General features: G+C 36.8%; 3 protein-coding genes and 4 pseudogenes across 3 annotated transcripts; 6 read left to right on the top strand and 1 right to left on the bottom strand.

The window, feature by feature from the left end:
• The first annotated feature begins 12,224 nt into the window (after positions 1-12,224).
• Positions 12,225-13,158, top strand: LOC131395426 (olfactory receptor 9G19-like; annotated as a pseudogene).
• Positions 13,159-28,976: 15,818 nt separating this feature from the next.
• Positions 28,977-29,913, top strand: LOC131395761 (olfactory receptor 9G4-like; annotated as a pseudogene).
• A 1,570-nt stretch (positions 29,914-31,483) lies between these two features.
• LOC131395120 (olfactory receptor 9G19-like) lies at positions 31,484-32,431 on the bottom strand. The gene has a single exon (XM_058526912.1). The coding sequence runs from the start codon at positions 32,417-32,419 to the stop codon at positions 31,484-31,486; it is 936 nt and encodes a 311-aa protein (XP_058382895.1). The 5' UTR covers positions 32,420-32,431.
• Positions 32,432-38,685: 6,254 nt separating this feature from the next.
• LOC131395116 (olfactory receptor 5AP2-like) lies at positions 38,686-39,660 on the top strand (annotated as a pseudogene).
• A 6,245-nt stretch (positions 39,661-45,905) lies between these two features.
• LOC131395118 (olfactory receptor 5AP2-like) lies at positions 45,906-46,844 on the top strand. Its single transcript, XM_058526910.1, has one exon. The coding sequence runs from the start codon at positions 45,906-45,908 to the stop codon at positions 46,842-46,844; it is 939 nt and encodes a 312-aa protein (XP_058382893.1).
• A 10,089-nt stretch (positions 46,845-56,933) lies between these two features.
• LOC131395119 (olfactory receptor 5M10-like) lies at positions 56,934-57,875 on the top strand. Its single transcript, XM_058526911.1, has one exon. The coding sequence runs from the start codon at positions 56,934-56,936 to the stop codon at positions 57,864-57,866; it is 933 nt and encodes a 310-aa protein (XP_058382894.1). The 3' UTR covers positions 57,867-57,875.
• A 10,283-nt stretch (positions 57,876-68,158) lies between these two features.
• Positions 68,159-72,089, top strand: part of LOC131395115 (olfactory receptor 5M11-like) — a 9,562-nt pseudogene continuing 5,631 nt past the window's right edge.

Raw genomic sequence — 72,089 nt, 5'->3', positions numbered from 1 at the left:
TATCTGAGGAAAACAGACACCAGGAAAATGTCCGTTGATGTGAATACACTAACATGGGAAACAAAACCAACATTTTCTAGTATATTATAATGAAGTGTTTTATTGGAATATATCTTGGAAAATAAAACAAAGATCATGAAATGCTACACAGAATTTCAACTATGTACCAGTTCATACATATAGCTAATAAGAAATTAAGTATTGAAAGGGGCGTAACATTTTAAACACTTCATTATGGTAATTCATGGCTCATTCATAAAGAGTGTTATTTTCACAAAATCCATTGGAGAACCTGATCAATTTTCTCAAAGGTTTCTCTTAAATTGCATATCTCAATTCTCTTTGAAGTTGTATTAAATGTAATCCATGTTGGTAAATGGCCACATGTCAAATCTTCAGATCTCAACAGATATAGCTGCAATTTGAACATTTATCTAACATAACTATTTCATTGTCATCAATATTCATTATGTCTGCATTGTATTGTGAGAGGATAACATTAAGAAATAAACAAAATTCTGACCCTCAAATCAGTTGGCTTCTTGGTTGATCAGGTTATCTATTGTGAAACCAAGAGGTATGTTTGAGTGTTCAGCATTTTCTGAGTTGTCATTCTTTGAACACTTTTTGTGTTTTTATGTGTTTCTCAACATAACCACACAGTAATTAGGATTTGTATCATAAATACATATTCTAGAACCTCTATTTTCATTCCATTTCTTCACTCCTCCAGGCTTGGGATCTCTTGTATTTGGGAGTATCATAACAGAGCCCCCTTTTTTTGGTAGGTGGCTGATGTTATTGCCAATTTTTCTCCCCTCTCTCCCATCTCTCATACTCTCTTCATAGTACCAATGGGTGGAAATTTGTAATTAATTACATAGCGATTTTACATTACCATAAAAGCTTCAATTTCTGAAATTGTAGTGTCTTGTCTCCCCCAAAAAAGTTATAAAAAAACACATCAATGTTCAAAATAGAGAAATTAAACAACAGCATTCATATTAGTTCTAAATTTATATATTGATTATTATGTATTTTAAACAAGGTTCTACACATTACATGTATTAACTTTTTATCAAGTTATTCAGAGAATGCTTAAACACAGGTGCGGTGCTGTTTCTTTTTATTAAAACAATTTCATTTCTTAAAGAAATGTTATCTCTGATACATTTTTCATTTTTCTCCATTGTATGATATTTAGGAAAGTTCCCCACTGCTCTAGACATGTTTTATCTCTTTCAACTGTTGGAAGTTTGAATGAGATAACAGCCATAACATGCTCAACCCTGTACCTGGCATTTAGCAAGCACTTAGAATTGTAACTATTCCTTTGTTAGGATCTGAGAGTGGGAGACAAGTGTGGAGGGAACCCTGAGTTCTTGGGGATAACTGTGCTTTATACAGAGTGTCCTGGGTTAGGGATCACTTGGTACAAAGTGGGGGGAGTGATTAATTCTGTTTGTGCAGGGGTGTGGGGAATGTAAAATGTTTAAGGTTAACTCTTGACTTGAATTGTGTGGCATGAATAGAAGCAAGCCAGATGGAGTGGTGTGCAAGAGCATTGCAAGCACAAGGAAAAGCATGCAGAAATCTACAGAGAGCTGGTCATGGTGGAGGCTTTTCTAGATGATAGCACAAGAGTCCTGAGGGTCTGCACCATCAACAAGACCATCAGAAGATGTGGCTGGAGAGGAAAGCTATAATTTATGAGCCTTTTGTGTCTTGCAAAGGAGCTTGACCTATTATCTTGTCAAGTTGCCATATTGGTCTTAGGTTGTTGAGTGGGGCAGGTGATTTACAATAGGGTCACAAACAACAACAACAGCATTTTTACCTCATTTAATTTCCACTTGTAGAAGTGCCAACAACAAAGCCTTAATCTGTCCAATCATTTTTGTTTTGAATCTCCCTTGTCATACAAGAGTCCTAATAAATTGAAGAACATAGTCAGTGAGTATGAATCTGTTTCCTCTTCCCATCCTTCCAAAAACTGGCCTCTGGCCCCTGGCACCTGACACAGTTGACTGAGTGGCTCTGTCCTCTTTCATTTCTGTGTGGTCCCTAGCAATCCTAGGTGCTCCATGATGTTCTCTGCCTCTTGCCTTACATTAATTCCTCCTCTATTCTGTGCTTCAAGAGTGGGCATACATGGAGGAGCACAGGGAGGCTTGGATGGAGGAAGAGGTCTCCAATCCCACCTGGAATGGTGGTACTCTAAGTCATAGTATAGGGATGTCCTGTAGGTTTTACATAGAATGAAATATACAGCACTTTGTCTGACTGAGTATTATTTCTTCCTTTTATTTCCAGTACTCAGATACGAATCCTTGAGTATTCCATCAAAAGGCAATCTTTTTTTATTGACGAACAAAAAATTCTATATGTTTAAGATGTACGTGATGTTTTGATATACATCTACATCATGAAATTATTATCACAACCAAGCTAATTAACACATCCATCACTTCACATAGTTACCATTTTTTATGAGTGATAAGAGCACTTAAGATTTACTCTCTTAGCAAGTTTCAAGTTTACAATATAGTATTATTAACTATAGTCACCATGCTATACATTACATCCCCAGAACTTATTCATCTTATAACTGAAAGTTTGTTCCCTTAGACCAACATCTTCCACTTCCCTTGCTGCCCAGCCCTTGGCAACCACCATTCTACTCTCTGCTTCTAGCAGTTTGACTTTCTTGGTTCCATATATAAGTGAGATCCTACGGTAATTTTCTCTCTGAGTCTGGATCATTTCACCTAGCAATATGTCCTCTAGGTTTATCCATGTTGTCACAAATAGCAGGATTTCCTTATTTTTTGTGGCTGAACAATAATGACAATTCATAGTGTTCTACAAATCATCTCTGCCCCCTTGCCCTTGGATCAAGTTTGCACACTTAGACCCCCTTTTTCCCACTGTTGAGTGTTGTCCAAGGAGGATCCTTAGTTCTTTACATTTATGGGCCCAGATTTCTGTCTTTCCCTGTATTCCCTAAAATAACTAGAATTAAAATAGGTACACAGCTTAAGCTCACCCATAGACATACCTGCTGCAATCCTGTAGAAAATAGGGAATCAATATGATTTATTTTAAAGCACTGATTAATAACAATATTAGATAATTTTTTGGAGGATTATTAGAGAAGCTGTGTGAAGGATAGATTATAAGCAGGAGAAACCAGTGAACAGAAGTCCAGTGACTTCTTGGACAGCAGAATTGTCCAAGTACAGAGGGGGTGACAGCAATGGTGCTGGTATTTTTGAGATAATGCATTGTGGTTGCTGCAGCAAGGGTTGTAAAAACTGAAAACTGGAAGGAAAAACTAAATCCAAGAGAAATTTCTGGAGAAAAACCAGACAAGATCTGCTATCTTCATGCAAATAGTCAATTTGCCAGATGCAGGGTTGATATAATATCTGCTTGCAAGTAACATTCCTCCTCGTTGGGAAAGTGAAAGTAAATGTAGTCCCATTTTTATTTTTTATTTATTTTATTTTATTTTATTTTTGTGAGGAAGATCAGACCTGTGCTAACATCTGCCAATCCTCCTCTTTTTTTGCTGAAGAAGACTGGCCCTGGGCTAACATCCGTGCCCCTCTTCCTTTTCTTTATATGAGACGCCGCCACAGCATGGTTGCCCAGCAGTGCGTCGGTGCGGGCCTGGGCTCTGAACCAGCAAACCTGGGCCGCCACAGCGAAGCGCACCACTTTAACCGCTTGTGCCACCGGGCTGGCCCCTGTAGTCCCATTTTTAAAATTGTTCATATTTCATTAAAAACTATTATTGAAATTATGAAAACAATCTCCAGCAAGATCTTTTTATTATTATAAAAAATGTATTTATTTGTAGTGTTTGCAGATAGAGTGCCTGAATTAAATTCCTGGTTCTGCCTCTTACCCTCTGGGCATCATGAGTAAGTAATTTAATCTTCCTAAACCATAGTTTCCTCACCTATAAATTAGAGATAATAATAGATATGGGATATCATGAGGAATAAATGAGATGAGGAGTGCTTGTTACTGTATGTGTCTCATAGTTAGGGCTTAATAAATATAAATTGTGCAATAGCCAATCAGGAATAAAAAGCAGACTATGCTCATCACTTTTATAAAAGAGAAGCAGACTTTTAAAAAATATTCTTCTCTCTGATAAAATTTAAGTATTTTGAGGAAAATGACTGGATTATAACTCATTCATTCATGTATCAATTTTTTTTGTACCTCTGTGTCTTTACATTTATGGTTTTCTTTGTAAGAAATGCTCTTTGAATTAGCTAGGGTCTAGCCAGGAGACAGAAAGAACAGCAATTATTTGAACAGGGAAACTTTAAATGTAAAGAATTAGTAACCTGTAATTGAAGAAGTGAAGAGACCAAAAGGAAAAACTTCAGTATAACAGAAGTAGCAACTTCAGAAAGCAGCTATGGCATTTAGAGCTGGGGCCACAGAGGGAAAAGGATGAAATTATTGAAACTCAGAAAGTTGAAGGAGGGATTCTGCAAAGCTAAAACTTAGACCTCAGAGAAGGGGTTTCTGTTCAGCAAAGTCCAGAGGACCCTCCCTTCCTATCTGCCACATGGAGCTGGGACCCAGATGTCTGAGGCGGGTATTTTTGAGATTACGTAACAAGCCCAGTTCAATCAATGTAGAAAAAACTGCAAACTGAAATGAAATGCTCCTACTGGAACAAAATTGCTGAACGCTGAGTGGAGAAGCATTTCTATGGTGACAATGAGAGGAACAGGAAGTAAAAACAGAAAGGAGCTAGTCTCTTATCCCTCTTCCACCTCTCCAGCTTCCCTGCACCCTCCGTAGGTAGAATCTATCAGGAGGCCAGTGGCAAGGAAGGAATGTGGTTTGCAGAGGCCCAGCTAAAGTACCGTAGAGCAGAGTATAAGAGTGGGTTTGAAGCTGAGCAGCAATAACTTATTAACTGGCACACGCTCCAACCAACTGGTAAATTTTTACCAAGTTTTCAGCAGAAATAAATATCTCCTTCATTGTACAAACTTTGTTAGACATGTATACAATTCCCTTATTTCCCCTAACAATATCTAACACTCACTTATTTTCCCATCACTTTACTTTGTACATAAATCTATAATTATATCTCATACATTTTATTGCACTTTTTTGATGAGAGATGCTTGTTTTTCCCACTAGAGTATTCTTTGTTTGAGGGCAGGGCCAATGCTTTATATATTGCTTGTTCCCAACTGGCATATAAGTACCTGATAGATATGGAGGATATTGTAGTAGTTAAGAGAATGTGTTTGGGAGATGAGAAGACCTGGATTTGAAATTTTTCTCTCTCTGAATGTCATTTTCTGTGTGACCTGGCACAATTCATTCATAACTATTTCTATTCTTCAGTTACCTCAACTGTAAAATAGTCCTGTGGCTATTATAGTAATCGTACCCACTTGATCTCTAATGATTACATGCTTTCTCTTAGTAGCAACTCTCTAGGAATCTTTTATTTCCTTGAAATCAAGAAAGCATATTTTGTGGCAGTATCTCTGACTATCATTTCTAGCCTATTGAAACAGTCACACAAAGATTTTCAATGATCTTCTCACTAATGCATTTCCTTTTTGAGACACGAATGTGCTTTGGGTTCTTTCAAGGAATGTGTTTAGAGCAGTGGTTCTCAGAGTGTAGTCTGTGGAACTTTGGATGTTCTTGAGATACTTTCAAGGGGTCCACAATCTCCATACTATATTCGTAATCGTCCGAGATATCACAGATGTTGGATTCATATTTCACATTGAAATTAACTTAAAAATACTACTTGTGATTTGGTATATTATCAAAGGAGAGTATTACAATTACTAAAAAGGGTAGTTGAATAGTCTTCCCATTTGCAACTCTATATCTGTTTAATGCTAAATTTTCTTCATATACTTCAACCAAAACAACATAACTCAACACATTGAATTCAGAAACACGTCTAATATCTCAAATGTCTTGTATAAGCTAGAGATTTTTAAAAATTGCAAAAATATATAGCAGTGTCACTCTGTTCACTATATAGTTTTGGTATGGAAATATAGTTATCTGTATTTATTCATCTATTATTCATACTAAAATATAATGTGTTTATTATTATTTTAAATGAGTCAATAAAAACATTTAGAATTTCTGTTTTTACTTCTGAGATGGTAAGTAATGACATATATAACTCATACGAACAAAAACTCTTTGGGTCTCCAATACTCAATAGTGTAAAGTGTGCTGAGGTCAAAAGATTTGAGAACCGCAGGTTTAGTAGATGGTTAAGTAGGTTGCACATAACTGGTCTACAACCAACATACCTGTCTCTCTAATCTTTTTGACTCCTTCCTTTACAAAGGATTAAGTGATGGTCTAGCATCTCATTTGTATTGATTATAGGTCTCTGCTTGTTATTTCTTGATTTATTTTCCTTTGTTCAATATCCTTAGTATTTGTTTCCCACAACTCCTCAGACCCTGACAATCAGCACAGTCCTACCTCAGGTGTATACATGTGTCCTCCCAGAGCAGTTGTTTTATTCCTCATATGGGTTGTGGATGGATCTAACTCTCTCCTGAACCTGGAAGCAAACAGGGGTGTTGAGTGTAGCGACAGAGAAGAGATTGAGATTTCCTGCAAGATAACCATCCTTACAAAGTCATTAAAAGATTTCTTTTCCCCTGAGAGAGAGGAAAATGGCTATTTTCAAAGACAAGGAAATTTCAGAGATATTTGGGTGTTCAAAGTTTTCATCACCAACTCCTGTATGTATATTCCTTCCCAAATATCCCTCAGCTCTGACTATTTACCAACAAATCAATTGCTATCACCCAGTCCAAGTGCTATCAGAAACTGCATGGGTTTCTGAAATATAGTCATCTGAAGCTTTCTGCCTTCACACTTCTATTTTTCATGTTGTAAACAGAGTTTTATTTGAATTTTATTTGACCACAGCATGAATCTGATGAAAACCAATCAAAGGCTCCCCAGTGCACTTAGAATATACTCTGAATCCTTAACATGGACGCCCAGTCTTATGCTGTCTGACCTCGCCCACCTCTCCTGCCTAATTCAGTGTGGCTGTATTTTTCTGTCCAGGATCCAGCCACTCTGAGATTCCTTTCCTTCCTGGAATCCATGGTGCTTTTTCTCTACTGGGATCTTTTCATTTCCTGTGACCTCACAAGACTACTCTCCTGGCCCTCTCTGCAGCTGCCACCCCTACCATCATCACTTACTATGACTAGTAACCTGCTATTATTGTCACTCAGTTCTCAGTTTAATATAACCTCCTCAGACAAAGCTTCCCTAAGATCCCACACTATGTCAGGTCTTGTAATAAATATCATGACACTTTAATATTATGACTCTGCAATACTAGTCATAATTTATAGTTATAAATTTATATAACCATTTGATCACCTCCCCCCTGAGGCCATAACTTCCACAAGAGCAGACACTGTATCTCCCCCTTTTTATTTTATTTTTATTTTTGCTTTTGCGTGTTTTTTGATTTTTTTCACTGATATTTGCTAAAAACTCTATATATTATCTCATTCAATCTTCACAACAACTTTATGAGAAAGACATGTTATTTCCATTTTATAGTCAGGAAAACTGAGGCTTGGTGAGTTTAAGTGCACTGCTCTTGGTCACACAACTAGTGAGTTGTAGACCTAGGGTTCATTCATAGACAATCTCTGTCATGAGCTTGCCTCTTGACAACAACTAAGTTCACCTAAGACCTTCCCTTCCCTCCCAGTTGTATGTCCCTCAACTTCTAACTCAGTGCTGGGTACCTAGGTGTTGCATGATAAATATGCTTTGAATGAATAAATATAATGAATGTATGAATATATTGAATGAATATATATATAGTGTATATTATATGTATATGTGTATATATATAATAAATATATATATTGAATGAATGAATATAATGACTATATATAATCATGATGATGTAGAGATAAAGCTTCCTTTAACTGTATGACTTGGGTTCTGTCTCTCACTTTCAATTTCTGAAACTCTGTCTCTCAATTCATTGTTTGTAAAATTGGCACATTTTATTAAGTGATAGTTAACATGTTTAAGCACTAAAATCCTATGGTCTTTTCATTATCATTATTATTATCATTATCATTATGGACTGCAAATAATCCTTCAGCATCTACTGTGTGAAGACTATCCTGTTGGTTATTCCTTTTTGCAGTTTTCTCTTTTTTCTAAAATACCTGAATGAAACTCACAAAGCCAAAGCGCTTTACAGATTAATGAGACCCAGTATATTCACGATGCGTGACTTCTCCCTATTGCCTTCCAGAAAGATAGCTGAGCATTATAATTGGTCACTTGGCACCAGAATAGCACATGAAGATCCCGTACGCTTTTAGTAGCATAACCCAAAGGGATGATCAAGCTTATATGTTCTCCCAGTATTGTTACCATTGGAAATAGGATTCCTGCGGAGTGAAAAGAAGACACTTTTTATTCTAAGGTAATGTGAGAAATTCTGGACTTGAGCTGAAATCCAAATGAAGTGACTCTTTTTTTCCATGAAGTATTGTTTTAAACTAACCAGAGGAAAAGTCAGTAAATCACAGTATGGACAAAAGACAAAACAATTCTTAATATAATCAAACCATAACATAATTCTACTTTGTGAGATAGGATAGTTTTCTTTCCTATAATTATATTTGATGAAGGAAGCTGAAATGTCTCCAAATATCTTTTCTTCTGGCCTTATTTTCTCTTTCAGTGAAACAGGCAATTAAATGTATGCTTGATGGATGTTTTCATTCTCATAAATCCTCTGTAGCTGTGTGTGGCCCACTGCTGTCTCTTCTAGCATCTTGTTTCTAAGTTTCTTGCAAGAAACTTGTTAGTCCTTAGAGTAGATAGAGTATAGAAAAATTAAAATGGGCCCATATTTTCATGAGTTTAAAATGTTTCTTATGCTATGTTAGGCAGTGCATGGGAGAGGAGCTCCTTAAAAGAAGGAATATAGAGATATAGATATATCTTTGGGATCACACTGTACATTTATAATTAACATATAACTCAAGAAATATCTGATTAGCATGTCAAACTGAATGACAGGAAGCTAGGTGCATTATGCTCGGAGAAGATTCAGAGATCACTGAGAGCTCAGCTCCTTTTAGGTAACCATTCCCAAAGGAATTTCCCTCTTAAAGATGCCCCCAGGTGAAGGGAGATGTGTGGCAGACGGGGAGGAGAGATGTTTTATAAGGAGAAGTGTCTGAGCGTCCCTACAATCTAAGAAAGCATGCAGCCAGCTTTAATTCTAAGAATTAATGGCAAGTAAATGTAATTCAAAAAAACTCTCCTTTGTGTCTACATATATAACAATACCATTCAATATATCATGCATTTTATTTCACTCACTGTCTTCACCAGAAACCTTGGGAGACATGATTTCAAAGTTAGTATCAGGAATGGTAATATATTACCAAACCGTTTGGTCGGTTTGCTTTTCTTTTGGGTGTTTCTAATTGTATATATGGACTGCTAGAAAATTTTGGTCACATATGCGGTGTGCACAGAGCAGTGGATTAGACTGGTTGGTGAGCTGCAGATTTATCCGTGCCTCCATTTTATGACGATTGCTTGTTTTCCCATCTCCCATTTTTTTAATTTATGCAATTTACCTGTGTCTTATGTCTCACACCAAGATACCATCAATCCTTTTTTATTTGTAAAAGCTTTGATATACATATTCATATATGTAGACATTCACACTTAAATTTATCTTATTTTATTATTATTTTTTTTGGTGAGGAAGATCTGCCCTGAGCTAACATCTGTTGCCTATCTTCCTCTTTTTGCTTGAGGAAGATTGTCCTTGAGCTAATATCTGCGCCAACCTTCCTCTGTTTCCTATGTGAGATACCACCACAGCACGGCCTGATGAGAGGTGTGTAAGTCCATACCCAGGATCCGAACTTGTGAACCCCAGGCCGCTGAAGCAGATCATATGAACAGAACCACTACACCACTGGATCAGCCCCTATTCTACTTTTTAATAACTGTAGAGAGAAGAAATTAGGCCAGAAATGTCTCTTGCAATGTTCATTCCCAGTTATAATTCTGTAAACAAGATTTTTTTTGCAGATTCCCAACTGCAAATTCCCAACTTGTGTAAAAGACACATATTAAAGAAGGGGAAGTTTCTGCATGAGAACATATGAAATTCTAGGGAGTCAATATCATAGGTAAACTTGGAAGTCCTTGGGAGGTAGGGAAAATATATCAGAAGGACAGATTTTTTTCAGAGATAATGAAATCATAAGGAATGCAATACATAGTTCTAGCTTCTAGTTTACAAAGTGCTTAATCACATCTGTGATCTCCTAAAGTCCCACTGAATTAAACAAAGTAGGTGAGAAAATAGAGTTTTGGAGGTTATAATTTTATTTAAAGTTGGCAGCAGACAACTAAGATCAAACACAGATCTCTTGGTTCTTAGTCATAAGCTGCTTCCAGGAATACGCTTTGTTAAAAATGACCTCAGCGTCTGACAGCCTTGAAATTCTAAGAGAGTTGAAAGGGCAATTATTCCAATCCTCTTTTGTTATTATGAAAAATTTCTACTTTGACAATAACTATGGCATTAATATTTATTTTACAGTTAAAAATTATAGATTTTCACCATCAGATAGATACAGTTCCGAGAGACCAATTCTTCATTTCTCTAGCTCAATTTTAAGCACATAGCTAGGCATATGACCAAGATTAAGTTTTTTTCCCCTAACAGAAGAGATTTGAAAGCCTTGGATCTAATAGCAGAAATACTATGTCCCCTGTCAATTCAGAACCCTGACAATCATCATTTAGCCCCCTTTTGGGGGCCCCCTGGGTTGTAACATAATGAAGCAGAGAGGGTGCTTCCCTCAGTACTGGCAATAATTCAGTCTCCTTCTACCTTCAAGGAAAAGAAGACTATTAGAGATTGAGGTCCATAACTTTTTGTACTAACAAATTACCAAAAACTTGGTGACTTAAAACAACAGAAATTTATTACCTCATAGGTCTGGAGGTTGAAAGTCCAAACTCAATGTCACTGAACCAAAATTAAGGTGTTGGCAAGAACGCTCCACCCAGAGGCTCCAGTGGAGAATCCATTCCTTGCCTCCTCTGGCTTCTTCTGGCTGCTGGCATTCCTTGTCTGTGTATCACTCCAGTCTCTGCTTCTGAGTTTCCATTGCCTCATCCTCTGGTGTCTGTAATCAAATCTCCCTCTGCCTCCATCATATAAGGATATTTGAGATTGCATTAGAGGTCATCCTGATAATTTACCCATCTCAAGATTCTTAATTTAACAATTCTTTTCCCACATAAAGTAACACTCAGAGATATCAGGAATTAGAACATGGATATATAGAGGGTTATTATTTGGCATAACATATTTCCCAAATTAATTAAGTTTGGACACTTTAGTTTTTTGGTTTCTTTCTTTCATTTTTTAAAATCTTGGTTCTATAGGAAATTCAACCCCATTATGAATACAATTATCTATTGATTAATGTGATTACTTCCTTTCAGGGTGCACTGAACATCATACAGGTAGCTATTGTTTCAAGTTCCTATTATCTAAGTAAATCTATTCTTTTATTCAAGTTATACATTTTCAACTTTGTGCAAATCTGTGTTCTTGGTTTTGAGGCTAAAAAGTTGATGAGAATATAACTATTGCCTTTGAAGAAATTGCAGTAAAATGCACTTCCAAAGATATTCCAATAAATAGTTAAAATAATATAGGTGTGCTTCCACACATAATTCTCTAGAAAAAGACAAAAATATTCAAAGAGAAGAGGTCAGCGCATTTTTTTCAAATTATCTTCTTCATATCTTCCACATGGTTCCCAATCACCCTAAATGCAAATGGAAGAGAAGATACACAAATCACTCCCTCCAAAAAGTAGAAAAAATAGTTTAAGAATATAAGGTGACACACATTATGTTATATGCATAATAACTCATCTCTCAAGGTAACATACAATAATTTCCCAGTTATCCACAAGGATGATACCCAGTTCAGCATAAATGTCTCACAATTTATGGTGTGAAAGCATTAATTGGGTTTTTTAATCATTTAAAATGACAAATGATAGGGAAGCTGATATACTGATATCTTAAAGCAAATCATGACATTATTTATTAATCTTTTCACAGAAAGGCACCATAGAAACCCAAAATAAATGGATGAGAAAAATTCCACCAAAGTGAAAGAGTTCATACTTCTGGGGTTCACAGCAGACTTACGGTTACAGAGAGCGCTCTTTTTCATCTTCCTTGTCATTTACGTCATCAGTCTCTTAGGGAACATCACCCTGGTTTCTTTGATCTGTACTGATTCTCGGCTCCACACACCCATGTATTTCTTCACTGGAAAACTGTCATTCCTGGATCTCTGGTATTCTTCTGTCTATGCCCCCAAATCCTGATGACCTGCATCTCTGATGACAAAAGCATCTCCTTTGCTGCTGCCTAGCTCAGTTCTTCTTCTCAGCTGGTCTGGCCTATAGTGAACGTTACCTGTTGGCTGCCATGGCTTATGACCGCTACGTGGCCATCTCTAATCCCTTGCTTTATTCCCAGGCTATGTCTGCAAGGTTATGTGCCAGTTTTGTTGAAACTTCATACAGTGGTGGCTTTCTGAATTCAACCATCATCACTACTGAGACATTTACCCTGAGCTTCTGTGGCAAGAACATTATTGATGATTTCTCCTGTGATCTGCCCCCTCTTGTAAAGTTGGCCTGTGATGTGAAGGAGAGCTACCAGGCTGTGCTTTATTTCATACTTGCCTCCAATGTCATCACCCCTGCCATGCTTATTCTTGCCTCCTACCTCTTCATTATTGCTGCCATCTTGAAGATCCATTCTACTCAAGGCCGCCTCAAGGCCTTCTCCACTTGTGGCTCTCACTTGACAGCTGTCACCTTGTACTATGGTTCAATTCTCTTCATTTACTCCTGACCAAGTACTAGCTATGCACTAGAAAGGGATAAAGTTGTGTCAGTGTTCTATACTGTGGTGATTCCAATGTTGAATCCTTTGATCTATAGCTTAAGCAATAAAGATGTTAAAAATGCCCTGAGGAAAATGTTAGATAGAGCAAAGTTTTATTAAATGAAAATATTTGGTGAACAATGGCTATATTTTACTTCACAGATTATCTCCCTGTCATGGTTATCAGACTGTCCTCTCCGAAATACATAAAATAAGAGAACAAAACGTCTTTGGATAATGTTAAAACACTACTCTGTATTGTTTTTTTTTAAGTTGGCACTAATGTATTTGAATGTGTTTTTAAAGTAAATGAGGCTGGGGCATTTGGAAAAACTGCTATGCCTGCTAGCTTGAAATAAAGTCTATAAAATTACTGGGATTCTAGAACGTTGAAAGCGAGGAGCTTATTTTTTCTTTTAATTTTCACTTGATAGTTTATAAGTTGCTTACATGTATAATACTGTAATCTATAAACAGGAATAATAGAATTGGTGATGGAATCATAGCCTCATGTAGATGCATTAAATGACTTCCTTCAAATTATGTAGTTCATAGGTGAGGAAATAGGAATGCAAATCCAGAACTTCTGACTCCAAAGCTTCTAACCCCATTTGTTGGGAGACAGAGTCAGTTAGGAGGTCATAAGTAAAATTTCTACTGTAAAATTCCCTTGGAAATAAACTTATTTTTTCTTTCTGACTCTCATTTATTAGCTCACCATGGTACAAAGATTTCCCTGGCAATAGATAGAGGAAGGAACAAATATCTTTACTAGAGTCACTGTGAGCTTTTCAATAAAAGTATATTTTCTCAAAAAACTAAAGAATTAAGGGCAAAAGTATAGCAGCTGTATGAAATAGACAGAAATGGAGATGTAGATAGAAATAGACAGATAAGTAGACAAATAGAGAAATTTCCAAAAGCTTTAGATCCAGGAAAAGATTCAGAGTAAAAATGTCTACTAGGTGAAGCAATGATTGATAACAATTAGGGTTCTACGAATATTTATATTTTTTTGGTTGTTCAGTGTTGTGTATGAATTAATGAAAAATTGGAGAATATTTCATTATGATGCATCACATTTCCTAATTTTAGTAGTCTTTCTACATGTAAACCATGGGATTGCACCAACATAAAAAAGCCGTAGCATTAATGAGCAAGTATATTAGTTTGCTAAGACTACCATAAAAAAATACCACTGACCGGGTCATGTAAACAACAGAAATTTATTTTATCTCAGTTCTGGAGGCTAAAAGGCCACGATTCAAGTGTCATCATGGTTGCTTTCTTCTGAGGCATCTTTCCTTGTTTTGCAGATAGCCAACCTCTTGCTGTGTCGCGAAATGGTCTTTTCTTTGTGCACACCCATCCCTGGTGTCTCTTTGGGTGTCTAAATTTCCATTTCCTCTTTTTACAGACACCAGTCAGGTTGGTTTAGTGCTTGCCCTAACCACCTCATTTTAACTTAATCACATCTGTAATGGCCCTATCTCCAAATACATTCACATTCTGAGTTACTGGGCATTAGGTCTTCAACTTTGGGGGGATATAATTCAACCTATAACATCAGGGATTGATAGGAGTTTCTTGATGAATGAGATAAGGGAGGGCAGCCTAGAAGAGAGAGAAGAGCATATGACAAGGAAAAAATATATGGACTGTATGATACGTTCTAGAAATGTCTAATTAGTACAATTTTGAGAGTTTCTATCATCAGACACATTTAATGATTCTATCGTAACTTAAATCCCTTAAGAGAGTGTACTCAGCAAAATATTCCTAATTTCATCTTATCCTAATTAGTATATGTTCTCCATACTCCAAATAAACTTTAATTGAGTCCCTGAAGACTAAGGTACATATTTCTGGGATGCTCTGTGGAAGGAGTCCCAAAGGGCTATTGAGAAAATACACATATTGGGTCCAACAGACACACCAAAACATCAGAGGAAAAAGTGTGTCACTTCCAAGACTGTCCTTCCTGACCAAGGGTAAGCAACTGGGATCAGGAGCAGCTAAGTGGTTGGGCCTCTCTGTGACCTCAACTGTGATTAGAAGGGGGATACAGAGTCTGGCCTGGCTCTCAAAGGATTGTTATTATGCCAAACACACACACACACACAGACACACACACACACACTATCCTAAATAGGATTCCAACCAATGATATATGTAACCCTCATGTAGAAATCAAAATTCAGTGTGGTAATCATGCTGGGTCATCATATATCCACCGACACAGTGGAGAAATCAAGAGGACACAAAAGGTGACATGTTTTTTCACTCTAGTGGTTATCATCATCTGTGCCGTCAAAACTACTAATGTATGGTGTTTTCATTTCTTTGTACTCATTTTCAGGTCTTAGAGGGACATATTCTTCCACAGAATTTTAAATGCTCCAGTGAAATAAGCAAGGAACAGAGCTTCTACAGGGGAACACACAACTTGAGAAGACATTCTGTATGGAATGCTTAGCATGATTGGCTCTGACATTTTCTGTGTCTTTTATTTCACATTCACATTTTAATTGCAATTTAGTTCAAATTCAGAATGGATTTTAGTCCAATTTGATGGTTATGAGTTTGATGGTTATGACTTCTCTCTTTATTTACTCTTCCTTCTTATTAGTAATGACTACACTGATCCAGGAAAGTCCATGTGAGGCTAGATTAGTCCTGAATAGTTTGAGCTAGGTTAGCAGTAGACAATACTTTGGGAAAAACAGGTTCAAGATGTAAAAGTAATTACCCATTTTTTCATTCTAGAAATATTTATTTAGTGCCAATTAGTTACTAGAAACTGTTCTGTATGCTGAGATACAGGAGTAAGCAAAACAAAAAATCTTTTTGCTCCGCAGTTAATGCATTCTGGTGGGGAAAAATGCACAGTAACTTAATAAAGAGGAGTTAGATGATGACAATAGGTCTAGGAGAAAATAGAGCAGAGTCTGAGCAGAAAAAGAAGGATGGGACTGTTGATGGGAAGAGGGCATTGAATTTAAAATAGTGATGAGAATAGGTCTTAGTCAGAAAATGACATTTAAATTGGACTTAAAGAAAATAAGAATGTGAGGCTTGCAGATATCTGGGGATAGTTTTTCAACCAGAGGAACACTCAGTTCGGATATCTTTGATGGTGGGTCAGGGCTGGTATTTTTGAAAAACAGTGAGACGGTCAGAGAAGCTGGAGAAGAATGAAGCAAGAGGTGAGTCTTAGGCGATATGGACCTGCAGGTAATGGAGGGCTGGATCTTGGAGGACGTTTAGGCCATTGAATGGGATTTGACTTTAACTTAGAACAAATTGCGAGGGTTTTTGGGTGGTTTTAAGAACAGGCTTAAAGTGACTTGCCTTATTTTGGTTTTTTTGTAAAGGACCATATTGACTGAAATATTGAAAATAGGCTATAGAAGGACAAGTGTGTAGACCAGTTAGAAAACTATCACAATATTCTTGGCAAAACATGATGATGTTGTGGACCAGAGTGGTAGCAGTGGAGGTGGTGAGAAGTGCTCAGACCCAGGATAGGTTTTGTAGGTAGGGATGCCAGGATTTCTTGGAAGATTGATGAGGAGGTAGAAGAGAAAGTGAGTAGGTTGTTTTCTAATTCATATCTCGAGAAAATGGAAGAGTAGATTTATTACCTTGTATGAGAAATGAGCAGATTGACCATTTTGGAGAGTGAATATTAGGAATTCAGCCCAAACATGCAAACTTTGAAATATTTATTACTCATCTCTTATAATTATATAATGTTAACACTGAAAAGGAACTTAGGCATCTTTTAGTGGTAGAATTTTTAAGAATCATAGTGACAAAATCGATGGATAGATTTCTGGGGATTTGTGAGCCCTCTATATCTGTGTGTGCTTATACATATGTACAGTTTGGAGGCTAGGGAGAAGAATCATTGCTTCTATCATATTCTTTAAGAAGTCCATGATTCCAAAAATTTAAGATCATTAAATTTTTAGATAAAGAAACAAAGGAACGTAGTAGTTAGAGAATATACACAAGTTCACATGATTGATTTTTAGGGAAACAAGAATGAATATGCAAATCTTAAAGTTAAAAGAAGAATGCTTCTGTCTTTGGTACATTCCATCTCTCACTTCAACCAAGATGATGATAATGACCCATGTATCCAAAAACATATGTATGTATAAGGATTGTTAATCTATTCTAACACACTGTATTGTTGTAGATGAGGTTTCTATTGTTATCTTTTTGATGAATTCTTTAACAGATGTTAACAAGTTGGTATCCTAGAAGGTGGGTACTGGAAAAGGATCAACTATTATTCATGTGGGTGAAATTATGTTCCAGAGAGGACATGTGATGCTCTGTATGCACACTGGTGATTAGCCTCAGGCTCAATCCCTATCACAAGACTCCACAGTCCAAGGCCAATGAACCGTGCACTTCCAAGCCTGCCACTCCTTCGTCAAATTGCATGTGAGTAGGTGACAAAAATGTTAACCTTCAGCATTTTAGAAAGATTCTGAAGGTCACCACCCTTCAGGATTTAATTATTTCCATGTAGAAAAGTGGCTTTTTTTTCCCTCAAGCTCAGATTTTATAAATAAGTCGGGTATAATTTAACCTTATGATAATAAAAATAGCTACAGTCAGTTATGTATATTTTCTGGCCACACACTATGTTATGCATTTGATCCACATAGCACGGACATTTTTCTTGCCTTTTATAAAGTAAAGAAATGTGGGTTGGAGGTTGTTAAAGACTTTGCCAAGATTGCAGAGCTACCATTGGGTGGAATCAGGATTTGATCTCAGGTGCCATTTCAATTGTGCAGTTATGCAAGTCTGTCTATGTCAGACCCGTCTTCTCTCAGCTGGCTTGGTCATATGTCTGTGTTTAGCTGTTAGCTCGGTCGGGGGCTGGATGATGAAGAATGCACTAAGTCTAGGGGCCAGCTTGCTGTCAGCTGGGGTCACAAAGAGAATGCAGTCAGATGTCTCACTATTCAGCAAGCTAACTATGGCTTATTTACGTTGTGGTGGCAGGATTCTAAAAGTGAGAAGAAAAGTGAACAAAGCCTTTTGAGGCCCAAGCTTTGACATCTGCATAACACTGCCTATGCTGTGAACTATTGGCCAAAACAAATGACAAGGCCATGACAGACTCCAAGGTAGAATAACAAAATCTACTCCTGAAATTAAGAAATCAGTAAAGAATTTTAGTCTTTATTTTTTTATGTCTTAATAGTTTATAACATTGTGAAATTTTGGTTGTACATTATTGTTTGTCAGTCACCATATAAATGCCTCCCTTCACCCCTTGTGCCCACCCTCCAACCCCCTACCCCTGGTAATCATCATACAGTTCTCTCTGTCCCTGTGTTGGTTTATATTCCACATATGAGTGAAATCACCTGTGCTTGTCTTTGTCTGGCTTATTTCCCTTAACATAATACCCTCCAGGTCCATCCATGTTGTTGCAAATGGGACAATTTTGTCTTTTTTATGGCTGAGTAGTATTCAATTTTATGTGTATATATATATATATATATATAAAATACATATATATAAAATCGTATATATATGTATTATATATATATATATGTACACCACATCTTCTTTATAGAATTATCAGTCAAGAGACACTTAAATTGCTTCCACTTCTTGGCTATAGTGAATATTGCTGCAATGAACATAGAGGAGTATAAGCCTTTTTGGATTGTAGATTTCAGATTCATTGAATGGATTCCCAGTAGTGGGATAGCTGGATCATAGGGTATTTCTATTTTTAATTTTTTGAGGACTCTCCATACCGTTTTCCACAGAGGCTGTACCAGTTTGCATTCCCACCAGCAGTGAATGAGTGTTCCCATTTCTCCACAACCTCTTCAACATTTGTTGTTTTTTGTCTTGGTGATTGTAGCCATTGTAACAGGTGTAAGGTGATATCTTAGTGTGGTTTTGATTTGCATTTCCCTCATGATTAGTGATGTTGAACATCTTTTCATATGCCTATTGGCCATCAATATATCTTCTTTGGAAAATTATCTGTTCATATCCCCTGCCCATTTTTTGATTGAGTTTTTTGTTTTTTGTTGTTCAGTTGTGTGAGTTCTTTATATAGTATGGAGATTGAACCCCTTGTCAGATATATGATTTGCAAATACTTTCTCCCAGCTGGTGGGTTGTATTCACTTTGATCTTGGTTTCATTTGCCTTGTAGAAGCTCTTTAATCTGATGAAGCCCCTCTTGTTTATTTTTCCTTTAGTTTCCCTTGTCTGAGAAGACATGGTATCAGAAAATATTCCTTTATGACCAATGTCAAACAATCTATTGCCTGTATTTTCTTCTAGGAGTTTTATAGTTTCAGGTCTCACCTTCAGGTCTTTGATCTATTTTGAGTTAATTTTTGTGAATGGCGAAAGCAGATGGTCTACTTTCATTCTTTTGCATGTGGCTGTCCAGTTTTCCCAACACGATTTATTGAAGAGACTTTCCTTTCTCCATTGTATGTTCTTAGCTCCTTTGTCGAAGATTAGCTGTCCGTAGATGTGTGGTTTTTTTCTGGGCTTTCAATTCTGTTCCATTGATCTGTGTGTCTGTTTTTGTACCAGTACATATCTGTGTTGATTACTATTGCTTTGTAGTATGTTCTCACAAATTCATCACATTATATATTGTATGAAATATAATTGTATAAAATATTTAAACGAGAAAGAATTAAATTAACCACAAACTAATAATCTTTGTGATATATTGCAAAATTTAAAAAAAAGACTACAAGAATTGGTTTGTGGTTAATTTAATTCTTTCTCTTTTAAATATTTCATATAGTTATGTTTCATACAAAATATGATAAATTTGTGATACAGTTATATTTCACTCAGAAGTCAGAATGATGACTATATCATTCTTTTAACTGAATGTTCTAAATCTTTCATAAAATTGATTTATCTACTCCTCCCAAGACTTTATAGTTTCTTGTGTAAAAATAGAGAGGGGATGCTTTCATTACCAACCAGTACTTTGAAAGGATCTTGTCTTTAAGACTTTTCTAGTATTTTGAGGTTAAATTACTATATAAATACACATTTCTGACCAGAAGAGAGGTTGAGATGCTCAGTCTTTGAGTCTTATCTATCAGGACAAGGTCAAAATTTATACAATCCCTAATAATTCTATCTAGAAGTGTGAATGCCTCTCTTTCCTGCCTTCACCAGAGGACTGGTCTCAAGAGTTAATAGAAGATTGAAGATTTCAGAGGGATTCATGTTGAGGCAATTTTTCCTGCCTTTCAATCCATTCTCTGATCTGCAGCCAAAGTAAACTTTAAAAATATAAATCTGATTATGCTACTTCCTCATAATAGCAAGGACTTTCATCTCTGTTGGATTAAAGGCCAAAATCTTTAACATGGCTTTCAGTAACCTTTGTGAGCTACTGTCTCTTGTAGCTCATTCCTCTTTCCCTCTCCATCCCAATCTTTCTTTAGCCTCTTTCAGCTGCTTGAATTCAGCAGACTCTCTCAAGGGAGGGGTCTGTTATAAGTGCTTCTTCTCATGGAACTGCTCTCCCTTGTCTCTTTACCCTGACTACGGGCTTCCATTGGGCTCATTCTTCAGGTCTTATTTAACTCTCTCTTCTTCTTTGAAGACTTTGAGCTTAGATCAAAATTTTGTTTTTTTATCAGCTTTTTACCTCTTTAGACGGTAGTGGTAGAGGAGTAGTAATTGGCTCTGTGCTGATATTTCATTTTTTTCCCAAAATTATATTGTATTAAAAATGAAATTAGTAAGTACCAGATATTTTTCCTTGTACAGACAAGTGATAACATAGCAGAGAAAGTTCATAGTAACTACTGAAATGGTGGCTATAACCCATCATTATATACACTATCAGTATAAAATGTACACATTCATGCCAAGATAATACTACTCAAGCTTCAGCATATTGAGAAAAAAGTTGTATTGTACAAATGAATAACAGCATAACACTATAACCGTGAAACTCTCAAGATGTGTGAGAATATTATGGGGAAATCTATGTGAGTAATATAGTTTGGTTGAAGTACTAAATCGATGAGGACAATTGGTGAGAGAGAGGTTTATAAAGATAAGTTAGAGGGCCGGCCCCGTGGATTAGCAGTTAAGTGCACGTGCTCCACTGCTGGTGGCCCATGTTCGGATCCCGGGCGCGCACTGACACAACACTTCTCCGGCCATGCTAAGGCGGCGTCCCACATACAGCAACTAGAACGTGCAACTATGACGTACAACTATCTACTGGGGCTTTGGGGAAAAAAAATGAGGAGGATTGGCAATAGATGTTAGCTCAGAGCCGGTCTTCCTCAGCAAAAAGAGGAGGATTAGCATGGATGTTAGCTCAGGGCGGATCTTCCTCACACACACACAAAAAAAGGTAAGTTAGAGCCAGTTTATAGAACCTTGCGTGTATGCCTAAAGTATCGGTGCTTTGTGTGCTAATGAGAAAAAATCCACTATATACTAATAAATAAATGGAATGGTCTTTAGGACTCCAAGCTGCTTTTACCACAGTGTTGTCAATGAAGTCACATCCTCTCTGAACATCATCACTTACATTTGAAAGATTAAGATACCTCACTAACTAACAAGTGGAAACAGTAGACCCTGAGGTAGAAAACTTGGATTTGCATTCTAGTTACAACATTGACTCTGGCTTAGCTCAAAGGTAAATGTTTTAAACTTTGAAGTAAATCACAATCCTCTTAGTTTTAGCTTTCTCCCACTGCCTTTGTACCTAGGGGGATGGTCAGCTGACTACTGGGGCATCAACTCTAATTCTGTAATGTTTTATGTTAGATACCTCCTTTTAGCTTCTCTCTGAGAGCTTCAGAACTTCAACTTTAAAGGATTCATGGTGTCTCAATATATCCTTGACAACAAAATTTGGATCTTCCTAAGGTTCAGCTTCCACTATGTGAAAAAAGGCTTCAGCTCCGTACATAAACCTCACATCAATTAGAGAAGAGTGCAAAAAAAATAGTGTTTAAAAAAAGAATCTTTTAAAGCTGTTTTCAATAGGTGATGAAATTCAGGTTGTCAGAAGATGATAGGATTGCCTTAGCTAGGAGAACAAGAGAGAATATAATTCAGCTATAAAAGACACAAATGACTTAACAGTTGAGAGCATATGGCCTTGATTAAGATAATCCTGGGTTGAAATACCAGCTCTGCTATAGACTAATTCTGTGATGTTGAAAATATTTCCTAAAATTCATGAGCATCATAATAGAAGTTACCTTGTAAATTTGTGGGGAGGATTAAGTGGGTTAAGTATAGGACTCAGGATACCATCTGTATGTAGTAGTAATATATATATATATATTTTTTTTTTTCTATTTGTACTAATAGTAACAGTAGCAGGACACTATATTGTTTTTTGTATAACTACCAGCACAATGCCTGACATCATAAATTCTCAATAATACGTGAAGGATACACAAATTTTTTTTTTATTGATATTTTAATGGTTTCTAACATTGTGAAATTTTGGGTTGTACATTTTTGTTTGTCCATCACCCCATATATGACTCCCTTCACCCCTTGTGCCCACCCCCCACCCCCACTGCCCGGGTAACCACAGTCCAGTTTTCTCTGTCCATGTGTTGGTTTATATTCCACATATGAGTGAGATCATACAGTGTTTGTCTTTCTCTTTCTGGCTTATTTCACTTAACATAATACGCTCCAGGCCCATCCATGTTGTTGCAAATGGGACAATTTTGTCTTTTTTTATGGCTGAGTAGTATTCCATTGTATATATATACCACATTTTCTTAATCCAATCGTCAGTCGAGGGACACTTAGGTTGCTTCAACTTCTTGGCTATGGTGAATAATGCTGCAATGAACATAGGGGTGCATAAGCCTCTTTGGATTGTTGATTTCAGGTGCGTTGGATAGATTCCCAGTAGTGGGATGGCTGGATCATAGGGCATCTCTATTTTTAATTCTTTGAGGAATCTCCATACCGTTTTCCATAGAGGCTGCACCAATTTGCATTCCCACCAGCTGTGTATGAGGGTTCCTGTTTCTCCACATCCTCTCCAACATTTGTTGTTTTTTGTCTTGGTGATTATAGCCATTCTAACGGGCGTGAGGTGGTATCTTAGTGTTGTTTTGATTTGCATTTCCCTGATGATTAGTGATGTTGAGCATCTTTTCATGTGCCTATTGACCATCTGTATATCTTCCTTGGAGAAGTGTCTGTTCATTTCCTCTGCCCATTTTTTGATCGGGTTGTTTGTTTTTTTGTTGTTCAATTGTGTGAGTTCTTTATATATTATGGAGATCAACCCCTTGTCAGATGTATGTTTTGCAAATATTCTCTCCCAGCTGGTTGGTTGTTTGTTCATCTTGATTCTGGTTTCATTTGTCTTATAAAAGCTCTTTAGTCTGATAAAGTCCCACTTGTTTATTTTTTCTTTAGTTTCCCTAGTCTGGGTAGGCATGTCATCCGAAAAGATTCCTTTAAAACCAATGTCAAATAGTGTGTTGCCTATATTTTCTTCTATGAGTTTTATAGTTTCAGGTCTCACCTTCAGGTCTTTGATCCATTTTGAGTTAATTTTTGTGAGTGGCGATAGCACATGGTCCACTTTCATTCTTTTGCATGTGGCTGTCCAGTTTTCCCAACACCATTTATTGAAGAGACTTTCCTTTCTCCATTGCATGTCCTTAGCACCTTTGTCGAAAATTAGCTGTCCGTATATGTGTGGTTTTATTTCTGGGCTTTCAATTCTGTTCCATTGATCTGTGTGTCTGTTTTTGTACCAGTACCATGCTGTTTTGATTACTATTGTTTTGTAGTATGTTTTGAAGTCAGGAATTGTGATGCCTCCTGCTTTGTTCTTTTTCTTTAGGATTTCTTTAGCTATTCGGGGTCTTTCGTTGCCCCATATAAATTTTAGTATTCTTTTTTCTATTTCTGTGAAGAATGTCATTGGGATTCTGATTGGGATTGCATTGAATCTGTAGATTGCTTTAGGTAATATAGACATTTTAACTATGTTTATTCTTCCAATCCACTTGCATGGGATATCTTTCCATTTCTTTATGTCATCATGGATTTCCCTCAATAATGTCTTGTAGTTCTCATTGTATAGGTCCTTCACCTCCTTGGTAAGATTTATTCCTAGGTATTTTATTCTTTTTGATGCAATTGTAAATGGTATTATCTTTTTGAGCTCTCTTTCTCTTAGTTCATTATTAGCATATAGAAATGCAACTGATTTTTGTAGATTGATTTTGTACCCTGCAACTTTGCTGTAGTTGTTGATTGTTTCTAACAGTTTTCCAACAGATTCTTTAGGGTTTTCTATATATACAATCATGTCATCTGCAAATAGTGAGAGTTTCACTTCTTCGTTACCTATTTGGATTCCTTTTATTCCTTTTTCTTGCCTAATTGCTCTGGCCAAAACCTCCAGTACTATGTTGAACAGGAGTGGTGAGAGTGGGCAGCCCTGCCTCGTTCCTGTTCTCAGAGGAATGGCTTTCAGTCTTTCCCCATTGAGTATGATGTTAGCTGTGGGTTTGTCATATATGGCCTTTATTATGTTGAGGTACTTTCCTTCTATTCCCATTTTATTGAGAGTTTTTATCATAAATGGATGTTGTATCTTGTCAAATGCCTTCTCTGCGTCTATTGAGATGATCATGTGATTTTTATTCTTTGTTTTGTTGATGTGATGTATCACGTTGATTGATTTGCAGATGCTGAACCATCCCTGCGTCTCTGGTATAAATCCCACTTGATCATGGTGTATGATCTTTTTAATATATTGTTGTATTCGATTTGCCAATATTTTGTTGAGGATTTTTGCATCAATGTTCATCAGCGATATTGGCCTGTAATTTTCTTTCTTTGTATTGTCTTTGTCTGGTTTTGGTATCAGGGTGATGTTGGCCTCATAGAATGATTCAGGAAGTGTTCCATCTTCCTCTATTTTTTGGAGTAGTTTGAGGAGGATGGGTATTAAATCTTCTTTGAATGTTTGGTAAAATTCACTGGAGAAGCCATCTGGTCCTGGACTTTTATTTTTTGGGAGGTTTTTGATTACTATTTCAATCTCTTTACTTGTTATTGGTCTATTCAGATTCTCCATTTCTTCTTGGTTCAATTTTGGGAGGTTGTATAAGTCTAAGAATTTATCCATTTCTTCTAGATTGTCCAATTTGTTGGCATATAATTTCTCATAGTATTCTCTTCTAATCCTCTGTATTTCCATGGTATCCATTGTAATTTCTCCTCTTTCATTTCTAATTTTATTTACTTGAGCCTTTTCTCTTTTTTTCTTAGTAAGCCTGGCTAAGGGTTTGTCAATTTTGTTTATCTTCTCGAAGAACCAACTCTTTGTTTCATTAATCCTTTCTACTGTTTTTTTGGTCTCAATATCATTTATTTCTGCTCTGATTTTTATTATTTCTCTCCTTCTGCTGGCTTTGGGCTTTGTTTGTTCTTCTTTTTCTAGTTTTGTTAGGTGTAATTTAAGGTTGCCTATTAGGGCTTTTTCTTGTTTGTTAAGGTGGGCTTGTATCGCTATGAGTTTCCCTCTCAGGACCGCTTTTGCTGCGTCCCATATGGTTTGATATGGCATGTTATCATTTTCGTTTGTTTCCAGATAGTTTTTGATTTCTCCTTTAATTTCATCAATGATCCATTGGTTGTTCAGTAGCATGTTGTTTAATCTCCACATTTTTGTCACTTTCCCAGTTTTTTTTCCTGGTTCATTTCCAGTTTCATAGCCTTATGGTCTGAAAAGATGCTTGTTATGATTTCAATCTTCTTAAATTTATTGAGGCTTGCTTTGTTTCCCAACATATGGTCTATCCTAGAGAATGTTCCATGCGCGCTTGAGAAGAATGTGTAGTCAGCTGTTTTTGGGTGGAGTGCTCTGTATATGTCTACTAGGTCCATCTCGTCCAGTTTTTCATTTAAGTCTAATATTTCTTTATTAACTTTTTGTCTGGATGATCTATCCATTGCTGTAAGTGGGGTGTTAAGATCCCCTACTATTATTGTGTTGTTGTTGATTTCTCCTTTTACGTTTGTTAATAGTTGTTTTATGTACATTGGTGCTCCTATGTTGGGTGCATATATATTTATAAGTGATATGTCTTCTTGATGGAGTGTCCCTTTTATCATTATATATTTCCCTTCTTTGTCTTTCTTAACCTGTTTTATCTTGAAGTCTACTTTGTCTGATATGAGTATGGCAACACCTGCTTTCTTTTGTTTGCCATTAGCTTGGAGTATTGTCTTCCATCCTTTCACTCTGAGCCTGTGCTTGTCTTTAGTGCTAAGATGTGTTTCCTGAAGGCAGCATATTGTTGGGTCTTGCTTTGTAATCCATCCTGCCACTCTGTATCTTTTGATTGGAGAGTTCAATCCATTTACATTTAGGGTAATTATTGAACTATGAGGGCTGAATGTTGCTGTTTTGTCACTTATTTTCTGGTTCTTTTGCATTTTCTTTGTTTCTTGTCCCATTTGTTTTGGACTGCCAATTCAGTTTGGTTGTTCTGTCTTATGATTCTTCTAGTTTTCTCTTTGTTTATCATATGTGGTTTTAATTTGATTATTTGTTTAGTGGTTACCTTGAGGTTTGGGCGAAAAATCTTCTGTATGAGATAGTCCATTATCTGATAGCCTCCTATTTCCTTATACTAAGTCAATTCAGTCACTTTCCTCTTCCCCTTCTAAGTTGCTCTTGTTATACCTTATTCTATCTTGTGTTGTGGCTGTGTGTTTACAGTGATGAGGTTAAATTTATTTTTGGTGAATTTCTTCCTTTGATCTTTGAGTTTAGTATTTAAGTGGTTGCTAACCTATTCCAGTAAAGATCTACTATTTCTCTGATTTTGTCTATCTACTTTTCTCCTTACTCCAAGCTTTGTGTTCCCTTTCTCTTCTTGTTTTCAGGCCTGAGGGCCTTCTTGAGTATTTCTTGTAGTGGCGGTCTCGTGGCCATGAACTCCCTTAGCTTTTGTTTATCTGGGAGAGTTACTATTTCTCCATCATATTTGAAGGATATTTTTGCTGGATAGAGTATTCTTGGCTGAAAGTTTTTGTCTTTCAGTATTTTGAATATATCATTCCAGTCTCTTCTAGCCTGAAAAGTTTCTGTTGAGAAATCCGCTGAGAGCCTGATGGGAGTTCCTTTGTACGTTATTTTTTGTTTTTGTCTAGCTGCCCTTAATATTGTTTCTTTGTCGTTGACCCTGGCTAGCCTTACCACTAGGTGTCGTGGTGAAGGCCTTTGTCTGTTAATATATATAGGCGTCCTGTTGGCTTCGCTTACTAGTATTTCCTGCTCCTTCCCCAGATTTGGGAAATTTTCAGCTATTATTTCCTTGAATAGGCTCTCTGTTCCTCTTTCCCTCTCCTCTCCCTCAGGAATACCTATAATTCTTATGTTACATTTTCTAATAGAGTCCGATATCTCGGAGTCTTTCTTCATTTCTTTTTAGTCTTAGTTCTCTCTCTTCTTCCATCTGGAGTATATCTGTATTCCTATCCTCTAAAGTACTAATTCTTTCCTCCATATTGTCAGCTCTGTTCTTTAAAGATTCCAGATTCTCCTTTATCTCCTCCATTGTGTTCTTCATCTCCATCAGCACTGATTGGTTTTTCTTTATGATTTCAATCTCTTTTGTGAAGAAACTCCTAATCTCATTGAATTGTTTGTCTGTGTTGTCTCGTATTTCGTTGAGTGTTTTTATGATAGCTATTTTGAAATCTCTGTCATTTAGTTTATGGATTTCTGTGTCTTCGAGGTTGATTTCTGGGTGCTTGTCATTTTGTTTCTGGTCTGGTGATTTCATATATTTTTGCATTGTGGTTCCTGTGTTGGTTTTGATTTTCCTCATCCTGGAAGTCTCTGGTTGCAATTTCCACCTGCCGCCACTGTGTGGTGGTAAAGGGCTGTGTAGTCTAAGCCCCCTGCGCTCTGCCCCAGTTTTTCTGCTGCGATCCGCAGTTTTGTTTTGTTTTGTTTTGTTTCTTTTCCCCACTGCGATCCACGGGTCCAGTCCAGTTTATTCAGGTCTGCCTCGGACCGCTAGATCTGGTCGAGCTGCAGACTCCGGGTTGCGGGGAGGGGGGAGCTCTCTCTTTTGCCCTCTGGGTCCCTGACGTGGGAGGCTTCTCGTTTGCCCCTCTTTATCCACTCTCTGGGTTGCTCAGATGTTGATGGTAGCCCTGTGGCTCCTCTGAGCCCTCTGTGCGGGAGTTTCCCACTGGCTGAGAGAGCCCAAAGAGCTACAGTTTCCCGCCGAGGGCCGCCCCTCCCCCCTCTCTGGGAGCCGCGCGGACCGGGATCGCTGATCTGATGGGGCGGGAGCGGAGTTCTCCTTACCTCTCCCCACTTCCTCCGGGGGCCCAGCACGTTCCGCTCTCAGATGTGCGGCAGTGTGGATCCCTCCGCTCTAGCTTTTCACTGTCTGGGATTCCGTTGTTGCTCTGTGGCTGTTACTTTTGTTGTATCTTGTGGGGGAAGAATTCACGGGAAAGCTCACTCCGCCATGATGCTGACGTCACTCCGATACTCAAATTTTTTGAGTGCTCGCTATGTGCTGAACATTGGGCTGGGTGTTTTGATGTCTATATTATTTACTCATTTAGACAACCTGACAGGGGGCTTCATTTTCCTCATGTGTTTGGTGAGACTAAGGGACTTGTCTTGCATTAAACAATTGGTAAGTAAAAGTCCTAATTCCAAAATCAGATTGTACTCCAATTCCAGTGGTTCGCAAGTCGCAATCTGAAATTATATCATTCTAGATAATAATAGATAAAAGTCCATAAGCCTCTAGTAATTGTTGACTTCATTGATACCTTTGTTTATTTCTTTCAATAGAAAAATACTAAATGACTTTTTTTCTCAGAATCTTTATCAGGCTTTCTCCTCTGTTGATATGGAAGTTGGAAATTGCACCACCCTGACTGAATTCACCTTGGTGGGCTTCTCAGCAAACCCCCGGTGGCAGCTGATTCTATTTGGAATATTTCTGATGCTCTACTTGATAACCTTGTCAGGGAACATGACCTTGGTTGTCTTAATCCGTATCAATTCCCACCTGCACACACCTATGTATTTTTTCATTGGCTATCTGTCTTTTTTGGATTTCTGGTACACCTCTGTGTATACTCCCAAAATCCTGGCCATTTGTGTCTCGGAAGATCAGCGCATTTCCTTGGCTGGATGTGGAGCCCAGTTGTTCTTTTCCTGTGTTGTCACCTACGCTGAGTGTTATTTCCTAGTGGTCATGGCCTATGACCACCATGTGGCCATCTGTAACCCATTACTTTATTCAAGTACCATGTCCAGTTCTCTCTATACTGGACTCGTTGCTGGCTCCTACATACGAGGGTTCTTGAATGCTGTAGCCCATACTGCCAACAATTTCTGCTGAGTTTCTGTGGTAAAAATATCATTGACCACTTCTTCTGTGTCGCACCACCATTGGTAAAAATGTCTTGTACAGGCACTCAGGTCTATGAAAAAGTCCTCCTGGGTGTGATGAGCCTCACGGTCCTTTCCAGCATTCTGACCATCCTGATTTCTTATTTCAACATCTTTCTGACTATCCTGAGGGTCCAAACAGCCTCGGGAAGGTACAAGGCCTTCTCCACCTGTGCTTCTCACGTAATCTCAGTCACGCTTTTCTATGGATCCTTGCTCTTCATGTATTCAAGGCCAAGTTCCACCTACTCCCTGGAGAAAGACAAAGTGGCTGCTCTGTTCTACGCTGTGGTCAACCCACTGCTCAGCCCTCTCATCTATAGCCTGAGAAGCAAAGATGTCAAAGAGGCCTTCTGGAAGCAATGCAGACCATAAGGCCAGAGAGATAAAGGTCATCTTTTTGCAGAATGCTCTAAAAGTATTTTCCAAATGTTTGGTTGTACACATATTTGAAAACGTTACAATATTTCAAGTAAATTCAACAAACTGTACTTAAAACAATGAAACATTAAACCACTCTTGTTTATTTTTATTTTGTTGTAATTACAATATTTTAAACCTATAATATTGGGTTGTTGGATGTCACATAATATTGATACTTTACAGTAGTACATTTTTTAAAATTTATCTTCTTATGATCATTGGGGGATTTGGAAAGAGAAAAGAAGAATCAGATGATTTTTGTGGGTATAGTTTGACTTTGAAGTTTGGCAAGCAAACTTTATTGTGTGGGGAAAAACCTTTGGAATGGTTAAAGTGGTGGAAATTTGCTCAAGATTTTCCAAATACTTATTTCTTCATAAAGCATTCCCTCCAAATTCCTTTATAATGCTCTATTTGAGTATATAGAAAAAAATCTTTGTAAACTTTTTGCATTCTGTATCAATTTAATATTAGGCAAATCTTTAAGAGTTGTTTAGATTACCAACACACACACACACACACACACACACACACACACACACAAAACTTTAGGATTGTATATCACTATAAAAGTGTGATCTCTTCCACAGAGAATGAGTACTCTGTCATCCTGTCTCTCATTCCATGCTGCGCCATATTCCCTATGAAACAAAGTAACATCAAGGGGATCAAACTAGAACAAACAAATCAGCAAGCAAAAACCCACTATATTCTAGACTCAGTGCTTGTTTATTTTTTCCCCATGAGTAGATTTTAAGTACGAAGAAACTTACAGCTAATATTCAGTTTGTGGCAGGTTTAGTTAATATTTTTTTCAATACTCTTTATAACAATGCTACAAATTAAGGATTATTGGTTACAATTGACAAATGATTAGTCTGAGCCTAAGAAGCTAGAAGTTTGTTATTGAAAGATTATAGCTATTGTTGTAATCAGCGCATTTATGAAATGCACATATTTAAATTTTAAAACAAATAGTTGTAGCCACTTCACCATTTGTATTAACTCTGACATTTGTGATCTTTCTTTTCATCTGCATTTATTATTTAACCCATCACTGCCGTCTCTCTTTTCATCACAAAATTCTTACCATTTCTTATTCTTCCATTACTACAGAAGTTCTGTAGGTATGGGACAAGAAGGATTGGGGTGTATTGCACAAACCTCAAGAATCCATATAACATTTTCTTCACATTCTTGTAACGCTCATTATGTAGGGGAAAAAAATGAATCAATCTCAGGGTAGATAGTTAAGTAAAATGTAATCCTTTGGGATCCCAGAAGTAATATATACACTTCTATTTTGTGCTAAACCCTGATGGTTGCTTTCTAAAAAACTATATTAATATTAAATTGAATCTATACGCTACCATATATAGTTCAATCACTAAAACAAAACAAACTAATACAAGAAATAATATCTCTGTCACTGGATTTCTGTGAAGAGAAAAAAAAGCATTTTTTAATCCAGTTCCCCAACCTTCCACGGAAGCAGTCCATTTTCACCAAGTACTCGTTTGAGTAATTTATGTCAATTTAGACTTCAGATTGTGTTAACCTGGAAAGTTTTTTCAGAGCCCCTTTCACATCTTTATTCTTCAGACTGTAGATCATGGGGTTGAACATGGGAAACAGCACAGTATAAAATGTAGAAACCATTTTGTCCCTCTCAAGGGAATAGTTGGAACCTGGATGAGAGTAGATGTAGAGAATGGAGCCATAGTACAAGGTGACAGAGATCAAATGGGAAGAGCATGTGGAGAAGGCTTTGAGGCGGCCCTGGGTGGAGCAGATCCTCAAGATGGCGGCAATGAAGAAGAGGTAGGAGGCCAGTATGAGCGCAGTGGGGGTAATGACATTGGAGGTCAGGAGATAGTACAGTGCAGCCTGGTAGCTCTCTTTCACATCACATGCCAACTTCACCAGGGGTGGGACATCACAGAAAAAGTCATCAATGACATTGTCACCACAAAAATTCAATGTGAATGTGTTGCTGGTAAGTATTATTGCATTGACAAAACCACCAGTATAGGAATATATAACCAAACAGATGCACAATCTCCTTGACATGACCAGAGCATAAAGCAGGGGGTTGGTAATGGCCACATATCGGTCATAAGCCATGGCAGCCAACAGGTAACACTCACTATACCCCAGCCCAGCAGAGAAGAAGAACTGAGCTACACAGCCAGCAAAGAAGATGCTTTTGTCTTCAGAGATGCAGGTGACTAGGATCTTTGGGGTGTAGACAGAGGAATACCAGAGATCCAGAAAAGACAGGTTCCCAATGAAAAAGTACATGGGTGTGTGCAGCCGGGAGTCATTACAGATCAATATTATGAGGGTGGTATTTCCTACTACAGTCACAGAAGACACACCAAGGAACACCATGAACAGGACCAGCTGCAGCACGGGGTCTGTCGTGAAGCCCAGCAGGATGAACTCTGTTGCTGTGTGATTGCTTCTTTCCATGGCTTTAGGGAATCTCACCTAGGAGAAGCGAAATGAGAGTTCAGTTTGAATCATTGTGCTGAATAAATAGAAAATATGCTACATAAGTAACATTGCATCACTGGTATACCTTGAAGTCTAAGATCCAGCAATATAAGTGCTTATTTTAGAAAGAGTTCTCATTTTCCAACGAACTCCTCAGAATTTACAATTATGTGTTGTTAGATAAATTTAGGTACATATAAATTCTCAAGAGTTTATATGAGCATACATTGATTTGAATCTGACAGCACCAAACCGAATGTGGTTAGGAGTTCTCCACCTACAGTAGCTAGGGGAGAGGTCTTTACAGAGAAGTGGAAGCAAAGCAAGGAAGTTAATTGATTGGCTATAGCTTATGTGGTTACCTTTTTTAGGGAAACCCAGTTGGCTGTTTGTGACTGCTTGTTCTCAAGTTTCATTTTCTCAGATTCAACTGCATTGACTCTGTCTTATGCATTGGTTTGCTTACATAGGCTGTCAAGGTGTAAGAGCCACCTACCTCAGTCTAGGCTTCCTTTTAAATGACTTTAATAACGTTAAATTCCAGATTTCCAAAGTCGGTTATTTTTTTCTTTACGAACGGCTGTTTCACTAAAGGAAAGATGCACTTACAGTTTCTATTTTCTTGTACTTTGGTCTTCATAATATCAACTTGCTCTTTTGCTAAATGTGTGGCTTCTTAGTTTCAAGTGTTATTTGTTTATGTCTGAAACACTGGACTCACCTATTTTTTAAAGAATGAAATATTTTTCTATCAGTGCTTCCATCTATTGCAACATCCTACAGCTACTATAACTCCATATCTCATTATAGTATCTATAGGCTTAAGAACATACCCAGGACATTATAAGGAAAGAAAGAGGATACATACAGATGTTTGGGAAAAAATGTGTATAGAAGATAGTATGCAATGATGGGATTATAAAGTGTATAAGATTAACTGTATTTTATACATATTATACAGTAAAAATATAATATATAACAATAATCTAAAGAGCCAATTTAAATGTAAGTAATATACATACGCACATACATAGTACATAAATAATGTAGTACTAGAAACTTACACTTTATTTAAAATTTTTATTGGTTTTATTTGTTTTATTATTAAGGAATTTAACCTTAATGAGAACAATTTGGCAAAAATATATGTCTTAGAGTATGAATATAAAGCCCTTAACATGTGAATTAGACAACTCACCTAAAATTCTGACCAAGATTGTCTCTTCAACACATTCAAATATGCCTGTCCCAGAATTGTTTATTTGGTTTCTGCATCCCCAGGGTGGTAGATACCTGCAACCCTCAAGATTTCCTAGCTTGGGAAATAACTTACATAGCAATTAAACAAAATATGTGTTGACAAATTGAGTATGATTTAATAAGATAGGGAAATTTTTTCTAAGGTTACAAACCTCTGGTGAAAATGTATTCAGTAAGAATTTGCATTCTTATTATCTCTTGAGTTGTGTAGAAGCTACAGTAAACATAAGTGTGCACATATATTCTACATACTGTAGACATTCATATGCAGACATCTGTGTATTAAAGCACATAAGTTCAATGATACTGATCTTTTTGTTATAAATTGAAGACCTTTCTTTCGTCCATCCAAATCCATTCCCCACCCTTTTAAACTCCTGTTTGCTCCAGGATTCTAGCTGTGTTAATTGCATCAGGGGACTCCTTTGCTCTCCATCTACTTAATGGGTTTAGCCAATGGTTGTCAGTAGCAGGGAAGAGGGTGATATCAGAGTGTTTTTCCCCAGGCTCCTTGCTTGCAGACATGCCACAGCTGGCTGCATCCCCAGACCTAGACCATAGCTCCTTCCAGGTGACCCTCTTTCAAAGCTCTCCTTCCAGCGCTGATAACCTCTCTCTCTTCTTGCTCCTTCAGGGATAGAGAAGGAACACCTCTCAGAAGTTACTAGTTCTAGAACTATTACACCATTTTTGGGGAATCCCATACACCACACACATTTCTTTGTAATAATCCCTTTATTAATCCCATCTGGAATTAACTAGTTTAGTTAACCGACTGCTACCTGCTAGGTTTATATATGTTATTTGTCCTAGCACTAGTCCCAGAAAACAAACATTCAAATGGAATTGGATTGCTCACATGTTTGAAGATTAGACATATAAACTTATGGTGGTGGGAAATGGGACATTGATGATCTATGACATGTAGTGGCATTCAGCTTGCTTAACTGATCACCAATGTCATCATGGAATGAAGGACGAGTGCAGAGAAGACATTGAGAGATCAGCTTTTTGTGGCACAGAGGCATGCAAATAGAGCTTATAAATATCATGTGGTGAGTTGGCTTCTGCTGAAGTTTCAACCTGTGACTCTCCTACTGAAAAAACAAACAGGCAGCCAGGAAGTTTAAATTACAGCTATGAAGGAGTCTTTATCTCCTGTGGTCCTTGATGAGCTATAGCTGAGGACCACTGTCATGGCATGATTGTTATCATTGTAGAGTTGCCTCCCCCAATAAATGGTTAACTTTGGTAGGTATTTCATGGAACTTTAAGAGTGCTAGCTGGGAAGGACTGAGGTTCTGAGATATAGGATAGGAGCATTTGGGCAGAGAAGGGAAAGTCTGAGAATTTTGAATCTCAAATCCTCCTAAGTCTCTTTTGAAAAAGTTCCTTCCTCTCATCTAAGGGAATAAGGACATCCCCTGGACGATAGCCTTTTATTGCCTATTACCTGAGGCAATTGCATGCATACAGATATAATTCTCCTTAACACCCAGCCCCATCACCCCATATTGCTTGTGGGCTTATGGTGAAACTTAAAAATCAATATAGCCCAAATAGTGACATAGGAAACCTGATGTGAGATTGACATAGGAAACCTGATGTGAGATTTACAGGAACTCACCTGTCTCTACTGATAAGAGAGTGGGGAACATCTACAGGAATGAATTCTAAGAACATGAGATAAAGGACACTAAAATATTGTTTCACATGGATAATTTATTATAAATTTACACCCCAGGCACATTTACCATGGATTTGGGACTTAATGTGACAGCTTGAATGCCTAGAAGGATATTAATAATTCATAAGGCTGGTTAACTGAATCTTGAACTCAAAGAAGCTAATCTACAGTCATTGAGGTCAAAATGCCAGACCAACTTGGTGTACTACAGAAGAAGTCTGAAGGAAGATTAGGGTATTGTAAATGATCCATTGTGTATAATCTGCTCTGCCACTGCCTAATAACAAACATCCTCCTCACTGCCCGCCTTACTCATCCAAGGGCTCCAAGGACATTCGTTGCACTAAGATATTAAGAAATGCACTGCTTAGTCATCAGCATCCTCATAAAGCTAGGCAGATGCTACCACTGGTAAGCTAGGGATGATGGCAAGAGAAGTTGCAGTGGAACTGGATTCCCAGAATGTTAGAAACCAGATCGCCATACCTAAGTCAGTCTTACACGGCTAAGAACCATTTAAGTTAGCATTTTGCTGTAAGTGTTTCTCTGAAGAGTTACCTACTGATTGCTCAGGCTCCAAACTCACACATGTATATTTTTTAGTCACAGAAATGTTAAAAGTGAAGACTACCTTAGAGATGATCTGGGTGAGCCCGTTCTTTGTCAGGTGAATGAACTAGTAAGTAGAGTGAGGAATTGATCTTCTCAAGGTCAAGGAGTTAGTCCGAAGCACAACCTTGTCAAGAACCTGGTCCTCCTGATAGATTCTAGGGTGCCATGATACCTCCACATAAAAAAACAAAAATGAAAGAAAGAAGGAAAGAAGAATAGCAAAGAAGATAAGAAAGCTCTAATGACTATCATAATACTGAACATTTTAGTAACTCATTAACTCATGACTCTTCCCAAAGAGCCTTCCATTAAAAAAATTTTTTAAAAACTATTATATTCTAGTGGGATTTTAGAAATTTGTGATAGAGAAGTACAGGAGAGTTTTTTGAAAAGAGAGTCAGCACTTCCTGATACTTTCTGATGAAGCAAGTAAGGGGAAGGAAATAGTTTTGAGCACGCAGGGAAGTAGTGATACTTGTTCTCCTTTTCTTCTTCTTTGTTCTCTTTTCTACTTAACTTTTTTTCAATTTAACTGGCTCTTTCCTCTGAGAGATATTTGATTGATATAATCTACGCAAATACATTTTATATATTTTCTTATAGATGTAAAGTTCGTGTGTATGTGTGTATATATATGTATGTATATCTATATACATATATTTGCTGAAAATTTCTTGAAATAATGAGTTTAAATAGTATGATATTAGAGTGCTATGGTTTGAGATAAAATGACAGAGTTGCAATGAAAAGTCAGGTGGAATTAATCAAAAGAGTTAAAATAGACCCTTAATTTAAAGCATACACAAAAAACAACTCAAAATGAATTAAATACTTAAATATAAGACCTGAAACCATAAATCTCCTAGAAGAAACATAGGAGAAAAGCATCTTGACATTGGTCTTGGCTATGATGTTTTGGATCTGGCACCAAAAGCACAGGAAACTAAAGCAAAAACAATCAAGTATAATTACATTAAACTAAAAAGTTCCTACACAGCAAAAGAAACAATCAACAAAACGGAAAGGCAACCTACAGAATGGTAGAAAATATTTGCAAACTATCCATCTGATAAGGAGTAATAGCCAAAATATATAAAGAACTGAAACAACTGAATAGCAAAATAACAAATAACCTGATTTAAAAATGTGCAAAGGACCTAAATAGACCTTTTTCCAAAGAAGACATACAAACGGGCAGCATGTATATGAAAAGATGCTCAACACTACTAATCATCAGAAAAATGCAAATCGAAACCACAGTGAAATATATCCTCGCGTCTGTAAGAGTGGCTGTTATCCAAAAGTCAAAAGATAACTGTTGGGGAGGATGTGGAGAAAAGGAAATCCTTGTACACTGTTCATGGGAATGTAAATTGGCACAGACATTTGAGAAGACAGTATTGAAGTTCCTCAAAAAATTAAAAATAGAACTACCATGGGATCTAACAATCCCACTTCTGGGCATATATGCAAAGGAAATGAAATCAGTACGTGTAAGAGATGTCTATGCTCCCATGTTCGTTGCAGCATTATTCACAATAACCAAAATATGGAAACAACCTAAGGTGTCCATCAATAGATGAAAGGATAAGTTGTGGTATTTATTTATGTATTTATGTATGTATGTATTACGTATTTATTTATTTATACAATGGAATATTATTCAGCTTTAAAAATGAAGAAGATCCTGCCATTTGGGAAAACATGGTTACACCTAGAGGACATTATGCCAAGTGTTAAATAAGCCAGATACAGAAAGACAAATACTGCATAATGTCAGTTATATGTAGAATCTAGAAAAGTCAAATTCATGAAAGCAGAGAGTAGAACAATGGTTACCAGGGGCAGGGGCTGGGGTAACAGGGAAATATCGGTTAAAGGGTACAAAGTTTCAGCTATGTAAGATGAATGAAATCTAATGTACAGCATGGTGATTATAGTTAATAATACTATATTTTATACTGGAAATTCGCTAAGAGTGTAGATCTCAGGTGCACTTAGACAAAGAAAAATGATAATTATGGGAGGAGATGTGTATATTAATTAGTTGGATGAAATAATCACTATGCATATGTATATCAAAATATCATGTTGTACACCTTAAATATACATAATTTTAAGTTAAAAAATTGAAAAGGCTTGTGGAATTTTATTTACTCCCTTTTACATCATGATAAAAAGCAATCTGCCATCTGCATTTGGGAATGGTTATACTGTTTATTGGTGTGTTTTATGATTTTATATTGAAAAATAATATATGTTTGTGGTAATTATTACAATATGTTATGCAAATGAATACACAATAAGAAGCGATCTTCACAGCCCAGACTTCTAGTTTCCTTATTTAACAATTAATTTATTTACCATAAATAAGGAAGAGAAATACATCATAGGAATAAGCTCCTGTAACTATTCAATAAATAGTTAATACCAGACTTAATCTTAGTTAATGGATATTATGTCACTTATTTCAAGGTCCTTAGTTAGTAGACAGCACACCTAGAACTCAGACACAGTCTTTTGATTTGACATCAAGGCCAATACACTTTTTACTGTGTTTTTCACTTTGCACTCTTCTGTTAGAATTTGTACATGTCTACGTCAGTAAAAAGATGTTCATAGCTCTGTCATGTATTCATCTGACCAAATGCCATGTTCCATCTTCTGTCTTATTGCAGCTCAGATGATCGGATATATGAAAGAGGGTTAAGGTAGGAATCAAACAGAAGGGACAGAATTTATCCTCTTAGGACTCTCGGACAATTCAGATCTCCAAGTTGTCCTCTTAGGATTGTTTCTGTTAATTTATATGGCAATCATGGTGCGTAATTTGGGCTGATTGTGTTAATTAAGATTGATCCCTGTCTCCACACTCCCATGTACTTCTTTCTCAGCAGCCTCTCCTTTGTTGCTGCCTCTTGCTCTTCTTCCGTCACGCCTAAGATGCTGGTGAACCTTGTGGCTGAGAATAAGGCCATTTCTTTCAATGGAGGTGTTGCCCAATTCTACTTCTTTGGCTCCTTCGTGGAGACTGAATGCTTCCTTTTGGCCATGATGGCATATGACCACTATGCAGCCATTTGGAACCTCTGCTATACCCAGTTCTCATGTGAGAATGACTCTCATGTGAGATAACTCTCATTCTCATGAGACTGAGTTAGCTACCTCATTCCTAGCAGGCTTTGGAAATGCAGCCATACACATGGGAATGACTCTCAGATTATCATTTTGTGGCTCTAGAAGGATCAACCATTTTTACTGTGACATCCCACCTATACTCAAACTCTCTTGCTTTGACACCCACATCAATGGCATCGTGATCATGGCTTTCTCCAGTTTTACTGTCATCAGCTGTGTTATGATTGTCCTCATTTCCTATCTGTGTATCCTCATTACCATCTTGAGGATGCCTTCATTAGAGGGCAGGCACAAAGCTTTCTCCACTTGTGCCTCCCACCTCATGGCTGTCACCCTATTATTTGGGACAATTCTCTTCATGTATTTGTGCTCTAGGTCTTGCTACTCAATGGAGCAGAACAAGATTGTCTCTGTCTTTTATATGGTAGTGATCCCTGTGCTAAATCCTCTCATCTACAGTTTGAAAAATAAGGATATGAAAGGGGCCCTAGAAAAGATCTTACAGAAACACCTACTATAAAGGCATGTTACACACCATCCTGTTATGTAGAAGAAAATATGTTTCATATTAATTTTATTGTCTGATTACTTAAGTTTTTTCTCTGTGTTAATGTAGATTGTTTAAAATGAAGTCTACTTCTTAATCTTCCAGTGTCTTAGATGTGTATCCTTAGGCCCATATGATGAATCAACACAGCGGAGAGAGTGGTGTCTGGTAAAGTACCAAAATACACGGAATTAGCTAATATGGGTTTAAGTTCCAATTTTGATATTTAGCTTTTCTTAATGTTAGTTATTTTTATATATACATTGGTGTCTTTGATTGGGATCTGGGAAAACAGGCTCTGAGACAGATATTTGTATGAGGGAAGTTTATTGGAGAGTGTTATCAGGAACGATACCTGTAAGAGAGTAAGGGAAGCAGGGCTGGGTAGAAGAAGTTGAATGTGACGAAGTAGCAACACAGTGATCAACCAATTCCACAAGGAGCTCTGGAGCTGAGATGGTCCTTCATAGATATCCCAAGTTATGAAAAAGGGCCATAATAACCAGTTTTGTACTTTCATAATGACAAGATTTGGATATGGGTCACCCAACGGGAGGGGGTATAATATTGGGCGTGGTAATGTCTTTCAGCAGAGACAATTCCAAGAGCAGAACTCAGCTGTGAAGTGTCAGTTGCCAATACACTTAGAAGCTGGGGAAATAAATACTTCGACCCTGAAAGGCAAATCTGGGTGGTGTACTACAGCATCTATTATAAATAATAGCACTATTCCACTCACATGTATGTCAAGAGTACCAAGTAAGATACAAGAGAGTTTTATCAATGTGGGTACCACAGTAATAACGGGAAAATTTTACTGATCTTGTGAATCAATTTGGAATATTTTGAGGGTAGAAATCAATGTACTTTAAGTTTTTATCTCTACACTTCCCAAGTTCACATAGTTTTCAATCAACATGTATCAAATTAAATTATCTATCTGTTGCTCATTTTAGTGGGATGGGGGTATGTCAACTTTGGAATAGTGGGGAAACAAACTTTTTTGATGAGATGGCATGTTGAAGGAAGCCTAATGTTTTGGAATCAGGTAAATGTCTACTCTCTATTTCTTTCTGTTCCACTATCCACTGCAAACCATGACGTAGAACACCAGTGGCCTGCATGCTCCAAGTGAGACCTCCTCACCCCTGAAATATTTGCTAAAAACCACAAAGGAGGAGTTAACTCATCCTGTCCACTCTGAACAGACCTCCCATCTCCCTATAACTTCCACTTTCAACTGTTAACCAAAGTTTCTTTCAAAGACATTCAAAATTGTATCATGGCTGTCATATTCCTTCATGTTCCCTTTTATTTTAATTCATCTACTATAATATTCATCCCTTAACTGCTTATTATTCAGCAGTCTAAGAAAAGTGGCACTTTATCATTATTCATCACTACACTCATATCCGCATTTCACTCATTGCCCAATTGAGTTTCATGGTCCATCATATAATGAGTCATTCTCAATCACCCTCAATTCCATGGTTATACTTTCTCTCCATTCTATTCATCTGATTAAATCCTGACTTAGTCAAACTTAATTGTTTCTTCTCTCTGTCCTCCACTTAAGCTGCTTAGTGGAATTAGAGAAAACCCCTCAGCACTCTACTCTCTGTTTCTGCTCTTGCCTCACACTTCATCTTCCAAAATATAGACAATTAGATAAGACCATCCACATCTCACCACCTCAAAATCTTTATACATATGCTTTTCTTCCCACCTGTAATAATAGAAAATGTATCCTTGCTTCTACCTAAGACCAGTTCTTTCACACCTTTGGAGCGTTCCACAAACTTTACTTCAGAAAATATATCTTGACTCTCCCCAAGCATCAGTTTCTCCAACTCCACTGGAATAGTCTCATTTGTTTACAAATATTATCTAGTGCAACCCTTCTTAATGATTTCCTTGGCTGAAAGTCCCATCCAGTTACCAACTTATTTCTCTGCTCCCTTTAAAATTAATCTTTTCAAAAGAACTACCTCTAGTCATTGTCTCTACTTCCTCATATTCCTTAATGAGTTCCAACTGTATTTCTGCACTGCCTCTCCATTGAACCTAATCTTGTCAAGGACACATGAGATCTTAACACTAGTGCATGTAAACATTGCTCTTCTATCTTACCTTTAATTGATATCTCAGGAGGATTTGCCATGGATAATTCCTTCAGCTACCCAAAAAGCACCCCTTTCTAGATTTCTATATCACCTCAATCTTCTGGCTTTCCTTCTCCCTCCACAGTCATTTCTCCCCAGATAACTTTGATGGCTCTTCCTCCTCGTCCTCCTGCTGGTCTCCAAATCTTGGAGCCAAAGACTTAATCCTTAACATTGGTTCATCAGTACCTTGGTTTTCCATCTGCATCCAAGTGCAGATGGAAGTCTGCAATGATTCCAAAATCTATATCTCCAGCCCTCACCTCTCACCTGAGTTCCAGATTTGTATATTGAATTGACATCCTGGCATCTAGGGACTTTGGACACATGACAAGATTAAGAAATTAGTTTTTCTTAGTTATCATACTCAGCCATCTATAAATAATCATACTTTTTGTACTACTAGGAGGGTCTGTATCTTAGCTTCATATCTATGCATGATTGGGCTATCCATTTCCATGTTAAGTTATAAATGGTATTTTCTGTTATACTTCCTTAGTTTGTGCTTGGAACAAGAAAACTGACACCTTTTATATCTTTATTTACTCATAATCCACTCAAAAATTATTCATCAATATACAAAAAACTGCATGTATTTAATGTATATACTCTGATGAGTTTGCACATGTGCATACCTCAGTAAAGTTGTTAAAAAATTATTAATGGAAAAAATAGCATGTAACAACTCCTGGAGATACAACAGGTAAGAAAACTGACAGTGATCTGATTAAACTTATGTTCAAGTGTGGAAGACTTTTCTATACCAAATGTGCATTTTTGTGTGCATAGGGATATGTGTCTGTGTGTTTGACATGGATGTGAGTGGTGCTTTGAAGAAAAATAAAGTAGGCAATAGAATAGGGAGTGGCGGCATCAGAAAACAGCTCTCTGTGGAAATAACTTTTGAGCAAAGCCTGAATAAGGATAACAGCATATGAATGTCCATGGAAGAGCATTCCAGGTGTACTTACAGTACATACAAAGTCCCTGAGGCAAGATCCTCCTTGGTTTGTTAAAAGGATAGTAAGGTGGGCCGGCCCCGTGGCTTAGTGGTTAAGTGTGCGCTCCACTGCCGGCAGCCCGGGTTCGGATTCCGAGTGCGCACCGACGCACCGCTCCTCTGGCCATGCTGAGGCCGCGTCCTACATACAGCGACTAGAAGGATGTGCAGCTATGACAGACAACTATCTACTGGGGCTTTGGGGGAAAGATAAATAAATAAAATCTTTAAAAAAAAAAAAAAAGAATAGTAAGGAGACAAGTATATGTGTACCAGAGTGAGCAAATGAAAGGAGGGAAAGAAGTGCAATCAGGAAGGTGTTTGGAAAAAAGTAGCAGATCAAATAAGACTTGTAGCTCACAAATGGGCTTTAGAGTTTGCTTTTTCATGTCACCCTGTAAGAACTGTTTTCCCCCAACTCCAGACTGTAAGCTGCACAAAGGAATGAACAAGATTGATTTTGTTGGCTACTCTACCAGTACCAAGGATACTATATGCTCCATAAAACAAATTCACTAAGTATGTGTTGAAAGAACTAATTAATGAATGCAGTGAGAGCCATATTCTATTAGAAATGAGTATGGATCATATTTTAAGTGAGATTCTGAAGTTTGTAGGCTGGATCTGGTTAGTCCTGTGGCATTTAATTCAAGGTCTTACTCAATGGAGTCTCAGGATCTTGAAATGGTTTCTGCACTTCTCTAAATGCCTCAGTTACTCTCCAGGGTATAAATGGTTCACTGGGGAGAATGCAGTTTAATTATCTCAGTGAAAAATAAATGCATGTTTTAATTTTGGATTAGCACATTTCAAGTTTTAGACTGTTTAGTGTTTTGCAGAGACTAAATCTCAAGTGAATGATCACAGCTTTAAAAAGGCTGAGCTTCTACCTCAGATTCTATTCTTTGTTGCATTGATTAACCATGTCTTAATTCTGTCATAGCTGAATCTGTTATGCCACTTCTATTTTCATCAAAGCTATAAATTTCACACTGTAAGACATAAAACTTATATTTCTCCAAAAACCAATAAATAAAACAGAATTATGCTAATAAACACTACCACATCTGGAGAATATTTCAGAAGGACAAAAGGTAAGATGATTTAAATTATCTCAAAGTGTTCAGATATAGAAAGTTTCCAAGAGGACTCAGAAAAACATTCAAGAAATTAAGACTAAACATCTCAATTGGATTATGTCTGAAAGACTGAACTTAGTGTTACCAACTAAATGAACATGGCTTGTGAGGGATTTAGGATCACTAATAACAGACAAGAATTTTGTAGAATATTCAACATATGCGTATGCATACATACAGGAATGTACGAACACATGTATATCTATGTGTATGTATGTATCTATATATATATGTATGTGTGTGTGAAAAATGTGGAAATTTAATTAATTTTGTGTAGAAAGAGTGCCAAAACACCTGGCATATTAATGCACTCTAAAGGGCATTAAATAAAATAATTTTATGCTCTTAAATGAACAAAATGAGAAAATAACTGCAGTTTTCAGCCTTCATCTTGTGTGTGTGAGTATATATATATATGTATATGTATGTATACATACGTATATACATACACATTGGTATACATATATACACATATATAGGATCATATATATCATATAGGATATACTTTCATTGATGTTAAATTATGTATTTGTTACATACATGATGAAAGTGTGTTGGTATATATATGCACAACATAGAGCTCTACAAAATGGCTACAAACTTTTTAAAGTGGTTATTTTATAGGGTAGTATTTTAGATGATTTTAGAGACAGAAAGTTCAGTTAAACGACTTTTGCAGTAATCTAAGTGAAAGATGATGATGGCTTGGGCCTTGGTGGTAGGAATAAAGGTGGCAGGAGGTAGTTGGCTTATTGATATAGACATTTTGAAGGTAGAAGCCAATATAATTACCTAGTTGACTGGTTTTGGAGTGTGTGAAAAAGAGAAGAGAACAATTTCTCCAATAATTATTTGTCTGTTTGTTTAATTTCATCTGAGCAAATGGAAGTATAGAGTTGCCATTGACCTGAGACAGGAAATACTGTGTTTGGAGCAAATTAAGGAAGGGCAAGAGGAATTCAGTTTTAGGTCATGTTAAATAGCTATTTGATACTCACACGGAGATGTGAGTAAGCTTTTGAATTATAAGTCTGGACTTTGGAAAAGAGCTCAGGGTTAGAGATCTAAATTCAGGAGTTGTAGGTATATAGATGGTGTTTAAAGCTGTAAGACCGAATAAGATCACCAAGGTAGAGTGTAAATAGAAAAAAGAAGAGGATCAAGGACTGAGCTCTGAGCTACTCCAAACTTAAGAGTCAGAGAGAGAGGAGGAATAAGCAAAGAAGACTGAGGAGGAGCAACCTGTATGGTAGGAGGAAAACTCAGAGCCTGGTGCCTTGGAAGATCAGAGAAGACAGTCTTTCAAGGAGTAGTAAGCAATCAACTCGGTCAAATGTTATTGATAGATCAAAAAGATGAGCACACAGAATTGACCACTGCAGTTGGCAAAATAAAGACCCTGATGACTTTGACAAGAGTAATTTCCATGGAGTGATGGAGTGAAAGCCTGATTAGAGTGGGCTTAAGAAAAAAACAAGTACAACAGAATTGGATATAGCTAATATATTCAACGGTATCAGATGTTTAATTGCCAAGGCAAATGCAAAGGAATTGGATTCTATGATAAATGGTGAAAGAAAAAGGATCAAGGGAGGATGAGAGAAAAGGTGGGAGTTAAGTTAGGATATGGACAAATAGCAGTTGATCATCACCCCCGCCACACACACACACACACACACACACACACATTCATTTTTAAATAAAATAGATTACTGAGTTAACTTAAGGACTCTTGTCTTCTTTTTACTATAATAAGAAAATAAAGAGGTTTAATACACATGTTGTCAGGACGTCTTAGAAGTAATCTTACTTTTAGCAGAGAATGAATTATGATTTTTCTGGTATTTTTTTGTACAATTTACTTTCTCGGTTTCTTTCTTATCCTAGCAAATGAATCATCCATTCTGAGACAAAGGTATGAGCAACCACACAACAGTGACTGAATTTATTCTCCTGGGATTCAGGGATCATCCAGAGCTACAGTGCCTTCTTTTTCTGGTGTTTCTAGTTGTCTATATGATCACTGTGCTTGGCAATCTTGGCATGATCCTATTAATCAAGACTGACCCACGTCTCCACACTCCAATGTACTTTTTCCTCAGTAACTTGTCCCTTGTTGACTTTTGTTATTCTTCTGTTGTTAGCCCTAAGATGCTAGTGAATTTGTGGGTGGAGAACCCAGTCATTTCATTTAATGAATGTGCCTCACAATTCTTCTTTTTTGGTTCCTTTGCTGGCATTGAGGGCTTCCTGTTGGCCGTGATGGCCTATGACCGTTACGTGGCCATTTGCAAGCCTCTCCTTTACACAGTCACTATGTCCCCCCATCTTAACGTCCTCCTGGTGTTGGCCACATACCTTGCAGGCTTTATGAATGCTGCCATTCACACTGGCTTCACCTTCCAACTGTCTTTCTGCCACTCAAATGTCATCAACCACTTTTTCTGTGACACTCCACCCCTCCTGAAACTCTCTTGTTCTGATACACATGTCAATGAGATTGTCATTTTTGCTTTTGCCAGTTTTAATGAGCTGAGCTGCCTTGTGATTATTGTAATTTCTTATCTCTACGTCCTCATTGCCATCTTGAGGATCCATTCTGCTGAGGGGAGGCGCAAAGCCTTTTCCACCTGTGCTTCCCACTTGATGGTGGTCACCATCTTCTTTGGCACAATCCTGTTCATGTATCTGCGCCCCAGCTCCAGCTACTCAATGGACCAAGACAAAGTGGTATCTGTGTTTTATACAGTGGTCATCCAAATGTTGAATCCTCTCATCTACAGTCTGAGAAACAAGGAGGTCAAAGCTTCCTTAGGTAAAATTTTTAATGCAATCTCTTTTTACTTTTGTACTTAGAATCATCAAAGCATGGGATTAAGGACTCTGAGGGAACCTAGAAGTGACCAAACCCACCTCCACTGACCCGGGCTCCATTTCATTCTGTCATGAGGTTTCTTTTATTTTTTTGATAGTGGAGTTGGACCAAATGTCCTAAGCATCCTGAGGAATATGATCACTCTGTATAAATCCCATTTATTCCACAGAACCTCTATGCTTGAAAATAAACAAATATCACATTTCAACTCCCTGTTCAGAGGTATAAAACCCAGTCTAAAAGCAGCTGAAAGAGAAAATACTGAGTGGCAGGAGGAATGACCCCATTTTGTCCCCCATTCGGTGACTCCCTCAGTGGTTGGTGGTGCATGTAACTGACAGAGGACAGGAGATAGGGAGTAGACTGAACTAGAATATGGCCAGAGGACTGAAACAGGGCTTAGAGACTGCCTCTTGTCCCCAGTGAACTAGAGAGAAACATCAGAACTAAATCCTGGTTAGAAGTGCTGAAGTCAAGTGTTTCTAACCTAGACAAGTGATCTAGACCGCTGAGGGAGTAATGGGAACAAACCACAGGGTAAATGCAAGGGGGAATCACAGAGCAAAAACACCAAGGATCATGGAATGGAAGTTTCTGGGGCTTAGAAAAGAGGAATTCTTCATAATCTCTGAAAATAAAGTGTCATGTGGCTTGATCTTTGAATGGGTAAGCAGTTTACACTTAAAGAGCTAGAGCAAGAAGTAGTAGATAATAACAACAATAAACAAACACATAGGGACAGAGATTGGATTGGTGGTTACCAGAGGGGAAGGGGGGAGGGAGGAGGGTGAAAGGGATAATTCAGTACATGTGTGTGGTGATGGGTTGTAATTAGTATTTTGGTGGTGAACATGATGTAGTCCATGCAGAAATAGAAGTACAATGATGTACACCTGAAATTTTTACAATGTTATAAACCAATGTTACTGCAATAAACAAAAAATTAAAAAATTAAAAAAATAAATAAATAAAAAAAATTCATATGTTGAAACATAAAAAAAAAAAAAAAAAAGATGGATATCTTTTCCCTGATGCCTTAGCAGTTAACCATACCTCTCTATTTTACTGCTGGTTGCAATTTGATTGTAACAACTTTGAAGCTTTCCCCTGGTTTGACCAGTATTTTCATAACTGGGATATCTCCCCAGTAGGACTGGATTTTCTTTACAGTGACCACTGACATGTGAACATGAATGTTTTAAACTGGTCAGAATTCAGTAAAATATACTAAGTGTGATCCTACTATATCCCTTTCTCATCGAAAGACTGATTGTCATCCTAATCGAAAAGTAGCCATTTAAAAGAGACTAAGGAATAATTTTGCTTTCAGCTACAGCCTATGGTTTTTGATAAGAAATTAAACCCAGATCTTACAATTTAATCCTCTTTTACTCTGCTTTTCAGGCACTGTGTATTAAAAACACATAATTTTTTTGCTAATCCAATGGTTTTTGTCCATCTTGTAGTTATTTTTATGGAGAGCTCTTCACATTTTAAGACACAGCACAAATATAATCTCCTTTTTGATTGTCCCTAACCCTTCTTCATCCTTCCCAAACAGTTACACATGCCCATTCCTGTGATTCTAAAGATATTGCAACACTAATCAAGCTCTTAGTCACAGAAACAAATCACAGAAATGCTGTGTAATGTTTCCTAACATAGACTGAGCACTCCTTGAGAAAATAAACCTCTTAATATCTAACTTTGCCTCCATGTCTTTATAATCATCAATAAAAGTTTTCAGATTAAAAAAGAATCATTCCACAAAAATGTACAACCCAAGATTTCACAATGTTAAAAACTATGAAAACATCAATAAAATAAATAAATTAATTAAAAAAAAAGAATCACTCCAATGGAAGGCACAGGGTGTGGGAAGACAAAATGTTGCTTCTGGCATCTGGAACTGAAAGTATTCAATAACCACAATTTCAAAAAGTTAATATTAGAAAAGAAAAGTTATCTTATATCCGGCTGGATGATCTGTTGGATAGTGTTCTATTCTTTTTAAAACAAGATGTCCTATCTTCTTTGAAACAAAACGTTTTAATAAGCAGATGATATTTCGGTGTCCTATATCTTTCATTTTACATAAAGTAAATGTGATTTCAACATATAGTAATAGAGTCTTCAGGACCTTTTCAGTGAATGACACAAAGTTAATTCAAACTAACATAGACCTGGAATTCTCTGTGCCACCATGTCTCTCTCTCTGTCTCTCTGTCTCTTTATCTCTCTGTCTCTCATTTCCTCTCTCATTATGGATTCATTTATTCTCTTTCACAGACTTTTCACATGATGGTCTCAAGTTTGCATACTTTTAGGATGATTGCATTACAGGCAAGGCTCTGTCTCTTTAGAAAGGACAGCTATTACCTGAAATGGCTCAAAACTTCATTGTGTAGAGGTGTATGTATTTGCCTTTGTGTGTGTATGTTGGTGGTAAGGGTGGGGTCATGAATTATCAGAAGAAATCTTACTCTACAATAGCTACTGCAGTCCACTGTACATTTACTCAGTAACATTAAATTCCTTGCTTATCCACTGCTCATTTTATTTGCAAACTCCTAGTTTAGGCAGTGATGCTATATGCTATTTATACCACAATAAGAACATTAAAACTAGTGTTAACGTTATTGGTAGATGGGTTAGATGTTTTTCCATGTGATGCAATTTGTAGATTCCTTTTTTCAAACATATTTGCAACACTGCCTATCATAGTGCTTAGAATTCCGCTGATAGAAAAATGCAAGTATGTGCAGTGTTTTTAGCACATGGGATTGCAATGATGATCAATATTATATTGAAAGTGATTGACGTGAGATTGCTTTTCACATACTGAAATGGTCAGGGGCCCTCCAACTAGCAGTATTAAAGTCAGTACATTTTGGCTTATTAAGTCTGCTGACTGCCTACTTATTCTCATATATTTAAAAACAAAACCCAGGAGTCAAAAGCTTCTTAGTATGTTTGTAATTGTTACACATAAACTTTTGGACTAAACTAACCACTAGACCCTCTTTATGGAACAGAGGATCAGGAAAAAATCAAGCCATAAGGCATTACAGAAGACATGACTTTTAGGCTAAAACTTGGAAAATGCAGCTGTTGGTCCTTTGGTTTTTCTATAGTGCCTAGATTTGAGTTTCATGTGTTTTCTTCTTTCTGCTTATGTCAGACTGCCTAACCAACATAGAAATATCATCTTTACTTATTATACTGATGTTTCAGTGTACCTAATTCTCAAAGACTGTGCAATGTGTGTGATGGATAGATTTAGAAATTCATTGGTCCCATCAACCTGGGTGAACACTCTTTGCGGCCCTGTCTCCACGGAGAAGGCCCATGAATAGTTGCCTTGACAACCCCTGTTCACTGTTTAAAACTCTCCATCTGACTACCTCTCTTCCCCCTCCCCCTTCTCTTCCTCCTATTCCTCCTCCTTCTCCCCTTCTTCTTCTTCTTTCCACCTCCCCCCACCACACCCCAGGCTTCAGTGACACTGGGAACAAAGAAAAGAGAAGAGATAAAAGATAAACCATATAGCTTTCTGGATTCCATTTTTGATGTACTTGTTAAAAAAAAGTTCTAGTGAAGAACGGGTTTGAGGAAAACTTTAGCTTTCAATGTTTAAGCCTTCAGTTTGCATTAATCTCTAGTATGAAAGAGCCCTTATAACATTGTGCTGTGTTGTGTTTTTTAATCAGTACCTCAGTATTAAACAACCAGTGAGTAATGTGATCTGCTTGACTCTGAGGAAAGCAAAATTTATCTTTAAATCATAATTTATGGAGACAAATTTACTCACAATAAAATGTACAAATTTTAAGTGTGCAGTTTGACAAATGTGCAAAACCACGTGATCACAATTCCAGTTTTCAATGCTACTATACAGCTGGGGAGAGGGCGTGGGAATAGGACAAGTAAAAACTGCCAAGAAGCTCACTTGTTTTAGCAAGATTCTGTCACTTTTCCAGACTAAATACTTCTAAGATTCTGCCAGCCCTTGGTTGATTTCCAGCATTCTGAAAAAGTTGTTTTAGATAACTTTTGCCTGTGTTCTCCTTGCTTTCATGGAGGAGCGGGTTTTGAGAGGTCACCATGAAGCCCAGTGTCTGAGGGTTACTGTAGATAGTAAACCAATTTGCTGTTTTCCTGTTTAACTTGAGGGGTGACTCAGGGGTCTTGAGGATTTGTGAGCTGGTTTTGCAGAAGAAATAGAATGCCTTCGGGAATGTTGAGATCACTAGATAGCTGGATGGGCGCCCTCAGCAGCCATTGAAGCCCAGAAGTTAGACTGCCCAGGGGCTTAGAGGGAGTGACCCCCTTGTTTCTCTGGAGCTTCTCCTGCTGAGCCCCTTAGCTCTAGAAAAACCTCCTTTCTGTTCTTGGAGAGGCGGATTTGAGTGAACACAGGCTCCTGCCTTCTTGTTTTGGCCAATGTGAATAGATCTTTTTCCTTCTCCAAGTACCAATGTCTCTGTGTTTGTCTTGCTGTGCATCGGGCACAGGAGTTTGAGATTAAGAGGTTTGGTATCAATCACTCTACCATTCAGAAAGTTGGGTCCCATCTCCATATAATGTTTTTGAGATTCATTTAAGGTGTGTGAGTAGCTTGTTCATTTTTATTTCTACATAGCAGTCCGTTATATGCATGTATCAAAGTTTGTTTATCTATGAATCTGCTAATATACATTTGAGTTTCTTTGTGGATATCTGTCCTCTTTTCTCTAGGTTAAATACTTGAAAGTGGAATTATTGGGTCATAAATTTTTAAGAAATTGTAACTTTTTAAGAAAAAGAATGCCGGTTTTCAAAGTAGTTGAATTATTTTACATTCCATCAAGTAGTGTATTATGAGGGATCCAGTTGCCTCATACTGTCACTGTCAATCATTTTAATTCTTACCATTGATGAGATTGTGAAGTAGTATCCCATTTTAGTTAAAATATGCATTTCCTTGACAATTATAGGTACTGAAGTTCTTTTCATGTAATTATTGGATATTCTTATATCCTCTTTTGTGAAGTGTCTGTTCACATCTTTGATTTTTTAAAATTTAATTGGCGGCTAAATCAGTGAATTGTGGAGGATCTTTATGTATTCTGAATACAAGTTCTTGTCAGATTTACTTAATGGGAATGTTTTTCCTAGTCTGTGGCTTGCCTTTTCATTATCTTAACACTATTTTTGAAGAGTGCACATTTTGAAACATGATGACACAAAAAATATGTATTTATTGTTTCATAATTAATGCCTTTTTGTCCTTCCTAAGAAATCTTTGGTTACCTCAAGATCATGAAGACAGTCTTCTATTTTCTTTTCCCTAGAGGACTTGTAAATTTAGTATTTACATTTAGTTCCATGATCCACATCAAATTAATATTGGAGTATTGGAGTATGATGCGATGTAGGAATTAAAGTTAAATTTTGCTATACAGATATTCAATTGTTCCATCAACATTCCCCATTGAAATACCTTTGTACCTTTGTTCAAAAATCCACTGACTATACCTGAGTGGATATATTTCTGGATTCTTTATTTTGTGCCATTAATCTATTTGTTATCCTTAGATCCACACATTGTTTTGAGTACTATAAATTCTTATTAACTCTTGAAATTAGGTAGTGTAGATCATTCAATAATTTTTCTTTTCTCTCAAAATGATGTTGGCTAATCTAAGTCTTTTTTATATGTGTATATATTCTATAATCAGTTTATTGATTTTTGAAAAAATAAGCTTGCTAAAATGTTGACGGGACTGGCATTAAAACTATTGATCAATTTAGAAAGAATTGACAACTTAGTATTGAATTGATAACTAAATAAAAAGCAATGGGATATATTAGAGTATACGAGGCAACCATTTGGTTTAAAACTAATTAGGCCTGGCCTTGTTTTTCTAAAAAGGACTGATGTGGCCTGTTGGGCATGTATTATACATCCGATTTAAACATTTACAATGTCCCAAAGGCAAGAATGATGCCCTTAAAGACAAGGATGTAATTTCCCCCCATATTGGTTTTTCTTTAAAGATAAGAATCTCCTCCCAGAAACTAAGAATTAATTATGGATCTGCTGAGTTCACCTTATGACCACTGACCTGCTGTGCCAGCAAAGAAATCTCATGACTACTGTGAAAGAGATATTCCTGTCATATGTGAAGTATGCTCTTTGTTCCAAGACGGTATATAACCACTCTGTACACCTCACTTCTTTGGAGTTCTACCTTCCTTCATGAAGGCACTCTCCCGGGCTAGATGGTCCTTAGGTCTGGCTCATAATGAACTCATCTCAATTTTTACTTATAGATTAATTATGGATTATTTGCATCAACAGAACATTCCAATCTACAAGTGAGATATATCTCTCCATTATTTAGGTCTTTAATTTCTCTCTGCAGTGTTTTGTGATTTTCAGTGTGTATCTCTTGCACAGTTTTTATTATATTTATTTCTAAGTAGTTTATGCTTTTGATGTTATTATAAGTGGTATTTTAAATATTTTATTTGCCAGTTGTGGTTGTTTTTTACATAATAATATAAATGATTTATGTGTATTGATCTTTTAATCATGTCACCTTCTGAAATATATTCTTAACTTTTCTTTTGCATCTATATTTTAGTTTATTTTCAGGTGTACAACTTAATGATTCAATATCAGTATCTATTGAGAAATGATCACCGCAATAAGTCTAGTTAACATTTCTTTTTGTATTTTAAGAGGAGATTCTATGTAAACTATCATGTGATCTGTAAATAACACAATTTTATTTTTTTGCCAATCTGTATAATTTTATTACATAGATTAGAATTTCCAGTACAATGTTGAATCTACTATAACTTTAAAAAGATAGCCAATTGAATAATCACAAAAATACGAGTAAAACGGGCTGGCTGAGTGGGGCAGCAGTTAAGTGCGCATGCTCCGCTTTGGCAGCCCAGGGTTCGCAGGTTTGGATCCCAGGCGCACACCAACACACTGCTTGTCAAGCCATGCTGTGGCAGCGATCCATATATAGTAGAGGAACATGGGCACAGATGTTAGCCCACGGCCAATCTTCCTCAGCAAAAAGAGGAGGATTGGCATGGATGTTAGCTCAGGCCTGATCTTCCTCACACACAAAAACAGTACGAGTAAGAAACTTACAGTGTCAGAAGGATGTTTCCAACTATCTGACTATTGTGACATTTGTGTAGCTAAGTCACTAGGTGTCCTTTTAGCAGACACACGTCAACTGGTAATTGCAATTGAAGCACAATGATATTAACTAAGGAATTCATGTCATCAAGTATAATTTACATAGTCTTCTGAAGGCTTTCTAGGAAAGTAAAACAAGAATGTGTAAAAGTCTTCTTTGAGTTGGTATTATACACTTAGGTGAAGTCTGGATCCTCTAATCTTATTCATTACTGTACAAATAAATGAACATCAACTTCTTATGTACGGACTTCTGATCAAGTGATCCCATATTGAAAAGTATGGGTACTTGCCCTTCCAAGTCTAAAAATGCTAATTCACTACGTTTTGCCTGCCCATTCAGTTACTACAGAGCTAGTCCTGTTTCTTGTTGAAGAACAGTTTTTGTAAATCTTATGATTATTACAATGTTATTATATATTAAAGTATATTAGAAAATACTTAAATGCATACATGCAGAATCACTTTAGGACAAATTTTCTTCAAACTAAAAACTGACATTCTGTTTAAAGAAAGGTCAAATCTTCCACTATTTTTATGTAAAACAAGAAATCTCCACATTAAGGCCTCAGGAAATGAGGGTTCTGCAATCCTAAGATTAGCTCTACAATCTTACAAGAAACTTTTATTTCAAGGGAATATTTAGCAGTAGATTTTATTCTTTAAATTTTATTATTTTATTTGTGCAGGAAATCAGGAGCAAATTGAGATAAAAATTGAAATAGAGAAATCTTTTCACTTCAATTTGAAAAAAAATATTGTAATGCTCAAATCTTCTCAAATGTGGTGAGTTGATAATTGTCTACATTTTGACATTGATATACAGCTTTATCTCATGACTGATTTCTTACAGTGTAACGCATCATTTGGAGAACTAACAAAATCAGAGATGCTTCTCTTGGTCAGACTACACTTTGATTTCTTTGATTGTATTGACTTGGAACTATTAGTGCACTGGACAGACTAGTGAAAATATCTCTATATTTCTTTATTCTCTAACAAATGCAGCACCAAACAATGTTCAAATATTCTTTATTCTAATTTCAACCCTCCTCCTAAACCACCAGTTTTAAGAATCATCAATTTCATGAATGATCCTGGCTCTCAGACTCATTTTTGCTTCCTAGCATGTTGATGAAATTAACTCAATGGGGCAGATTGTTCCAGTATAAATCCATAATGTCCACACTCCAAAGTGTCCTCACCCCTGACCAGCGCTTCTACTTCCTTCCATTGATTATGTCACCCTTTTGCCCTCCACACTCTTTCTGCTCCTCAAATCTTTCATTGACTTCATCGTCCTTCTCCTCACTCTCATTAGATGACCTAACCTCAGTGATTATAGAGAAACATTGAAGACTTCTGTTGAGAATCCTCTCATCTTTACTATACCAAAAATACAAAACTTATCTACCCATGTTTCCCTCTTTCCATATTTTTAAAGATGATGACTAATTTCTCTATCTGTGCCAAAGATCTCACGCACTTGGTACCAAGCAGCGTACACAAATGTAAGGTAGAAATTTTGGCCTCAAAGGAGAATCTAGGGTCTCAAAGCACCAAAATAAAGTTATACTCTTGAGGAAAAAAGACTATTTTAATTGGATGTTTTAGAATTGTTTTTAAAATACCCTAGGGAATGTAACCAAGAAATACATTATAAGTCTTCTCCCATCATTTTTACAAAATATGGAAGTCAGCTTTTACAGGTAGGTCATTTTATACATTTGTTCACTAAAAATATGCTTGTTCTTTTCTGTGAAGATTAATATACCACCAATGTTGAAAAATTATTTTTATCAATTTTACTTGATTTTTCTATTCATATGTTAATATTTCATGACATCTCTAAAAATTAATTATTATATGCAATCTCTTCTGATGTATACATGAAAACTAGATAAAAGTATCCTTAGGGTGCAATTCTGAGGTACAATTTTTCCAGCTGTATCTTATTTTCACAAAGAATTGAGAGATAGTGGCTCCAGGTGGGAGCTAGGGACACATTTAAACATGATCTGTATTTCCCTAGACAAATATTTTCATATGTGTTAGTTGCACATAAAATGGGGACAGAAAAACCTCACATTCTTCTCCAGATACTTGTATTCCTTATTTACTGCACAAATTCTAGCTTCTCAGAAAGGTCTTTCTTTGAATGGCCATCTAAAAGCATCCCAGCCCCCATTTTTCTTCATACTGTTTGCTTCTAACTGACATGTTATCCATCTTTATCTGTGTGTTTAACATCGGTACCTTTTCCTACAACGTATGCTCCACGAGGATGGGGAATTCACTCACTGCTATAAACCCAGAAGCTGGAACAGTAAAAAAAATCAATCTTTGTAGTGTACGTTAATAGAGGAGTGGGTGAATTTACAAAGCACAGAGAGCAATTCTTCATTCTGTACTTTCTAAGCCATATGTCAAGAGATAAATTTACTTATTCAATGCCTTCTGAAGGAAATTAAGCCAAACAATTATGAATTTCAAGTGAAAATGCTGTACTGAATATTTATTTTTGATTTTGCATCTGGAAAATAGGATATCTGATCTGGAGGGATGCTAGAAATCCAACTTGGCTCAGTTTTCCATTTGAGTGATGCCAAGGACCTGTTGTTTTTTGTATCTGATTTCAATTCTTGTGCTTTTTTTCCCACAAAATTTGAAAAAAAAATACCAAATATGAAGTTTTCCATTATGGCAGGTTTAAATGTGTGATGTGTTTGTTGAAAAAAGAGTAATTCCCCAATAGATGAATAGATCAAAGACTAAATGACGAAATGCATTTACTGGAAAAAATGGAATAAATGCAGAATCTGGATCAGACAGAATTCTTCACTTTCAGTTTTCAAGAGATAAGAAAATGTCTTCTCAAAACCACACTGTAGTGACAGAATTCATTCTCTTGGGACTCACAGACGATCCAGTGTTGGAGAAGATCCTGTTTGGAGTGTTTCTGGTGATCTACCTAATCACACTGGCAGGGAATCTGTGCATGATCACGCTGATCAGGACCAATTCCCACCTCCAAACGCCCATGTATTTCTTCCTTAGCCACCTCTCCTTTATAGACATTTGTTATTCCTCCAACATTACTCCAAATATGCTGCGCAACTTCCTCTTAGACCAGAAGACCATCTCCTATGCTGGATGCTTCACACAGTGTCTTCTCTTCATTGCCCTGGTGATCACTGAGTTTTATATCCTTGCTTCCATGGCATTGGATCGTTATGTAGCCATTCATAACCCTTTACATTACAGTACCAGAATGTCCAGGAACATTTGTATCTCTCTAGTCGTGGTCCCTTATACTTTTGGCTTCCTCAATGGACTCTCTCAGGCACTGCTGACTTTTCACTTATCTTTCTGTGGCTCCCTTGAAATCAATCATTTCTACTGTGCTGATCCTCCTCTTATAATGTTGGCCTGCTCTGATACCTATGTCAAGAAGATGGCAATGTTTGTAGTTGCTGGTTTTACTCTCTTAAGCTCGCTCTTCATCATTCTCCTGTCCTACCTTTTCATTATTGCCGCCATTTTGAAGATCCGTTCTTCTGAAGGCAGGTACAAAGCCTTTTCTACTTGTGGTTCCCACCTGACAACAGTCTCCATATTTTATGGAACCCTCTTGTGCATGCACCTAAGGCCCCCATCTGAGAAGTCTATAGAGGAGTCCAAAATAATTGCAGTCTTCTATACTTTTTTGAGCCCAATGCTGAACCCATTGATCTACAGTCTAAGGAACAAGGATGTGATCCATGCCATGCAGCAAAGGATTAAGGGAAATTGTGCATGAAATTGCAGTTTAGCCATCTGTTCATTTGAAATGACTAAGTGTCTGTGATAAGATAGTGATTAGCACCTAGAAATGAGTAAGAGAGAGGTCCTAAATGTAATAGATTCCCTCGTTCCAATTTCTTTTTGAGGATCAGCATCATTTAGTCTGTGGAACATTTTCTTAATTCATAAGAAACTTCCCTTTTTGTTAAGCAAAGAGTTGTTAGCAACCATTCCTAGCAACCAGAATATGCTGATATCCAGATTTATAATCCTATTTGAAAAATATATTTTAGAATCATTTTAAAAGTACTCCATATTTTGTCTAAATAATTGTATGCTTCCTTTTATTTTTTAGTCCTAAGAACCACTGCAGCTTTCAGGAGCCAAACTTAAACTTAGTCTTGGCAATTCTCTTAATCCAATGGTTGATCTCTTTGTAGTCTTTTTTTAAATATTCTATTTATTTATTTCTATTTGTGATTTAATTTTTTCGTTGTGTACGTTTTGGGGTGAAAGTCACCTCAGAATTTCTTTAAAGACAGAATAGAACATAAATCAACATGCATAAAAATAGTCATAAGTGACACTCAATTATAATTTGGCTCTCATTTTTATATCACTATTTATTTTAATCCTTGCAACTGAACTAGTGAGAAAACTATGATCTCCATTTATAACATTTGGAGTCTTAGGCACAGAGAAGTTAAATGAATTACCCAAAGTCTCTCAGCCACTAAGTAGTACAAAGGCAAATCCCTCGATTCCATATTCTTTCTCTTTCCAACTCACACTGCAGTGGTTAAACTCCTCAGCACTGCAAATGCTGTGGACAGAATGCAGGGGATAATAAACCAATGAGGTTAGTGCTGTACATGAAATCATGGTGATTGTGATGAGAGTGATACAGCTGATAATAGTTAATGTGGATGTCCTCTGACATTTCAGGTAAAGATGGTAATTTGTGTGCAATACAATTTGAATTACCCCACTGTTCCATGTAAAGCAGGCAATTGTTATACGTGGTAGACTTATTTAGATAGTACTTTATGGATATATTTTCCAGATTATAAAAGCACACAGGTTCATTTTAAATAACTAGAAAATGCAGACAGAAATGAAGAAGCTACATTTATCAGTGATATGTCCTAAACCAATGGATAATTTCTGTTTATGTTTTTTATATTTCTTCTCAATAATTTTATGCATATATATTAATTAATAAAACAAAATTGGAATAATTTGCCATATACAAGTATGAACTTGATGGTATAATGTTTGCATTTCATGTGGACTAAATGTTTTTGGTGAACACCATTTTTAATGTAGTATAAAAATTAATTCATTTTGAACTTAATTACAAAAATAATCTACGTATCAATTGTAGAAAAACAAGCTAAAAAGTACTGAAAGATATAAGGAATGAAAGCAAAATTTGCTTGTAATCTCCTACTTAAAGAGAGCTGCTCTCAACATTTTGGTATATTTTTTTCCACTTGATTTATCTTGCAAACCATTATTCCAGCATATTGATGTATCCTATTTTTAAGATTGAGTCGTATCTCTATGTATGTATCTCTCTGAATGTTCCGAGAGGTGTAATTGCTGAATTAAATACTTTGAATGATTTTGAAGCTCCTGCTAATTTTTTCTGTGGTAAATTTTTCTCCAGAAAGCTCCTAACAATTTATACTTGTGACAAGTAATATTTGAGATTAACCTTTTCACTATACCATTATTAATATTAGAAAATGTTATTTGAGATTTTTTGTTTCTTTGATTTCTCAACTGAAATTCTTAGGAAAGGATTCTGGGTTTTTTTGACAGAAAAATTTTTGAAATGTATTTTTAACAAAGAATATACATCAGTTTGATGATTGCCTTTCATGTTATTTCTGATGACTTCTCACATGAAGAATATTTACAGGAATGTCTTGAATTATTCCAGAGACATTTTTGTTGTATGATATAACATTGCACATAATGTTTCCTTCACATTTTTATCTCATTCCCTCCCATTATTTGTTAAGGAACCCCTTTTTGCCCACCGTTTTGCAGTGTTACCTTTATCATACGCTAAGTGAATCCATTTTTGACCTATTTCCTCTATTCCTTTGACCAATGTATACAAATATTTTAAACCAAATTATTATAATTAAGGTAGTGTGGGAGATCAAGATTTGGCCACCCTGAAATCTCTTTACCTTGGTTGTTTTCTCTGAGGACATTTGACCTCCCCCACTACCTGCCTAAAGAATTTGACATGGTAACTCCTTCCTGGAACAGATCTTCTATCTGATGGCTGTAATATAATGTAAAATAGATGTTACAACAGAAAAGGAATCAACAAGCCCATCTTATGTCTCTCTGGCCACATTCTCTAGATGGCCCTGCAAGGAGTTGCCAGAAAAACATTTACATTCATTAGGGAAATCTCCATTTGTAAAGGTGTCTCCCTCTCTGTATTGGGAAAAGAGGGGATGGCCTCATTTCTAGAGACTTATCAATGTGGAAGGTGAGGCCTTAAATCTGCATAATAACCTTACTCTTGTTTACTGTGCTTTAGTGGTAATCTCCTGTAACTGACTCCCCCCCACCCCCAACATCCTCCTTTGTCATTGGCTGAACATGGTATTTAAGACGAGAATTTCTGCTATTGTGTTGAGAAACTCAGTGTCCCTGCTTTCTCCCATGTATACATGTTATTAAACTTGGTATTATTTTCTCCTGCTAACCTGTCTAGTTAATTATTTGGCCAGACATAAGAACCTTAAGGAAAAGGGCAGAGGGAGATTCTCTCTCTCTCCCGACAGTAGATTTAAAATGTGTTTTAATTTCTAGTAGAGAAATTCTATCTTTGTCATTTTTTCCTTTCAAATTTGTCTTAGGAGAATGCAAATCAGATGCTTCTAAGCTATCCAATGTTTTAACTCAGAAATTATGAATGTTCAATCTTGAAAGTACATGCACACTTATTAATAAAGATCAATTATGGCTATACATATAATACATATCCCTTGTAAATTATTTTAGAAATATGGAAAATATTTTAGTACTAACAGTATTGTTATAGCCCTGTCCCCAGATCTGACAGGGAGATATATGGCATGGAGGCCATAGAGAGGACTGCTTAGGGAAGAAAGGTTACAGGTGAGTTAAGGTTTTTTTTGCCAGAAAGGCAGAGAGGTGCTGGTAAGCCATAAATGAGGAGAAAAGCATTTAACCTTTACGCATTAAGGCTGTATATTTGTTAACGTTTTTACACAAACACTTATTTTTTCATTATACCATTATGTGTCCATTATGCAACATTATTGTTCAACAAAGATAACTAAATACAGAATCTTATTCTTAACGAGGTTGTCCTTTGCCAGCAACTATCCTCCCAAAGAACTGACATGCCCACACATACTCAACTGTGAGTCATTTCAAACACTGAAAAAAAATTTATATTGATCCAAAGTAAAATAATTATTAAGTTTTTAAAGAATTGGAAGAAATATTGCTATGCTTAATTGCAGTGGAGAAATTCACAGTGGAAAAGTTACTCGAATTTGGCCATAAAGAGGCATCCAATACTTTGGCAAAGTTTTTGCCCCAGATATGGTAAAGGGTAAACTTATTAAGATATGATAAGTTCACAGAAATCATATGAAGTACTGAAACACTATCATATAGATAAATGTTGAAGGCTATATGTGAAAAACTGATAAAAATATAAACATATTAAAATTAATGAGTACTAATGTTAGTAATCAAAAATATGAATTAAGAGACTGCTTTGTGTAGTGTTTCTATTTAAGAGAGTTCAAAAAAGACTGGCACTTTCTACACTGATTGTGTTGTAGGGGAGGAAGACAATTCCTCTGCTCTCTCTAAGTGCTTCTGGCTGGCCTAAGATTTAAATTGACGTGAGACAGAATAATAGGAGAAAATCAAACAAAGCTTTATAACATGTATACACGGGAGAAACCCAGGAAAACTGAGCCACTTACCAGAACAGCTGAGGTTGACACCTTAAACAGCATTTTTAGCTAAAGACAAAGGAGAGTGTTGGGCTTGGTCCTTTGGGACTTCAGGAGGGAAGAATGCAATTTACTTGGGGATGGAAATGCAAAAGGGCCAACTCCAGACAATGTGACCTGAGAGACACATTTTACATTACATCACAGTTATCTCATGGTATTACCACCTTCCCGGAACAGGCCCTTCTTTTTTAAATTCTTTTAGGCAGTTGCTGGGGACTTCGAAGTTTCTTTCAGAGTCATTTGTTCTTAAAAATAATCAAGCCACAGAGACACATTATGGGGGGGCCATCTATGACCCCCACAGTGTCAAGAAGAACAATATGATGCAGTTTTTCTGGAAATCAATTTAACATTATGTTTTAAGGAATCTTAAAAATGTTTGCACACTTTTACTCAGTCCAATTTTAAGAATGTGCTGAAGGCATAATAAGAAATGGAAGATTTTCATAGTAATGTCGGCTTTATTGTTGAGAAAAAGGAAAGAAGTTACATATTAAACACAGGCAGCCCTCACTTTACACAGTACCAGCTTAAGTGAAACCTGTACAGACTGGGAACGTGTCCTTGCTTTGCAGGGATCCCAGTTACCACAGTGCAGTGCAGAGTGAGGGCTGCCTGCATTTAATAACCGGTCAGGCACAGGTGTACGGTAGACAGAGCAGAAGCTGCCCGTAAATAACTAGAACCCCGGAAGGGTGTGTTGGCTGTGATCATGAGGGGATTGGGACTATCGAGTGACAGATTTTTACACTAGAATGTTATACAGACATTAAAATGAAGAAGTTCCCAGTTAAGGAAGGGGCAAATCATTTTATATAGGTTTCATGAAAAAAGAAGTGTACAAAAATATACACATTATAATAACCTTGTAAAATACTAAGATTACGGAAAAGTAAAACTGACTTATTCTTTACATCTATGTACCAATTTTACATGATAAACAATTATTGCTTTTATAAGCAAGAAACAAACAAAAAACTGCATGTTTTCAATATCATCCAGATCTCTAGATGTAAAATTAAAGGGTCTTTACTGATTAATGTTAGAATTTAATTATGAAAGTAGGAGAAAGCAGAGGTTCAAAACCCCTTTTATAACAGTATTGAACTGGATGGTCATCTAGATTTTTCTAATTCAAGTTCCTATTACTTTTCCCCTTAAAAATATCGTGTTTCTGAATATTTTGAGTGTCTTCAGTGATAAATAAAGTTATGCTTATGTTTGTTAAGAGTGGGTTATGGGGACAAGTCAACATCAATCTCTATCTACAATGTTTTAATCTGGAAAACAGAATTTTTCTTTCATTCAGAAGTTTTCTTCTCAAGAGACACTTCCTCCAAATAAAGGCTTTTTTCTTCTTCTTCTTTTCAAGCTTAAACACGACCTTCAGGTATCGATCATACTATGACACTGAGAAGAAGTGAAACAAATTAAAGTTGAGTTTCAATAAATTGTATCTGATGGATCAATGTTTTCTGCATTGATTTATATCTACTATATTCACACATACACAGAATAGAATGAACACTTTCAATGCATTTGAGGATGTAGAGAAACTTGGGTGCCATTTGCTGGTGGTGACTTTACACATCAGTACATCCAAAAAGTATGAAATATAAAAACATGCAAGAATAAAACTGTAGAAATCTATCTTAAAACAATAACTCATCAGAAGCACTAACTTGTATTTATGAACATTTTCCTAAAGAGGGAAAAATATAAAAACTGCCTAAATATTTAAAGAAAGTAGTACTTTGTTCTTTTGAAAATTGGTGTTGCTAACTAAAGTGGACAATATGTTGGACAAACATAATTTATTTTATGTTTCATATATATTTCATATTTATTCAATTTACCCCATATACTCAATATCACACTTTGTATTTAACTATGAGGAAATCTTGTCTGTTCTAATTTCTAAATATTATATATTGAATCTTAACACAGCTTATCAGCATTTCCTCTGCTACCAGTCTGGTCTAAGATGAAATCATTTTTTGCCCAATCTACAATAACAATCATCCTCCTTCCACATTTGAAATCATCTGTTTCAATGCAAGCCAATGATCTTTCATAAGTATAATCACATCATGTTACTGATCTGGTGAAATAGTCCAAGATTTTCCAACACACTTGGGCTAAAATCTAAACTTCTTAAGAAACATCACAGAGCCTACAAGGACTGAGGTGATGCCTTCCTATCCACTTCTCCAAACTCTTTGACCACTTACTCTTCAGTACTTCTTCTGCCATATGGATCTTCCAGCTGTTTCTTGAACATGCTGAGCACATTCCCACCTCAGGGCCTTTGCACATGCTATTCCCTCTGCTTAGAAAGTTCTTCCCTCAGACCTTTGAGTGACTCATTCCATCACTTCATTCAGATCTCTCTTCTAATAACACATCTTCTGAAAGGCATTGCCTGGCCACTAATCTAAGTTACTCCATAACAAATAGCTCTTTAATCATGAACCATGATCTATCTTTCCTTATATCATTTATCACTTCAGAAATGATTATTTACATATGTGACTCTATTTATGTGACAGTTCCACTCCTAATGCTGAAATGGCTGGGCAGTGGCATATGTCACTAGAGCCCAATGAGAGCTAGAACCGAGAAGAGAGTCCCTGGTCACCTTCTTCCCCAACACACACTTCCACGGTAGTTTTCCCCGGAAGGTTTCAGCCACTCTAGCACCTTCATTGTGAAGCTGGGAGAGAATGAGAAAGAAACTGAGCTACTTTTCTCTTCCTCCCACCGCTGACATCCTGCTGGTTTCTCCCATTGGCTAAACTGAGCTGGAAACTAGTTACCAAAGGAGCTCTATTGACGTGACGCCTGAGGGTGAAATTCTGGGTGGACAGAACAAGGCAGACAAGAAAAGGCAACAGATCTGGGTGGGGTAGGGCGACAAAGGGAGAATCACCAGACAACTATCTTATCCATGTTTCTACAATGTTCCCATAGCTATTGAAGAATGTAAATTATGTTAAAAATTTAATATGTTAACACCTTAAGGGGCAGTTGGGGCGAGTCTTCTATGAATAGAGTCTATCGATCCCAACTGACTCTGTTCGCGGAAGACTCACCCTAAACTGTTCAGAGAAAATTGAGAACAAGGGAGTGCTACAGAGGGATAAGTTTGGGAGGGTCGGGGTGGAGGGGGGCCAGATGGGGACATGTGTGTGCACCTTGATAGCTGTTTCGCGCCGTAGCAATTCGCGCCATAAAATGTAACTGTCTGAATGTTTTGAATTAACCAATCATGTAAAACCGCGCCAACCTTTTCCCGCTTTATGCTCCCAAATCCTATAAAAGAACTTGCCCCCTAAGGCTCGGGGTCGACCCCTCTGTCTCCTGCGAGAGACACGAGTCGACCCGGAGCTCCGTTCAATAAACCTCTTGCGTTTGCATCAAGTTCGGTCTTCTGTGTCTGTGGGCCCGCGTCATCCCGAGACCTGGTGAGTTGGGATTTCCCTCCCCTTCCCCTTGGGAATCCAACACTATGTATTATTTTTCCTACTGAAAAATAAAGTTCAAGACTCAGATTAGTAAATAAATAACTAGTCCACGTTCAACAAAAGCTAATTCATCTTCCAGTGGTTTTCCAAATGCCAAAACTCTCTCCCTACACCACACACTATTCTATCTTACATGTTGTAAACAGGAGAACTTAATATTTCCCCCGAGTCAAAAAATATTAAGACATTCAGGCATAAATTAAAATTAATAATGAATCCCATTGCTTCCTCATTCTCGGGAAATTTGATTCTCTGGTGATATTGGGGAGTGGGCAAAAATCATGTTCTCAATAAGCTTATGATTTTTAAAAGAATAAAAAAGATAGTGGTTGTTCACAGTCTGAATGACTTTCTGCTGGAAATAATTAAACCATGGGGATTTGGTCCCTTTATAACAATTCCATTATAAACTCTTCAGTTCTTCATATCCATGCTCTCGTCAGGGAAACACTCTTCTTTCACAGGTAGGAAGAGGTATTGTAAAACATATTTTAGAAACTGAAATAAATATTTTAATCAACAAAAATAAAATTATGTGCTGAAACATATTCTGATGAATCACTAAATACCCTGAATGAAATTCTACTACTCTCTCAGAGTACAAGTCTTTATGTGTTTACAATGGAGATGAATAGCTTGCCCAAGCCCTACAGCTAGGGTAGAGGATATGGGATTTTCAGCCAGGAAGTCTGGCTTCAGACCCCAGTAACTGTTACACTCTGCTGACTCTCAGGAACTAACCATGCTTACTTTCTCATTTCATGAAGAAAAACAAAGTGGTATTAAATAAACTATTTGGTTCCTTCCGAGTTAACAACGCTACTCTTTATAATTATAAGCATCATATCATGTAATGGTCGGCACCCCCTTCGTGGAGAATTGGCCACGTTTAGGTTATAATCTATATAAATTATTTAAAATTAATTCAAAGTGCACTTCATGAAGATGTCGTCTCTAAATTTCTTTTTCCACTTCAAATTGAACCACAACCACATGCCAAGGAGACATCATCCTTGTTAAAGCTAAAGACCAACCTTCTAGACTCTTTGGGTCACTATGTAGTGGCAGCAAACATCTACACGAGAGAGCCTCAGGGTGAGGGTGAATGTCATGAGTGTAAAGCCGTGGGTGTCCCCAGAGCCACATCTGTCCACATGCAAATACTTCTCTCTGAAGTTTTCTTGCTCAAATCATGTAGGACGTCGTGTTCTGTTTCTTTAAATGAAGGTTATTACCATAAAGTACTCAGTTCAATTATCTGGAATGTTCATTGCTTGCATTACAAGCATTCAAAAATTAATCGAGGTATTTATTATTTTGGCTCTTAATTAATGTTTAAAAATAGAGACTTATTAAATATACCATCATAGCACCAAGGAATATTTGCCTATTATGACAATTACTATGACATTATGAACTTAAAAAAGAAAAATAAAAAATGATTTTGATTCTATTGATTTATGATATTTTTCTTGCATTTTATTACCCTAGTCAATACGTCCAAAGTGCAGAATAGGATAATGCAATGGGAAAGAATGTTGGAGTGGTACATTTATAAAGTACCTTACAAAGTGACCTGTGTCCCTCCTTGGCACTGTAGCTACCAACAAGAGTCCGTACAATATTTACATACCTGGGGATGTGTTATTGAAAGAGAATGTAGATTTTTCCTCAGTGGTTTTCATGGCCACTTTCATCCTGCAAAAATGTTGGGAGACGCACGCCGTGGTATTTTATGTACTGTCTCAGTGTGTAGCTGGTATTGTTGTTATTTCAGTCTGACCATTTACATGTTTTAAAGAACTTAAATTGATTCATGTTATAGGGTTTGTCTCATTTTTTGCAAGAGTTAAAATGAAGTGGAGTTATTACAAAATTGTTATGGTCTGGGGATATGTTTGTCAATCTTTTTTTTCATGATTATCTTCCCCCCACCTGGGAGACTTTTAATACATTATTTTATCACTCACTCATGAATATTTAATACCACCAATATATGTGTATGTGTATACCTACACACACACACACATATTATTTGTGTATGCTATATACATCTGTTTTTATACAAACACATTGATTTATTTTTGAGACCCATGAAGAAATTTTTGCCTCCTTATATAATTGGCAATAATACAGAAAGCAAAGATCCTTTGAGATGAGTCTTAAAATTTAAGTAAAATTTGGTGATATCAGGGCCCCCTGAAATAGACTGGAGTGGGGAAAATGGACAGATGTGGCAAGGAGAGGGAAAGATTGAAAATAATCTTGAGTTTAGAGAGACAGGTAGACAGATCCTAGTTTTACAAGAACATTTGCCATACATCAGTTCCATTTCCCAAAGTCCATTCAGCTCTGAAAAACAGATGAATGTCAATGACAGATGCTTGAGATACCACATCAAAAGGTGTATGGAAAAACAAAGGATTACAAATTCAAAGACAGCAATGTTGAAGGAAATTGTCTAAGGAAATTATAATTGAACAAATATGGTAAAGACTTGCAGAAAAAATAAAGGCTTTTCAAACATGAAAAGATTTGCAGAAAAGCATTTAAAAATAGGACTGCCTTTATACAAAGGGGTTCTATATTAATTTAGATATTTAAAACGTCAGTCACTTGCTTACTTCTGCCACATGTATTTACAAGTTTGAGAGAAGATGAAGAAGTACCCCCGTGATGAGGGTAATGGAGAAATGACAAAAGACAAATGCATTTTTATTTCCTTTACTTTAGACCTCATTTGAAGCCAAGCAAACACAATGTTAAAGAAAAACTGCACAACAGTGACTGAGTTTATTCTCCTGGGACTGACAGATCGAGCCGAGTTGCAGCCTCTCCTCTTTGTGGTTTTCCTAGTCATCTATCTCCTCACAGTGATCGGCAATGTGAGCATGATTTTATTAATCAGAAGTGACCCAAAACTTCACACTCCAATGTACTTCTTCCTCAGTCACCTCTCCTTCGTAGATCTCTGTTATACTACCAATGTCACTCCTCAGATGCTGGTTAACTTCTTATCCAAGAGAAAAACTATTTCCTTCATTGGTTGCTTTATACAGTTCCACTTTTTTATTGCCTTGGTGATCACAGATTATTATATGCTCACAGTGATGGCTTATGATCGCTACATGGCCATCTGTAAACCCTTGCTGTATGGTAGCAAAATGTCCAGATGTGTCTGCTTGTCTCTTGTTGCTACTCCTTACATTTATGGCTTTGCAAACGGTCTGGCACAGACCATCCTGATGCTTCGTCTCTCCTTCTGTGGACCCAACGAGATCAACCACTTTTACTGTGCAGACCCTCCTCTTTTAGTCCTTGCCTGCTCAGATACTCATGTCAAAGAAACTGCCATGTTTGTGGGGGCTGGTTCCAACTTTACCTTTTCTCTCACCGTCATCCTCGTCTCCTACATGTTCATTTTCGTGACTATTCTGCGTATGCGCTCTGCTGAGGGGAGACGCAAGGCCTTCTCCACCTGTGGGTCCCATCTGACAGCTGTCACCATCCTTTATGGAACACTGTTCTGCATGTATCTGAGGTCCCCTTCTGAGGCAACTGTAGCACAGGGGAAAATTGTCGCTGTTTTTTATATCTTTGTGAGTCCTATGTTAAACCCTTTTATCTATAGCTTGCGGAACAAAGATGTTAAAACAGCAATCAGGAAAGCGATCCGAAAGAAACTGTTTGCTAAATAAAGTAGACATTTTGGTCACAGGGATGTAATAAGCCTGTTTTATCTGACCAATTAATGAGCATTTTAAATTAACCAATCATGTTTTGTCATTGAGTATATTTTTGTCTTTTGTAATTCACATGTGGGACTTGCAAGAATGTGTCAAATTATTTGTTAGTGTTTACAGTGCTATCTCAGTGAATTGAAAATAATACCACAGAGAAATTCAAAGTCATGACCAGAAGGCATTGTTATTGCTCTATAAAATCAGTAGAGAATAAATGACTCTACCTCTAGTACTCATACTGGTTAAAGTTATGAAAGACAGAATTACCAAATGATGCTATGACAAATGATAATTTGTTGGATTTTTATAGTGCTCAGTAAATTCTAAACTATTTTCCAGAAACTCGTCCACCATAATAAGGGAGTTTTTATTTATTTCCTCTTCATATATATTATATAGCAATGAAGATCTTTGGGCATCTCAGATTATTACTTTAAGATATAAATGTCAAATTTCCTTTAGAAGAATTTTTATTTCTTTTTCTTTAACTAATATGCATCCTCATTATAAAACTGGTTTTGTGGTTTCACTTGCTAATTTTTTATTATGGAATATTTCCAACACACAGCCCAAAATAGAAAATTATAATATAAAGACCACCTATGTAAGCACAACTAATCATCGTTAAGTTTTCACATGACGCCACTTCTGTTTCAGATATTTCAGAAACTCAGATATTCTCAAATTGACCCCTCCTTGCCTCATTCTGTTTCTCTCCCCATTTCCTGAATTAAACTCTAGTTATGAATTTAATATTTCTTATCCCTATGTAGAGTTTTAGCATTTTCTGGGTGTTTATGTATCCACAGATTGATATAGTATTATTTTGCTTGATTTAAATCCTGATATAAATGAAATCACTCCATGTTGCCTTCTGCAATTTATTTTACTTTTCACTAAACATTGTTAGATCTATCTATGCTAATTCATTTAGCAGCATTTATCATTGATAATTTTACGGCAATATATAAATATGCCACAATTTATTTATTCATTCTACTATTGATGGACACTTACATTTTTCTAGTTACTGAAAATATGAAAATCCAGCAATACATTTTCTTGTGGAATTCTGAATGTGTAGCAGTTCAAGAGTTCCTCTCATGTAGATACCCAGGATCGTAAATTCTGGGTCATGAGATGTGAACATCTTTAAATTGAGTAGATATCACCAAATTGTTCCACCAATTTACGCTCTTGCCAAGACGGTGTAAGAGCGCCCTTTACTCCACATTCTTGTCAACACAATGTACTGTCAGACCTTTAAAATATTTTCAAATCTAATGGGTGCAAAATGGATTCTTGTTTCTTCTTTAAGTTTTTGAATTGTCATGATAAGTGAAGGGAAGTATTTTTAAATGCTTTTATGCCAAATGAAGATTTCTCTTGTTTTCAGTTGCATGTCCATATTCTTTGTTCACCTTTCAGCTGGTTATTTCCTGCATTTGTAATAGCTCTTTATATATTCTGAGTCAGATACTAATCTTTTAATGATGTATCAAATGCAAATATCTTCAACATGTTTGTAGCTTGTATTTCATCCTTGTGAGCGGTATATTTGGTGCTGCAGAAGTTTTTCATTTTAACATAGTTCAAAGCTGCCAATCTTCTCTTTATCGTTGTGGTTTGTAGGTCCTGTCTAAAATAATTTTTTCCTATTATACAGATATTCTCCTATCTTTTTTCTCAACGTTCTAAAGTTTTGCTTTTGCATATTTAAGTCTTTATTTTTCCTGGTATAGTAAATGCTGCAAAACAGACTCTAATCCTATCTTTTTTTTTTTTGACGAGGAAGATTCGCCTACAGTTAATATCTGTTGCCAATCTTCCTCTTTTTTTTTTACTTGAGGAAGATTAGCCTTAAGCTAACATCTGCACCAGCCTTCCTCTATTTTGTATGTGGGTCACTGCCACAGCATGGCTGATGTGTGGTGTAGGTCTGCACCTGGGATCCAAACCTGGCAAACCCAGGCTGCTGAAGCAGAGCTTGCTGAACTCCACCACTACACCACGGGGCTGCCCCCTCTAATCCTACTTTTAAGATGGTCTGATTTTTATGTTTGCTTTTTCTTTTATACTAAAACTGTCTCCTCTCCTATGTTTACTGCTTAGAAAGACACCAAGAAACTTCCTTAATCAGAAGTTAAGAAAATAGGTGCTTACAGAACCAGAAGTAAGTCTCTGTGTTTTTACTTTCTTTATTTTTAGTTAAGAGAGGCTTTATTCAAGTCTCAAAGTCAGGTCTACAAATTACAAGGATTTTCCATCCTTAAAAATCAGATTTTCGGGGCTGGCCCGGTGGCGCAAGTGATTAAGTGCGTGCGCTCCGCTGCGGCAGCCCGGGGTTTGCAGTTAGGATCCCGGGTACGCACCAATGCACTGCTTGGCAAGCCATGCTGTGGCGGTGTCCCATATAAAGTGGAGGAAGGTGGGCAGGGATGTTAGCCTAGGGCCAGCCTTCCTCAGCAACAAGAGGAGGATTGGCAGATGTTAGCTCACGGCTGATCTTCCTCACACACACACACAAAATCAGATTTTCTATGGCTTTACAAATCAATGGGGCTCAGGAATCTAGAGTTTTAGCTCTGAAAGAGGGCATGCCCTGCCCTCAGGGGCTGTGGACTAAGAAGTAGAGAGGAGAGATCAGCTCTGAAAAAAATCTTAATTCTATTTCTTGCATCACCCATCACATCCCTACTGTATGCAAAAGACTTTTCTATGCTTTGAATCAACTATCTTATTCCTCATGACAATTGCGTTTCTCATTTTATAGCTGGGATTTAAGGTAGGACAGGTTAAATAACTTGCCACTATCATGGAATTCATAAACAATGGATCCAGAATCAGAATCACTAACTGGAATTAGATTCATGAAGTTCTGACTTTCTAAATGCTAAGGTATTGCCTGCTTGATGTTCACTATGTTAGGGCAGGCCCCACATCGTCT

This window comes from Diceros bicornis, chromosome 31 (genome assembly GCF_020826845.1).
Source record: "Diceros bicornis minor isolate mBicDic1 chromosome 31, mDicBic1.mat.cur, whole genome shotgun sequence".
Taxonomy (NCBI): Eukaryota; Metazoa; Chordata; class Mammalia; order Perissodactyla; family Rhinocerotidae; genus Diceros; species Diceros bicornis.
Note: the sequence above shows the minus strand (reverse complement) of the source record. Positions and strands in the feature narration are given on the sequence as shown.

Coding starts and splice junctions, on each gene's coding strand:
- LOC131395120 (XM_058526912.1), bottom strand. CDS start 32,419: ATGGAAAGAAGCAATCACACAGCAACAGAGTTCATCCTGCTGGGCTTC.
- LOC131395118 (XM_058526910.1), top strand. CDS start 45,906: ATGAGCAACCACACAACAGTGACTGAATTTATTCTCCTGGGATTCAGG.
- LOC131395119 (XM_058526911.1), top strand. CDS start 56,934: ATGTCTTCTCAAAACCACACTGTAGTGACAGAATTCATTCTCTTGGGA.